The 72,089-nt window shown below is 41.6% G+C and overlaps 1 protein-coding gene across 1 annotated transcript; it reads right to left on the minus strand.

Moving 5' to 3' along the window:
• Positions 1-4,731: 4,731 nt before the first annotated feature.
• On the minus strand, positions 4,732-41,839 carry PGM2 (phosphoglucomutase 2). The gene is made up of 14 exons (XM_020900548.2): positions 41,709-41,839; positions 37,255-37,422; positions 31,864-31,970; positions 28,558-28,642; positions 26,813-26,896; positions 26,507-26,700; positions 22,623-22,812; positions 21,631-21,728; positions 20,266-20,446; positions 20,082-20,175; positions 17,335-17,464; positions 16,430-16,619; positions 12,651-12,784; positions 4,732-7,117 (listed from the first exon to the last, which is right to left on the minus strand). Exons 1-14 carry the CDS (start codon positions 41,757-41,759, stop codon positions 7,015-7,017), a joined length of 1,809 nt encoding a protein of 602 aa, XP_020756207.2. The 5' UTR covers positions 41,760-41,839; the 3' UTR covers positions 4,732-7,014.
• Positions 41,840-72,089: the final 30,250 nt, after the last annotated feature.

Genomic DNA, 72,089 nt, shown 5'->3' on the forward strand with positions numbered 1-72,089 from the left:
GATATAACATATCACATACACGAACACACACACACACACCACGTGGGTGCTTGGAAATGCGGCCCTGGACTGGTAGGAGGCAGGGAGGTGGCACTGACCCAGTTGTTTTGTTTTTATTTTTTCTCCCCTAATAGTTTTATTGGGTCCTTTTTTCTAGTTTCTTGCTCCTATTCATGGTGTCCTATCTTAATCCCAGTGCCCAAGACATCTGTAAAGGACTGTGCCTCTGTGAAAAGGAAACCAGAAAAAAATGTACTCTCTGGTCCAGAATCAGAGAAGTATGTAGTTTGCTTGAGACACTGGGTAGAGATGGGAGATGGGCTGGGGATCACAGGTGAGGAGAGTGGGTTCTTTATCAAAATTAAAAATCTGTGTCTCTTGAGTGTATAAAATGGATTTATGCTTACAAGTTTGTGTAGGATTCAAAGTTAATAAAAGTAATATAAAAACTCATCACCAATTTTGTTAGAAGAGATACAAATATATTCTCCCAAACTGTGGGTTGTCTTTTAATTTTATTTATAATGGCTCTTATTATACGAATGTGGTTGACTCTTTTGCTTTATGGTTTGGGTTTTTAATGCCTCCTTTAAGAAATCCTTCTCTACCATGATATCATAGAGACAATCTCCTACAATTGATTTCTTCTAAATTTTTTTTTAGCCTGCAACAGGTAGTTTTTTAAAAAATATTTATTTAATTGAAGTATAGTTGATTTACAATGTTGTGAATTTCTTCTCAGGATTTTAAAAGTGTTCACATTTAGATCTTGAATCCAACTACAATTTACTTTCCATATGGCTTTGGATATGGTTTGAGGTAGGGATCTAATTTTAGTTTTTCCAACTGAATAGTTAATTGTTGCAGAGTTTTTAACTCAATGGTTTTCCCTTACAGATAGACTTATGATGCCATGTTGGTCATATACCAATTTCTTCTACATACATGTGATTATTTGCTATTTCCTTCCATTGGTTTATCTGTTAATCTCTCTGCCAAATTTATCACTGTATCTTTATAATAAATCCTAATATTTGGTAGTACAACTTCCCTCTTCTTATTGTTATGAACTGTGAAGAGTCTGAGAATTTATCTGTTTGCAAGCTAACGAGTTAGCCTGTCACTGATTCATGGATACAAGTAGAAGACATGTGAGGCTGCTGAGTCAGAGGCAAAGGACTGTATTGCTCACAGCACAGAAGGCAGCATAAGCTTTACATTCACCTCGGTTACCCTTGTCCCCAGGTTCCACAAAAATCAAACCTGAATCAGATCAGGCTTCTCCATCTTCCATTCCACCTTACATGACCTGCAGGGCACAATGAAACATGTTACACACACGATGAGGAGGCAGTTAGTGAAATTCACAATGTGCGAAAGCCTATGCAACAAATCATTCCGTGTGGAATAAATTTAAAAAGAAAAAAAGGTGAAGAATTTACAAATTAAAAGATATTTTAAGAGATGTGTTAACCAAATGCAGTAAGTGGATACTATTTGAACCCTGATTCCAACAAAGAGAGGCTTTCCTGGTGGCTCAGATGGTCAAGAATCTGCCTGTAGGGCAGGAAATGGGTTCAACCCCTGGGTCAGGAAGATCCCCTGGAGAAGGGAATGGCTACCCACTCCAGTATTCTTGCCTGGAGAATCCCATGGACAGAGGAGACTAGCGGGCTACTATAGTCCATGGGGTTGCAAGGAGTCAGAAACAACTAAGTGAATAACATACTTTTTTTTTCCAAGCAAAGACTAAACAGCATGTATGAGACAAATGATGGAGTTAGAACATTGACTATGTAATTGATGATGTTAAGGAGTTGTAAACATTTTAAAGTGTAACAGAGTAATATGGTGGTGTGTGTGTGTATGTGTGAGTCAGTATGTTCTTATCTTTTATAGATATATACTGAAATAATAACAGATACAAAGATAGGTCTGGGATCTGCTTCAGAACTGTCCTGTAGAGAGATAGGGCAAGAGGGAGACTTCAGTGTAATGGGATTGGCCATGATTTTCTATAGCTGGGTGATGGGCATTGGGAGGTTCCTTGTATGATTCTTTGTACACGTTTGAAATTTTCCATAAGTTTAAAAGGGAAAGGGGGCACAGGTTAAAATCACCAAAGACTCCAGGCAGGTATTTTGAGGTGGCTGTGTACAGATTAGACTGGAGGAATGACATCTGAGGAACTAACTGAAGAGGAAACACAGATTCAGAGTTGGGCCACACTGATGTAATTTGAGGGCATTGCAGATGGTGACTGCAGCCATGAAATTAAAAGGACACTTACTCCTTGGAAGGAAAGTTATAACCAACCTAGATAGCATATTAAAAAGCAGAGACATTACTTTGCCAACAAAGGTCCGTCTGGTCAAGGCTATGGTTTTTCCAGTGGTCATGTATGGATGTGAGAGTTGAACTGTAAAGAAAGCTGAGTGCCAAAAAATTGATGCTTTTGAACTGTGGTGTTGGAGAAGACCCTTGAGAGTCCCTTGGACTGCAAGGAGATCCAACCAGTCCATCCTAAAGGAGATCAGTCCTGGGTGTTCATTGGAAGGATTGATGCTGAAGCTGAAACTCCAGTACTTTGGCCACCTCATGTGATGAGTTGACTCATTGGAAAAGACCCTGATGCTGGGAGGGATTGGGGGCAGGAGGAGAAGGGGACGACAAAGGATGAGATGGCTGGATGGCATCACCAACTCGATGGGCATAGGTTTGAGTAAACTCCGGGAGTTGGTGATGGACAGGGAGGCCTGGCGTGCTGTGGTCCATGGGGTCACAAAGAGTCAGACACGACTGAGCGACTGAACTGAGCTGAACTGAGTAGGACAGCCCAAGGAGGCAGGTGGTAATATGGGATTGGAACTTGGGAGAAGTCTGTAGCCCTGCACTTAGAACAATGACAGCTTTGAGCATAAAGGCACTTTCAGAGGTCAGAGAATGGATGATTCCACCTCAGGGAATAAACCGATTTAGGGTTCAGAGGGAAAAATAAGGAAGCCTGCTGGACCAGCAAAGAATTTATCTCAAGTTAGCTCAAGCCTCCACCTAAAGTTTACTTTTGTTTTAGGAACACTTATCAGCTATGGAGCTACATTTCATTCTTGCCACCTAGAGATTTATGGAAAATAGCTAAGGTGAAATAGTTCAGAACAATGTACTTGAAGGACACAATCAGGTCCCTTCATCTCTGTAAACTGCAAGCGTAACCTGTGGAAGTTGCACAACGCTACTTTGAAATGGTTTCAAATGATTATTTGACCTGGAGCCAAGTCTTGACTCTGGGTGCCTGAGTCCGTTATGGACCAGGTTCATGGCAAACACCAAAAGTGGCTTTCATTGGACACAAATAGGAAGTGGCCACTGTTTAGAAAACTTTAATTTCAGGGACCTGCACAAGTAAGCCAAGCCAAGAGGAACTAGATTCCCCAACACTGCTCTCCACCCTGGTCACCATGTGCTCATGTTGGAGGGCCTCATCTCTCCAGACAGCTATCTTTCTCCTCCAGTGAATCTGAGTAGTTACTGCCCTGTGCTTACATGGGGAAGTCTCTAGAAGGAGCGTTATTTTAATTCTTGCTTCCCCTCTGCCTAAAGAGTATGACATCTTGCTTTCAATGGTTGAGTTACTCAACACAAAGTGTGTTGGTAGCAAGAACAGGACAGAGGAATGAAGCAGGGAAATGGCATGCAAACAGCACCCAGAGTCAAATTATTTTGAGCAAAAATGTTAGGAGTTTAAATTTGATGTTCTTGAAAAAGACAAGGCCAAAAGGGGATATCGCAGAACTGCCTGCCCATAATTCAAACCCTTGACTACTGCAATGCAGCAATCACGTGTGTCCATATGGATTTCCTCGGCTAGTCTAGACTACTTTAGGTCACAAATGCAAGTTTATTATCACGACCCAGAAAAGTGCCTGGCTCATAGCAAAATTAAAGCATGACTCAATCAGTGAACATATAACGAATACGCAAATAGCTCTGAGGAAGTAGAAATTATAAACACGATTTAGATGCCATCCTCTCAAAATTTCTTTAAAGAAGCACACATGCATTTGCTTCATTACTTAAGTACTTCTTTTTAAAACCATGTTTCCAGTGTCAAGAAATAATAATACTTTCCTTTAATAGCATGATGACAGAATTAAATCAGAGACAAATTAATGAGAGGTAATGACAATGTTTCTTATGGGAGAGAAGAATAAAGGTCTCTATTTCAGAAACACCACGAAGAAAAAACCAAAACAGTTGGCCTGCATTTCCTCTTACAAGTCAGACTTTCGGACTTCACTTGGATTTGTTCTTTCCAGGAATCAAGAGAAGACGACTGCCATCCCCACATCAAATCGTACTGTCTTCCCCAAGCAGGCTCAGCTAGAAGGCAGAGGGGGCTGCTGGACAGCGCTCAGCCCCCATTTCTGCCTTCCACCCCTGCAGAGCATGCTGGTGTTGCCTGACATCTGCATGTCACCCAGTTCTACCTTCCTCATACCCAATTTCAGCACCCCAACCCTCCCTCCAGGCTGTAAGGTCAGGCCGGATAGGAACCCAAGGCTGCCAGTCTCTGTGGTACAAAATGTTTCCCCCCATCTCAGACGTTAGTTCTTTTAAGAGGGCTAGTTGAGCATTCTGCCAAAGAGAACTGCTGATGATTTATGATTGCTGATGGTGCCCTTAATGGATTTTTATACAAAGACCTGCAGCATGAAATGACCTCAGAGACCATTTAGTAAAATCTCTTTATTTTAAAAATGACAAAATTATCACCCCAAGTCCACAGTTTACATTAGTAGTCACTCTTGGTTTTGTACATTCTATGGATTAGGACAAATGTATGTATAATGACATGTATTCACTATTACAGTATCATAGAGAAAAATTTTTTTACTGCCATAAAAATCCTCTGTGCTCTGCCTACTATTCCTCACTCGTTCACTGATCTTTTTCCTGTTTCCACAGTTCAGATGATAATGATGCATTAATTTAGGTTCATCGATGGTAACAAATGTACCACTCTGGTGGGGGTGTTGAGGATGGGGGAGGCTGGCATGTGTCGGGGCAGGGTGGGTATGAGACATCTCTGTATCTTCCTCTCAATTTTTCTGTGAATCTAGAACTGCCCTAAAAAAAAATAAAGTTGTAAATAATAACAAAATGGAGACTTTGGGAGGCTAAGTGACCTGACCACGGTCACAGAGCTGGTTCCCAGTGGACCAAGACTAGAATGCAGGGGCCTTATGTTGCAAGTTTTATGCCCCGAACATTGCTATCTTGCATCCCATAGTAACAAGAAAAAGTCAAGATACTTGGAAATAGAGGAGGATCTCCACTAGGTCCTGCTGAATCACCCGCTCCCTGCTCATGGGGAGAAGTGGGACATGTACTGAAATGTACATCTGGCTTCTGCCTTCACCCCCAAGCCCACCCCAACCAGGCCCCCAGCACTCCACACTTCTCCTCTAGCTGTCCTCTGTGCCTCGAAGACTTCCTTCTCCATCTTCAGCTGCTACTTGCTCCTGAAGGTGAAGCCTCCTCTGGGCAGAATGATTTCCTTTCTCACAATTTTCAACTCTGAGTACTTTGCAAATAACTCAGTCACAGAATGAGTAAACACTGTACTCAGTAGTTGCATATTAGCTCTCCAATTAGACCCTGAGCTCCATCAAGCAGGACTAGATTTTAAATTCCCTTCGCATTTCCAGAGACAAGCTCTGCGATGGAGTATCATTTATGTGCTCAGATCTAAAATTTCTTTTTTCCAGAGTACAGTTTAAGACTAGAAAACATTATCAAACAAAAATAAATATTTCATCTACAATGAAGCAGCTGATAGAATATATGGAATATTGTATTTTAAAAGTGCTGGTAGGGGACAAACTATGTTATTATGAGGATATACAGATATTCTTTCCTTCATATTGGAAACATGATTGACAATAGAACTGTAATTTTTCATTGTTCTGAAACTTCTAATAACCATTTAAGTTAAGAATAATAGGCAATCATTTGCTTTAAAAATAAAAAAATCACACAAAATATATAAAGTATATAAAGAACAGTTTGGTCTTTGGTCATGGTACTCGCTGGAATCATTTTGGAAGGTTATAAGGCCATCAGTGATAAGGAGGCACAGATCAAATAATGAACCTGGAAATGTCTCGTTTTAGATTGTGATCACATAAAAACAAGGCAAAAAAAAAAAAAATCAAGGTCAGTCACGAAGTTATTGCTTATAATCCTTGCTACTTTAGTACCAAGATTACATTTAAATGTACTAAAGCAAAAAAAAAAAAAAAAATTACAGTAATCTACTTTGCAAGTGTCAAATAACCAACTGTTTGATTCAAGATTTAAAAAAGGAAATGAATACACACCACACAAAGATGGTTAAGCTGTTTTTTCCTACCACTTACACAATGTATAATGGTGCATAATTAGAAATAAAGTTTTAGGTCAAAAAATTTCACCTTTTTAAAGTATCTTTTGCTCAACTTTATAGGTTCCCGTGATTTGTATTTTCCCTAAAACACAACATTTGCTCTGTTCATTTATCTTATAAGGACTTGACAGAAATGCAAATATATACATATATTAAAGTGGCTAGCTTAGATATGACAGCCCAGAATTTAGTAATTGTATAGGCTTTATGGCTGTTTCACTTACATATAAAATGAACTTTAGAGGACAAACATAATTGGTATTTATTCTAATGAAAGCTTATTAATCACAACATGTTTTTTGAAGGTTAATTATTTTTAAAACCTTCATTTTTTAAATTCAGATGATGTCCAGGCTCAGCCTTTTAAAAGGAATGTTGGTTTGTTAGATTGGGCCATCTTTTTTTATTTCCCTTCACATTCAAACATAAAAAATAAGGAGGAATGCAGGTCTATTAAAAAAAAATACTTTTAGCAATACTTTAAATTATTTGGCCCTCAAAACATTGCTTAAGAAATCAAGTTCAGCTTAGCTGTATGTAAATGTAATTATGCCCGAGGCTGGGATGGTTTACTCTCCTTTTGGCTGGAGGTTATACTTTTGTGGCTGGAAAAAATGCTCTTCAATAGCACTAACTAGTTCATCTAGTTCTTTCTTCAGCTGCTCGGGATCACTGCAAAATAAGGGGGAAAAAAATTCCAAGTCAGTGGATCATTCTGGAGCATGTTTTAAAGACTCCCAACATCAAGCAACATTGATATTTACTCTTAAGTGAAGAGTTAAATCAGACAGAACTCCAGTTACTTAAGCATGGGAACACATTTGTGGCGTGGATAAAAAGCCCATGAGACAATATTCATTATTTTCCCCAAAGGCTTCCCCAAGGTCTCTACTATAAACAAAACCACCCCTTTGCACTTCTCATAAGATTTTTTTTTTTGGCCATGTGAGGCATGTGGGATCTTAGTTCCCTGACCAAGGATTGAATCCCTGCCCTCTGAACTGGAAGTGCAGTCTTAACCACTGGGCCACCAGGGAAGTCCCATAAGAATTTTCAAAACACACAATCTGTAGCCTAGTGTCCCTAAAAGTTCTGCAGAGTCCATACCTAACAGTGCAGAGAAAACTTTCATGACTCCAGTTGTCATTAAATCCCATTGAGCTATTACAGATATCTCCTCCAAATCCTTGGTCTTGCAGGACATGAATGTTCCTGATCCTGTCTGTCTTCAAACTACTGGGGGCTTGGCTGAAGCCTCATGTGTAAGGCCTTCCCAGGATGGAAGAGATGGGGAGCCTTCTAGTGACCAGCTTTCCTGGTCACTCACCAGGAACTCAGATCCCCTGTTTATCTTTTTAATTTTACTTTGGGAACAAAAAGGTCACAACTAAAGTATAAACAAAAATCTAGGGAACTAGATCTCTTTAATGAAATCAAGATTTTCATGGAAGCAACCTAGATGCCCATCAGCAGACGAATGGATAAGGAAGCTGTGGTACATATACACCATGGAATATTACTCAGCCATTAAAAAGAATTCATTTGAATCAGTTCTAATGAGATGGATGAAATGGAGCCCATTATACAGAGCGAAGTAAGCCAGAAAGATAAAGACCATTACAGTATACTAACACATATATATGGAATTTAGAAAGATGGTAACGATAACCCTATATGCAAAACAGAAAAAGAGACTCAGATGTATAGAACAGACTTGTGGACTCTGTGGGAGAAGGCGAGGGTGGGATGTTTCAAGAGAACAGCATTGAAACATGTATATTACCTAGGGTGAAACAGTTCACCAGCCCAGGTTGGGTGCATGAGACAAGTGCTCGGGCCTGGTGCACTGGGAAGACCCAGAGGGATCGGGTGGAGAGGGAGGTGGGAGGGGGGACCAGGATGGGGAATACATGTAAATCCATGGCTAATTCATTTCAATGTATGACAAAAACTACTATAATGATGTAAAGTAATTAGCCTCCAACTAATAAAAATAAATAGAAAAAAAAATTAAAAAAAAAAAGAAATCAAGATTTTAAGCATGTGAAAAATATTCATTTATGTGCAAACAACTGGAGGGTTGATTAATAGATAAAACAGACTTATAATTAGACATGTGTCTAATTTATGTGTCAGGCTTATGTATCAGGCTACTAGCTGATGTGAGTTACTGTATTTAAAACCAAGGAGTTCAATAAAAAAGAATTTAAATCTCTCAATTCAAACTTATAATACTTTATACTTGACCATCTTTAACAAAATGGGCAATCTTTGTAATTAGCTAAGATCATTTTTGCATTGTAACAGCTAACCAGTACAACTAAAACAATCCATTTTATTACAGACAGTAATTCTGGTTCTATTGCTTACTAGCTCTGTGCCCTTGGGCAAGTGACTTGACCTTTCAAAGGCCCAGATTCCTCACTTGTAAAACTGAAATAAAGATTATCTTCTCAAGAGAGTTGTTGTATAGATTGAGATAAATTATATAAAGCAATTAGCACCACCTGGCCCAAAAACCTCAATAGATGTAGCTATCATTATAATTATTTTTATCCCCATTGGTAACATATAAAGTAATTATGCTTCATAAATATATATGAATTACACAAGTCTTTTTTTTTCCTTCTCCAAAAATGTGCTTTGAGGAAAATAACAGTTCTCAGGAAGGCACACTCACTAATGATTACTGTGTTTTTTTAAAAAAAACAATATCCATTAAACTAAAACTCATCGATGAATTTAATTTATTATGTACCTCCTGCTGGTTTTGTTTATGTTAGAACCTTGCTTGACATAATTATGACCTAATTTTTGAGACAGTGTTCTTAGCAGATGAGTATTAAAGTCTGAGACTTATTCTCAAATGGCTGAATATTGCCAAACATTAGCAACTGCTGAGACTAGGCTGGGGTAAGCAAACTATGGCTTTCGGCCTGTTTGAGTAGTTTTGTTGGGAAACAGCCACGACCACTCTTTTACGTCTGTGGGTGCCTTCCGTCTACAACAGTAGAGCTGAGTGGTCGTCACAAGGACTGTGTGGTCTGTGAACCCTAAAACAGCTACTATTTGGCTCTTTACAGAAAGTTTGCCAACCCCTAGGTGTTCACTGGAAGGACTGATGCTGAAGGTGAAACTCCAGTACCATAGCCACCTCATGCGAAGAGTTGACTCACTGGAAAAGACCCTGATGCTGGGAGGATTGGGGGCAGGAGGAGAAGGGGACGCCAGAGGATGAGATGGCTGGATGGCGTTACCGACTCGATGGGCATAAGTTTGAGTAAACTCCGGGAGTTTGTGATGGACAGGGAGGCCTGGTGTGCTGTGATTCATGAGGTTGCAAAGAGTCGGACACGACTGAGAGACTGAACTGAACTGAATTGAGTCTATGTGAGGAGTATGTGCTTATTCACTACATTATTTCTACATTTCTATAGGTTTGAAATTTTTCAAAATAAAAAGTTGGACAAAACTAAAGACATCAAGGGAATTCCCTGGTGGTCCAGTGGTTTAGGACTCCGTGCTTTGACTGGCAAGGGTGCAGATTCAAACCCTGATCATGGAACTAAGATCTCACAAGTCATGTGGCCTGGCCAAAACTCCCCCCAAAAAAACAATAATAATAATAAAAAAAACAAAGACATGAACCCCAACAAAAAATTTTAAAAGTAGTACTTATATTTGAAAAAAGATTTTCTATTCTAAAGAGTTAGTGGGCTGTGGAATTCTACAAATGAATAGAACTCATGATATAAAATATATAAAATATATAAATTTAGCATTATCAGAAAATAAGGAAACCTTAGCCATGGCTTTATGGCTGTTGTGTCAGGTGTGCTGATGCCTTGCTTGAGTCCAGACATCGTATCTATGGACTAACGTCCCAGTTTTCTGATCCTGTCTGTCTTCAAACTACTGGGGGCTTGGCTGAAGCCTCATGTGTAAGGCCTTCCCAGGATGGAAGAGATGGGGAGCGCCTCCTAGTGGGCCTGCTGGTCACTCACCAGGAACTCAGATCCCCTGTTTATCTTTTTAATTTTACTTTGGGAACAAAAAGGTCACAACTAAAGTGTAAACAAAAATCTAGCGAACTAGATCTCTTTAACGAAATCAAGATTTTAAGCATGTGGAAAATACTCATTTACGTGCAAACAATTGGAGGGTTGATAATAGATAAAAGAGACTTATAATTAGACATTTCCCAATGACAATAATAAAACGGCAAACTTTCAAAGTATCTTCAGCAATTTAGAAACTAATATTTGAATTTAAGTCCACTCAATAAGCCATGTGAAAAATATAAATACCATAGACCCTTGAGTAGTAAGTTGTATTGTTACTATAAAATAAAGTTGTTTTTTTTTTTTTAATTACATATATTTTCACAGGATAATGAAAAGGAAAAGATAAATATACAGAGAAAATAAATTTTTTTGTTTTTTAAATTTTTTGTCCATGCTGCAGAGCATGTGGGATCTTAGCTACCCAACCAGGGATCAAACTTGAACCTCCTGCAGCAGAATCTGCATACACATCTTTAAATTGGACTTAATGTTCATTTGTTTCCAAAACAGTGAGTCACAGAAATATGGAAACACTAAGTAAGAATAAGAAATGAGAATTATTCAGAAGATTCAGGGCTCATTTGGATGTAGCTTGCTATTTCCTTTATGATAAACTCCCCGACAGGTGAATATTCTGAGTTCTTGTACCCAAGGTTTATAGTTTTGTTTTACTATTTCTTACTTTGCTTTCAGCACTCACTTCTCCCTGATTAAGGAAAGTCCAACTGCAACAAATCTTCCCCGGCCCCTCTAACCGGCTACATTTAATCTGTCATTGGCTGGCTAATCTAGGGTGCTCAGAAAATTTCCTCTGCTCTTATTTCCACATAATGAGAATTTGGTTCACAAGCCAGAAAAACCCTCCGAACAGTGCTCTGGGGTGTATGTGCCGTTACCACCTAGACAGACTTGCCGTCCACTACAGCAGCCACCAGTAGTAACACGTGGCTGGTGCAAGCAAGGAACTGAACTGAAATTTCAAATTGCATATGTGGCTCATACTTTATTTCTGTTGGGTAGCACTGACTTAATTCACTTAAAAAATTTTTTTCCTGATTTTGAACTGTATTCTGAATAGAGAAGTGAAAGCTAAGCGACCGTCAAATGCATGTAATATTACATTTACATGTGCTAGCGACATGTACCATGGCTGATAAAGTTCCAAATGTTACAGGTGTTGGAAACTGAGTGACTCAAACCCTTTCAGTTCAATCGCTCAGTCGTGTCCGATCTTTGCGACCCCATGGACTTCAGCATGCCAGGCTTCCCTGTCCATCACCAACTTCCGGAGCTTACTCAAACTCATGTCTGTTGAGTCAGCGATGCCATCCAACCACCCCATCCTCTGTCAACCCCTTCTCCTCCTGCCTTCAATTTTTCCCAGCATCAGGATCTTTTCCAGTTAGTCAGTTCTTCACAGCAGGTGGCCAAAGTATTGGAGTTTCAGCTTCAGCATCAGTCCTTCCAATGAATATTCAGGACTGATTTCCTTTAGGATTGACTAGTTTGATCTCCCTGCAGTCCAAGGGACTCTGAAGAGTCTTCTCTACCACCACAGTTCAAAGGCATCAATTCTTTGGCACTCAGCTTTCTTTGTAGTCCAAATCTTTTACAAGGTCACAAAACATGACCTTGAAGCTACTAGACCATCAGCTCTTCAGTGGTGAGGACACTTTCTGCTGTGGCTCTTTATCTGCCCCAAAACCCAGCATGACTTACACACGATGGATGCTCAAAGATATTTGTTGATAGATTTGTAATTCATTGGATGGATTTCATTAATTTCATTAATTTAATCCATTAATTCATTAATAGATTTTAGTTCATTTGTACCAGAGACATGGAGAAGAAGTCACTGGTGCCAGCCTCAAATAAAAAGTACTAGAAAAAGGAAATTTTATCAATATTACTGAAATTAGGATGTTTTCCCATACAGGGAAATTTTAGAAGGAAATAAGTAGGAAGTAAGCACTCCTGTTCCTCGACACTTCAAACAGCTGTTAAAATCACAATATTGCTGCAAGTTCTGAAATAACATTCTTACTTAAACTACATACTGGAAAGATGAGCTATTTTACTTAGTGTCTGCAGAGAATTTAGGAAGTTTAAGGAATAAAAACTACAGCTGCTGCCATCCATACCTATTTCCAGGTGGGGCGCACAGTTCCAAATAGTACTTGATCTTGGGCTCTGTCCCACTGGTCCGCATGGTGGCCACACCTCCGTTAGCAAAGCTAAAGGTGATCATCTGGCTGCTTTTACTAGTTGGGAGAATCTAGGAATTAATTTTCATGTTATAAGTTTATTAGTAAGTAGCAACATAAGTTGTTTTTCACCTAACTGATATTTTCCCCCGAATAAGCAAGAAAGTAAATGCAAAAAAAAGAAGAACACATTTGAGGAAGTCAGAAAATGTACTCAGTATAAATGAAATAAATAATAATAAGGCAATTTGTGAAAATAAAGTAACTTTGTAGACTACTTTTTACCTCTGTAGTTTTATTAAAGCTACTAAAAGTTTTTCTAAGACCGAAACACACCCTTTCTGAAGAAATTGCTTTAAACCGATTAATAATGCATTACAAAACCCCACAGAACAGTGAAATAGTCTTATTTCACTTTCAAAAGCTTCTGGTATATGTATCATGGCTGACTGCTCTTCAAACTCTACTAAAGTGACCGAAGTATTAAAACAAAAAAGCACGCAAGGGCAAAGAAGAAGCAGCTGTTGAGGGGTTTGCCAACCAATCGTGGCAATCAGAAACCAGATGAAGGGTGGAAGGGACCTGCTGGGACGCAGAATAATGACCAGGGAGCGCCTACAACAGGCAGACAAGAACCCAGGCAGGATGCTCTGCAGAGCCCGCGCAAAGCTCCCTGACCGGGCACCAGGTACTGCAAAGGGCAGGCGTGAGGCAAAGAGAGACAAAGGCAGCAGCTGAAAGGAGGTATTGGATCCTCCCGCATCCTCAACTTCTGCCCACGTGGCCAAGCAGCCACCTCATCAGGAGACAGCTTAGATCTCTGGTGTAACTGAGACAGAAGAGCTTAGAAGCTGGGGACACTGGGCATCACGGAAGGCAGGGCATGGAGAAAACTGAGAGGAAGTCAAGAGTCCCCACGTTGAACACTGGCACCCCTCCTCCCCGGTCCCGGGGACTTCTCCACCACTTCCAGGGACTCAGCATCCCAGCTTGTTAACCCTTAGGCAGGAGACTAGGGTGACAGTGAGGCATCCCCAGAAGACCTTGAAGGAAATAAAGACAATTCAGAGGAAGAAAGATCTACATTAAAAAAAAAAAAGCTGTAATTATTATCCTTAACAGAGATAAGATATAATATACACGAAACAAGATATTACTTTTAATAGAGAAAAAGAGCTGAAATGTTCAAAGAAGCAGACATTTAATGTTGAGGTAATCTCCCCAAAAGTAGGAAAGGAAGACACAGACGGACAATGGGAAGAGAGAAACCTGGAAAGTAGAACATCACTCCAGGAGGGCCAGCGTCTAAGAACTTGTCAAGAAGGGGAGAACAGAAAATTCGAGGGAAAAGGTTATTTGGAAAACAACCATCCAGCCTCCTTCTTTGACAAAAATCAAGAGTTTCTTAGGACGGAAAGAAATGACTCCATAGGCCAACAAAGACCAATCAAGTGTCCAGAAAAATGAAAGAAAGGAGGTCTATACTAAAAGCTTATCACTGAAATTCTGAACCCAAGGTTTAGTGGAATGTTCCTAATACTTTCCACAGAGGAAAAAAAATTGCACGGAAGGGACTGAATGAGCATGGCATCCTTATCCCTGGAGGCAGCGCATAGCAGGTCCCAACTATTTCCTGAACAAACGAATGATGGATGAGCCACAGCTTAACGAACATGGAGCAATGCTTTCAAAACTGTGAGTCAATAAAGTGTGAGGGCAGAGTAAGACATTTTCAGACCTAAACACCCCCCAAAATTTACCTCTATGCACGTCTTCTTAGGAAGCTACTAGAAAATGTGATTTAGGAAGCTAACTATAAAAAGGGGTCCAAGAGCAAGGGATATAACCCCAGAGAGCAGTGAAGAGCATTCTCAGGATGACAGCTAGGCGTTCAACCCAGAGAGCAGTGGGCCCTCCCCGGAGAAAGGTGCCAGGAGGGAGGCCACTGGAAATAAGATGGAACCAACAGAAGCACAGAATCATTGGACTAGGTAGAAAACCCTACTGAGACCTATCTGAAGGATGTGGGAAGAACTGGTGAGGAATACAGAGAAATCCATGCAAATGAAAGAACAAAGCAGTTATTAATTACAGAAAAAATAATTCTTTATACAATGTAAGGGGAACCTAGTCAAAGTACACTACTTAGTTAAGCAGAAAACAATAGTTACTAGTCATCATAATACACGCTTGGAATCTGATGTTGCCAAAACCTGTGGTACAAATGTACTGCAAGGACAGGGGAGAAGAGTTGTGAATGCTGCAAGTCTAAGAACTAAATCCCTATTTCCATCATGTTGTTAAGCCACTTCAGTAGTGTCCGACTCTTTGCGACCCTATGGACTATAGCCTGCCAGGCTCTTCTGTCCATGCGACTCTCTAGGCAAGAATACTGGAGTGGGTTGCCATTTCCTCCTCCAATCTCCATCATGGAAAATTAATAAAGCCTAACACTGAGAAGCCACATGAGCATGTTATTTAGAAATCTGGTGGTAAATACAAGAGAAGCAACGAAGAGGGAAGGCGGTTTTCCTGACACGTGGCAATGTAACGATAGGAGGTGGGGCTGCCAAGTCTCTTCATAACCCTTTGCTACTATTTGCCTTTTAAACACATACTGTGTGCAGATGCAAATGAAAAAATATAAAAAGGAGAATAGTAAAGCAAATGTCCAGCATCTCATAAGGATATTCTTACCCTTCTTCCCCTACCCACTGGCCATCGTTAGCAATACTATCTTCTGCCATATTTGTGCCTTCCTGTGACTCCAGTCGGGGACCCGCATGGTTGGAAGAACTTGAACTCATGTGCTATAGCTAACAACTCCCATGTGAATGAATGAATCAGGGTTAGTTGCTCAGTCATGTCCAACTCTATGCAGCCCCATGGACTATAGCCCGCCACACTCCTCTGTCCATGGGATACTCCAAGCAAGTATTCTGGAGTGGCTAGCCATTCCTTTCTCCAGGGGGTCTTCCCGACCCAGGGATTGAACCTGGGTATCCTACACTGCAGGTGGATTCTTCACCACCTGAGCCGCCAGGGAAGCCCCAATGACTCCCATGTAGTCAGAGAATAGGGTAAAACGAAGGAGGAGGCAAACAATAGCTCTCAAGGCTGGACGCGTGACATCAGCACCAGCAGGGCACGTATTAGAAAGGCAAATAAGGGGGGAGCTGCGGCCTCAGTGTTTTCACCTGGCCACCAGGTGATTCTGATGTCTTTTCAAGTTCAACTGCTGAAAGAGAGGAAAACCCGCATTTGCAGTCAGAAGACCCAGAATCTACCCAGAGCATCACCAATGAGCTTCTAACCACAGGCAGGTCTTACACTTCTGAGTATAGTCATCCTTCGGCACCCATGGAGGACAGGTGCCAGGAGCCCCTGCAGATACCAAAATCCACGGATGCTTAAGTCCATCATATACACCAGTGTAGTAAGCTGACCCTTGGTGTTTATGGTGTGAAACCCTAAGATACCGAGAGCCGACTGTATAAATTTCCTGCTGTGTTAAAAGATGGCATGGGCTGAGAAGATCAGTGAGAATCCCTGTAGTTTTAGCTCATGTTTTTAAATTATCTCTATATTTTAATAGCTTATTTATAAAAAAGCCTAAAATCAGCTTCAATTAATTATATGATTAAATAGGTTGAGCTATTCAAAGCACAGTGAAAAAGTAAATAGAAAAGACTTAACTGATAAAAAACATTACTTACAGCTTTTTTATCAGGTTCATTATCATCATAGCCAGTTGTAAGGTCCCTAATGTGAGAAATCTCAAATCTGCCACAAGTTTTTGGATAATTACTCTTCCCATCATAGTTTCTAAGGTTTTCAAATAATTGTTTAATAGTTTCTTGATCATGGCAGATAAAATACGAAGCTCTGGTGATATGGTAGCCATACCTATCAAAACAAACACAGTTACATTCAAATGAGGAACAAATAATTGTGCCCAGTGTCCACTGAACATGTATCTATCAAACAGTATGTTCTAAACAAACAACCACAACTAATTTCAAAGGAATAATTCAACACTAAATAAAGAGGTCCAACAAGCTACCCCAGGAATCACTGCCCTGCTGTGTGGCCCTCAGTCTCTATTTGTAAGTAAAAGTTTTATCACTGGAATACAGCCACGCCACTCCCATTACCTTATGTCTGGTAGCTTTTGCACTAGAAAGGCAGGATTAAGTAATTGCTACAAAGACTAAAGTAGATGTTTAATGAACACATTTAGTCTTTTTCAACACTGGACATTTAAAAAATCACATCCTTCCCTTAGCCATGTCTGCAACTAACATTCTCATTTATTAAGGATTAACATCATCACAAATGGTAATTACTATTAACTGCTTAAGTAGCAAAAGGGAAAGGTGATCTCTTATTTAGCTTTCATAAGAAATATAATTCATAACTAAAGCAAGAGCATCAGGAAGAATATGAGTATCCCATGCACAAGAAGAGAGTAAAACATTAAAAAATGTTTCTGTGTGGGGATGCATGTTAATTGCATCTGCTGTGATCATTTCACAACATAGACATATACTGAATCACTGTGTTGTACACCTGAACTGATTAAAAAAAGATTACTTCATTTAAATAGTCAATAGAAACTTACTCAACATAGATGGCTTTCAGCTGCTGAGACAAAGACAAATTCTTGGTTGCTAGAAAGCTGGCCAACTCTGCAGTTATGACGGCCGCGCTGACTCCATCTTTGTCCAGCACGAAAGGGCAGCACATATATCCTGCAGAAACACGAGTCATGCACACATCCTAAGGAGTGGGTCCTTTTACACGCTGCACATACACACGTCTATATGCATCCTGCCTATTGCATGAGAGGTTGTCCAGGATGTAAATGATTCTCATTCACCATCACTGTATTTAAGAATCTAGCCCAGTGCCTAGCAGGTCTTCAAGAAGTATTTGTTGAGTACGAACTATTATGTATAAAATAAATGATACATAAGGATGCATTGTAGAATACAAGGAGTATAGCCAATATTTTATAATAACTATAAATGAAGTATAGTCTATAAAAATATTGACTATGCTGTAAACCTGAAACTAATATAACATAGATGCGCTCAGATGCTCAGTTGTGTCCAACTCTTTGCAACTGCATGGACTGTATTCCTCAAGGCTTATCTATTCATGGGATTCTTCAGGCAAGAATACTAGAGTGGGCTGCCATGCCCTCCAGGGGATCTATTCAACCCAGGGATCGAGCCCTCATCTCTGAGGTCTCCTGCATTGGCAGGCAGGTTCTTTACCACTAGTGCCACCTGGAAAACCCTCAGTTCAGTTCAGTTCAGTCGCTCAGTCGTGTCTGACTCTTTGCGACTCCATGACTGCAGTACGCCAGGCCTCCCTGTCCATCACCAACTCCTGGAGTTTACTCAAACTCATGTCCATTGAGTCAGTGATGCCATCCAACCATCTCATCCTCTGTCGGCCCTTCTCCTCCTGCCTTCAATCATTCCCAGCATCAGGGTCTTTTCAAATGAGTCAGTTCTTCACATGAGGTGGCCTAAGTATTGGAGTTTCAGCTTCAGCATCAGTCCTTCTAATGAATATTCTGGACTGATTTCCTCTAGGATGGACTGGTTGGATCTTCTTGCTGTCCAAGGGACTCTCAAGAGTCTTCTCCAACACCACAGTTTAAAAGCATCAATTCTTCTGTGCTCAGCTTTCTCTATAGTCCAACTCTCACATCCATACATGACTAATGGAAAAACCATAGCCTTGACTAGATGGGCCTTTGTTGCCAAAGTAATGTCTCTGCTTTTCAACCTGCTGTTTAGGTTGATCACAACTTTTCTTCCAAGGAGCAAGCGTCTTTTAATTTCATGGCTGCAATCACCATCTGCAGTGGTTTTGGAGCCAAAAAAAATAAAGTCTGACACTGTTTCCCCTGTTTCCCCATCTATTTGCCATGAAATGATGGAACCAGATGCCATGATCTTAGTTTTCTGAATGTTGAGTTTTAAGCCAACTTTTTCACTCTCCTCTTTCACTTTCATCAAGAGGCTCTTTAGTTCTTCTTTGCTTTCTGCTCTAAGTGTGGTGTCATCTGCACATCTGAGGTTATTGATATTTCTCCCGGCAATCTTGATTCCAGCTTGTGCTTCATCCAGCCCATCATTTCTCATGATTTATACTCTGCATATAAGTTAAATAAGCAGGGAAGCCCTCAACTATGCCTTAATGAAAAAAAAAAAAAAAGGAACAAAGAGAGGAAGTATTTGTTGAATAACCTGTAAGGAGAGTCTCCCTTCTAGACAAATTGTCCTCATTTTTCAGGTCTAGCCCCTCAGCTCACACAAAATTGTTTCTAATTGCTCGAATTGATGCTTATTCTGTCTTCTCCGAATTCCCATAGTTTTTGCCAGTACATGATTCACCTTGACAGTGAGCCTATACTCTTGTGTGTGGTTACTAACCTCACCTATATAAACTAATGTAGGCTAACATCAGTTCATCCATTTCCTTCAGAGTTAGTGTGTAATTGATAAGCAACACATATTTGGTAAACAAATTTTTGGGCTTCTCAGGTAGCACCAGTGGTAAAGAAATCACCTGCTAATGCAGAAGACAAGAGATGAAGGGTCAAGCCCTAGGTCAGGAAGATCCCCTGGAGGAGGGCATGACGACCCACTCCAGTATTCTTGCCTAGAGGATCCCATGGACAGAAGAGCCTGGTGGGCTATGGTCCATATGGTTGCAAAGAGTTGGACATGAATGAAGCAACTTAGCATAAACATAGTAACTTTTACTAAATAAACAGCTAAAATATCCCCAGCACAAACATCTGCACTTCAAGTTTCTATTGCTAGCTCTCCTTTTTGCTTATTTATAGTGATTATTTAAGACAAGTGTTTTCCCATCATCCTGGCTGGTTCTTTCAGGTGGTAATCACTCTGATGGAAGTCCTACAACTGTGGCTTCTCCTTTCTTCTGGACAGATCTCTGCAGGGCACTCTCTGACCGACAGTGAACTATATGTGGCCTAGACATCAACACCACAGTGAGGAAATACCACAGTTCCCCAAGTAGGAGGACGTTCTTAAGCTACTACAGCCGAGCACAAAACATCACTCTTCACAGTCATCAGGGGAGAGGATTCACTTCCTCACATGAATGGCTTGATTATTTGTGAGATATTGTTTTCAGCTAAAAAAAAAAAATCTGTGACACCAACTCCCGGGTTGAACAGTTCAGCATTTGCAGAGGGTCACAGAAGAAAAGCAAACGGCGTGCTTCTGTTTCAGTGTTAATCTTTGAACCCAAATCCAAATCTTTGCCCATTTATTTGCATTCTATAAATTGACTGATCATGTGACCATGCTGCTCAACTCTTACCGATAGCTTCTTCAAATGCAAATAAGACATTTTTCCCCTGGTCTATCAGCTGTTTGGCTCGATTTCCCATCCACTTGAAGCCAGTTAATGTTTCCTAGAAGGACAATCCAAGAGAGAAAGAAATGCCTGAGACTTTCTCCAGAGCAGAAGAAAGGGGAAGGGGCAAGTCTCACAAACACTGTACCTCGAAGTGAAAACCTTCCTTCAAGGCGATGGCTCGCAGGATTTTGGAAGAGACGGTGCTGGACAACATGTATAAGTTTTGGAGGGCGCTGTGATCTTGGTTCTTTTCTTTCCAAGAAGTAAAGAGCCACCAGCCCAGGAGGGCCCCCAACTCATTGCCTGAAAACACTTTCCATTTGCCGCTGAAAGAAAAAACCACCTATGCGTGACAGTAATCTTAAGAGAGTGCTTAACTGTAAGTGACCAATAAGGACAGAACAATTAACCAAACAAGGCTCCAAGCGGCCTCTGCAGGACTGTTCTCACTATTCTTGCTTGTTGTTGTTCTCATTATTCTTGTTTACGTAACAGAAGTGTGGCTACCACTGCACAAACATCTGAGCAGCTACCGTGTCTCAGCCAGTTTGCCTAGACAAACACCCTATCTTTGAAAACGGCAAGTATGTCAACGATGACACAGAAATGCTTTTATCTCAGTCTTCGGCAAAGGCTTTGGTTTTAAATATAACAGATACATGCTGGCAAGATGCCCGTCCCCTCCAAGTATAATAGCTTATATATTTCAACTTTTTTGCTCAGCCCTGCTGATTCTGAGAGACAGCTTAACATTGCTTAAGATTCAGCACAGTACTCACACAGTCTGGACACCAGAGAACCGGCTTGCGACTGTCCCTTTGTGAAGTCAAGGTGGTTACAAGCATACCTCACATTTGATCATGTAGCACCTCAGCTTAAATTTCTGAAAACTGACACAGAATCGAACCTGTTCTGTCATAACTGAAAGTCCTAACCCTTTGGCAGCACCAAACTGTCCCCCAAGCATCACACATGCTGTTTGACCTGCAAAACTGCTTGGAGGCCGCATGCCTTTCAACTTTCCTCCTTATCCATCATTCTCTGTACAAACTCCACAGTCACACTTATCTCAAGCGTTGCAGCATCCACAGGCATGCTCTCTGGTCTGCTCAACATAAATTCAACATGGCATTGAAGGTCTGGCTCCTCAGCAAACCTTTGCCAAATGCTGAACTTTAAAGCCAGCACCAAACAAAGTACTTTGCCCTCATTAGGCACTGAGTCATTAATTATGATAAAAGTAATGAAAAAGGGGGGATGGTAACAAATAGTAAGTTCAATACCAAAGTTCAATACCAATATACACTGGGCTGGTTGACCCGCCATTATGCTTGCTGAACCTGTGGCCCCTGGACCAGTTCTTGCTCTATGTCAGAGGATCTGACAGAGGTTCAGTGAGATGATCATTTGCAAGATAAATGAGAAACATTTCCAAATACATCCGGTCTCTCCAGAAACATCTGACTGATACTATATCACACATTATGCAGGTAATCACAATTCATTGTACCTTTCTTGCTTTTCTGCCACAGCAAGTCTATCAGCATCTGGGTCATTTGCTAAAATGATTCTGGCCTTGGTTTTGTCAGCCAAAGCAAAAGACAAAGTCTGAAAAAGAGAGAGAAAGAAGACAAAAAGATCACTCCAACCAAGAACTGAGCACACTACAGTCTTTAAAAATATTCAGTTCTCTAAGAACTAAAAGAGGTCTTTTCCCAAACCAAGACTGAATCCTATTTCTGGAACTGGTCTTGGTTGGTCACACACCACTTCCTAAGTCAGAGGTCAGATAGCGAGAGCATCAATGCACGATCCACGTGTGCCAGTGGGACTCACCCAACATCTGACTGTGTTTGTGGCTGGATTGGCTATTTCCAAGCCTGGCCCTGTGATCAACCTCACAGACAAACCAAAATTGACTCTCTGAGTATAACTGTTACCCTAACCTATAAAAAGTTTAAGTGGGGGCTTCTTTGATGGTCCAGCAGCTAAGATTCTGTGCCCCCAGTGCAGGGGGCCTGGTTCAATCACTGGTCAGGGAACCAGATCCCACACACTGCAACTAAGATCTGGCGCAGCCAAGTAGATAAATACTAAAAAAAAAATAAAAAGGTTAAAGGAACCATAATTTAAATAGCATTTTTTCATATCAGAAAAATGTCAACTGAGAAATAAAAATTGTGTGATAAACCTTCATTCTATTATTGGTTCTTGTTGGCATTAAGAAGCATAGCAAATTAAATGAAATTAAATTAATTAAATTGAATGTAAAGCATCATTTTAAATTTGCGAGCAATTTCAGCTTTCACATCCTGAAGTTTAAGACATCTGATTTGAAAGTTCCTTTAAGAAATGGATGACTAATAAATATAAATATTTCCAATGACGAAATCACATTTTTGTTTGGCACAATGAAAACGCAAAAAAACTTATTATACTCCAAAGTAACAGTTTTGAATTATGTTCAAGATAAATTTTATAATTAAAAAACAGTCAAGTTACCAAGACACCTTCACCCTCTTCGGGATTCGGGTATTTCACTGTTGGGAACTCAGGATCAGGGTCCTTTTGTTCGGGAACAGCCTCGGGAGGAATCAAGTCGAATGCCTTGAAAGCCGACTGCACGAAGCTGTGACCCACACCATGGACAGAGGTGTGCACAAACTTCACCTTGGTTTCCTTGTTCACAGCCCTACAACAGGCATGTGGAGAATGAGAAGATTCACAAACATGGCTCTCAAAACAAAAGGTTTGCAAAACACCAAGGGACCAGGTACCTAAGAACATCAGGTTTCAAAATAATAAGAATGTGTAAGACAACTGAGTATCTTTCAAAATTCTATTTAAAAAAAAAAAAGAAAGAAAGCTTTTTCACTCTCTTCCAAACACACACCCTCCCACAAAACACTGTTTTAAATTCACTCTGTAGTTACTTCCTGCAAATCCGATTCCTTTTGGATTTTGTTTCATGCTACAACCTTCACACCTGCAGTGGGTTCCAAGAGGGACCCCCGCTGGCCCGTGGCAGCACCTACCCACAGCAGTGCAAGCTGCAGGGCTTCAACCATTCTCTGCCATCTTCACATATGAGTTTCAAAACGTCCCTTTGAACACAACGTGATGGAACTTCCCATATACAGATGCATAACAAATTAAACATTTTCTCTGTCAAGTAACAAGCCTATTTAGCAAAGTGCTCTGATTGAGGGACTTAATGTAGAATAAAAATAACGTCAAAATTAACAGCAGACATTATAGAAAATGTAAATACAAAGTGTTAAAAAATTCCAGCGATCTGACTGCTAGGTTCTAAGGTAGTGTGCACTTCTTTTGGCAATGAGTAAATGAACAAGGTCTTCCTTAAGACAACAGTAGTTTAAAACAAACATATCTTTGAAAATAAATACATCTAGAAAAATAAATATGCAAGATTAGTGAGAACAAATCTGGAAAAGATAGAATTCAGAAGTTGATCCAACTTGAATTGAAAAATATATGAGAAGCAGTAAGGCTTAGTGGTTAACATGAGTTGGAGACAGATTCTAAATTTAAATCCTGGAGATCTGCTACTTTTATTTGGCTGCCCTGGGTCTTAGTTGTAACACGCAGGATCTTCAACCTTTGTTGCAGCACGCGAGATCTTTAGTTGTGGCATGTGGGATCTATTTTCCTGACCAGAGATCAAACCCAGGCCCCCTGCATTGGGAGCTTGAAGTCTTAGCCACTGGACCACTAGGAAAGTCCCTAGAGCTCTGCCACTTCTAAGCTGTGTGACTGTTGCTTATTTTCTGTGACATCTCTGAGTTACAGTTTTCTCATCTATAAAATGGCAATATATCAGAACCTGCCCTCAGCATTACTGTGATGATTAAAATGGGATGAATTAATTAGTACAGAGGAAGGGAATATAGCAGTTATCTGATAGATAACAGCACTTAAATCATGTTAGAAATTGTCTGATTAAAGGTGATATTTCCAATTAGTCAAAGAAAAATAGATTCTTCAGTTTAATATGTTAGTACAATTACACTTTTTAGAAAGAATTTAATCTGCTTTCCTACTTTATGCCTCATACAAAATTAAACATAACTAAGAATTCAAACGCTTTAAACGTTGCAAAATGTAGACTTCCCTGGAATACAGTGGTTAGGACTCTGCTTCCACTGCAGGGGACACAGGTCTGATCCCTGGCTGGGGAACTAAAATCTCACATGTCATGTGGCATGGCCAAAAACAAAACAAAACATGGCAAAATGTAAACATGAAAGCTTTAAAGTAAAACAAGAGTTGTGCTTTTCTAAAAATAATCTTGGTATAGTGAAATCTTTTTAAGTATGGCACAAAACCCAGAAATCGGCAATTAAAAGTTTCAATGAAAAAATCCAAAGGTAAGAACAGAAGGGAAAAGAATATTTGAAATAAACAAAGACCAGTTTTTCTGTATAAGCAAAGAGGTTTCACAAATGCAAAAAAAGAGCAAATACTTAGAAAAATATAGGTTAAATAAAGATAAAAATATTCATAAATAAAAAATGTAAATAAAGTTAGGCATTGCTTTCATGTAGCAAACTGGGAAAGAGGAGAAACTTCATATACTCAGTGTAGGTAAGAATGTGTGTGGATCATATACTGTTATCATATTCTGTTGGTGGGAACCTCAGCTAGTATAACATTTCTAAGAGCAATTTTTTAATCGTTGTTAACTTTATAAATGTATATATAATTCTGATGCCTGCACAGTATCTTTTTTTGGCCCCACACATCTTGTGGTATCTCAGTTCCCCAACCAAGAATCAATCCCCTGCCCTCCGTAGTGGAAGCGCACAGTTCTAACCACCACCAAGACCATCAGGGAATTCCATCTACTATGTATTTTTTTGAATACTCTTATACACACACCCCCCAAAACTCAAGGAACCGTGCTTAAAGTTGCTGAGTCTGGTGCTACTTGGTGAATAGCAGAAAACCAGAAACCCTTAGTCTTTATGATGTTCAGTAAGAGGGACAGAAGGATGCACAGATGAGTTGTGTTTGGATTACAGACCATTTTTTAATGGTCCCCAACATTTAAAAATTAGAGAATTTCATATACAAAAATCTAGGTTTCCAGCTTTTCTTAGGAGAAAAAAATCAGGTAACTGGTAATGCGGGATCTATGTTTGCGCATGGTAACACCAATGGCATGGCAGCTCCCTCCAGGTGGGGTGGGGCTTCCACATTCCATATAGGAGCTGCCACTCCCAGACGGTCCAGCAAATACAATACGAGAGACAACCCTGAAGTTCTGCTGCTTAACCATCAGTGGTTTCTTGCTAAGGGGACAATCAGGAGTGATGGGACCCTCGGCATACTAGGGCAGGACAACCCTTCACTCAGCTCCCTGCTTCGGATCCGTGAGCATCACATCTGTGTCACGGGGTTAAACAGACTGGTACAGTAGCCATTAAAACAAAAGGGCCAGGACTAATGGGGGCTAATACGGAAAGGTATCCATGACAAATTAACCAGAGGGGAAAAGGCAGAGAACAAGACATGCACTCTATATTCTTAGTTACGATTTTGAAATACTAATCATATATATATGTTTATATATGAAATGGAAATTTCTGGGAAGATAAAAATAGTCAACATTTTCTATTTGACACCTTCCAACAAGCTTTTTTTCACATGCATATATAAAAGTATGCACACACACACACACACACATATGTACATACATGTATATATATTATACACACACACACCCCACCCCCCACATATATGGCTTTCCTGGTGGCTTAGACAGAAAAGTGTCCGCCTGCAATTCAGAAGACCCAGGTTCAATCCCTAGGTCGGGAAGATCCCCTGGAGAAGGAAATGGAAACCCACTCCAGGATTCTTGCTGCAAAATCCCATGGACAGAGGAGCCTGGTAGGCTACAGTCTACAGGGTTCAAAGAGCTGGACATGACTGAGCGACTTCACTTTCTTTCTTTACACACACACATATATATATGGATCTACAACAGAGGTGAGCAAACCGTAGCCTGTGGGCCAGCCACCTGCTTCTACAGTCAAAGGATCCACCACTGAGCTATACCCCTGAAACCCACTTTTACAAACATTTTTTTTAACACAGCTATGTTTGTGTTCATTCATTTCCGTGTTGTCTATGGCTGCTTTCCTGCAACCTCAGAGTAATTGAGCAACATAGTGGCTCACGAGCCAAAAGTATTCACTATCTTTTTAAGAAAAGTTGCCAACCCCTCATCTACAGCCTCTTAAGTCAGATGCAATAACAGTATATGTAGCATAGAATACCAGTTGAGGACAAAAATGTAATGAAAACATAATTTGGTTGAATCACATTAATTTAACTCACTTGAGGTGAGTTTCCAAACCATTTACCTGTGAAAACAGTATTTTTTAAGGTCTTCAAAATAGTCTTTATTGATGGAAGCGCTTGGGTCGTGAAGGAGCAGACTGCCATTGAGTACAGAATCATCCCAGGCTTGAGGCCATGGTTCTAGATTTTCTTCAATAGCCTGTGAAATCCCTTTATCGTGAGGAGAGATGATCTGCGCTCCATTATCCCAATAGACCTGGAGAACATGGGAACATATCCAGATGGTTTAGAGTTCATCCATTCCCTGTGCTCCCAAGGCACAGACTTCAGATTGAAGGACGTAAGTATGAAGAGAGAAATAAAAATACCTTATAACCATTATCCTGCTTTGGATTGTGAGAGGCAGTTATCATGATTCCAGCACAAAGATTCAAATGTGATACTGTGTAGGGCTGTAATATAGTGGGAAACAAGAACAATTTGAAGCAAAAAAATTAGATATATTTAAAAGGTCTATCATCCATTGTTTGTACCATTTTCCATTTAATAAACATAACATAGAAATATCATGACATGTCATAAAACATTTGTGTGCCCCACCCAAGCAGTATAGTCTGATTGCCCTTAAAACTAATTCACTGCTCAAAATTCTGCGATGTGCACCCTAAGTAAGAAAGGCGAGTATTCTCCTGTGTATCTTTTTACCCTATCTTCTCCTTGGTGACAGCAGAAAATTCTTTACACAGTATGATGCTCTGACTCTCCACTGCACATTCTTTTAAGCCTTCTGCTTAGGAAGGATGCTTATGGCTTCAGTTTATTCTCTCCATCTGCATCCTCTGCTTTTCTTTCCCTGATTTGCTTTTAAGTAAAAGGTTAAGGGAAATGTGGACAACGTGGAGAGAGCTCTCAGAGCTTGCATTTATCTCCCACTCCGGGGCTGACTGTCCCGCTCTTGTATTTCTACATAGCTCCCATCCTTATAAGACTACTTCCCCAAATGGGGAGAGGATTCCCCATGGCTACACCTGAGGCTTACTCTACGCAGGGAGCCTGAAATTCTACCCGTCTGTCCCCTTCCATCCTCCCATCAAAAATCACTATGGTCACTTGTCCCTCTAGGAGCTATCTCACACCCAGGTGTCCTGGAGCAAAGAAAAAGGGAGAATTACTCCACTACTTGGGCCAGTGATCACGAAACACTTAGTTAATTCATGTCAGATATAAAAACAATTGCTACCAACATTAATACAGCACAGAAGACCAAGGATGCCTGAACACACTGCAGTTTTTCCATCAGACAGTAAGACCTGAGCCACATCTGGATGTGACATTGAGCATCTACTGGGATATTTACCAGCTAGGAGGAGCTGCACTTACCTGTTAGTGCACTGGAGACAGTAAACGCAAAGCTGGTGGGGATCACTTCTGTATTTACACACTCTCATTTCTACTTGACGGAAGTAAGTGCATTCGAATCACGTTTTTGCTTCAACTTCTAAAAACATATATTCTGAGCATCTGGCCCTACTCTTAAAAGCTTGTTCTACTTAAAAGGAACAGCTGTCATAGCACCTATTATCTTTCTCTTTAGATTCTGTTACAATAGGAATTTGATAAAAATCTTCGTAAAACATACCAAGCATGCTTCTGGTACTGCCTATGAATAGAATTTAGAGCGAAATACTCATATATGAAAGTTGGTACACCAACTTGTCAAAAATGTCATGGTAAGACATGGTTTGAGGTGAATTCAGATTTGGATTCAGACATTTCCTAATTGCGGTAGCTGAGAAAAAGAATACAAACCAAATTAAAAAGCAAAAAGACAAACAAACAAAAGACATTCTGTTAACCAGCTAAAATATCTTCTGAATGCAAGCAAAAGAAAAAATGCATTAAAAAAAAAAAGAAATCAATTCTGATGAATCAAAAGTTGAACACCAGAGAAATATTACTAGGGTGTGGGAGGAACATTCCTGGAGAGGAGTTCCTGATAAAAGGCAAGGAGCCCTTCTGTCTTTCAAACAACTGAATCCTAAGAGTGCTAAAGAGCACTGGCCATGTCCCACCCCTGATCCTGGGACAGGAAATTATAAAAGCAAACACTTACCACAAAAGGGGTTGGGGTTATATCAGAAAAGAGGTACACAGGAATCCCCTGGCTGATGAACGTGGTTGCAGCAAGTCGGGCAAATCTGGAAATGCAGAGTGACCAGGGAGAAAAGGAGAGGAGAGCTGTCAGGAGAGCAGGTGGCAACAGAGAAGAAAATGAAGGTCCAACCATTTATTTTTTTATTTATTTGACCACCCCAGGTCTCAGTTGCAGCACTTGAGATCTTTAGATGCGGCACGCAAGCTCTTGGTTGTGGCATGTGGGATCTAGTTCCCTGATCTGGGATCAAACCCGGGCCGCCTGCATTGGGAGCATGGAGTCTAGCCAGGGGACCAGCAGGGAAGTCCCCCAACCATTTCTTTAGACTGAGAACAGCAGCCATGTCGATGAAAACCTTAATTATACCCTGCTGGCGGAGAACATTAAGGCTGGAGGAACCTAAGGAGTCATTTCATTCCACCCCTTTGTTTAAGAGAAATGGGACCAAAGTTGAGAAAGGCCAGATGACCTGCCCCAGGTCCACCAGGCACACAGCAGCTAAGCCAGGCTGCAGCCAAGTCTCTCAGCTCTCTCCCATCTCAGCGGGTCTCAGCCAAGGGCCGTGCTGCTCCCACAGGACACCTGAATCGTCTAGAGACAATTTTGGTTGTCACCGGGGTAGGGCGCTGGTGGCAGCTGGTGGATGGAGGCCAGGGATGCTGCTAAGCATCCCACCAGGCGCAGGGCACTGCCTACAGTGAAGAGTTATCTGGCCCTGTACCAAGTCACATGGCACCAGGCAGAACGGAGAAATCTCTAGCTACAGCTGTCACTACCCAGGACATGCCATGAAGACTAGTATTTGGTTCAATGTCGTCCTCTTCAAAACACATGGCACGCTGTCATGAGTGTGAGATGTATGTGGGATACACATCTGTATATGATACACATATATCTTGGCTCCTTTCAGCACTTAAAAGATGACAAATTTTTGACACTTCGACATATTTCTCAAGTTCCACAGCATCTGGCTAGGGCAGGACACAAAACAAGGCATCAAGTCTTTCTTCGTGCTTGGAGTAAAGTATTTCATCACAATCAACAATCTACTTCCAATGAACAACATTACACTGTTAGAGGATTAACAAAGTATTTGATCATTCTCTCAAACATTTCTTGAGCACTAACTGCATGGAAGACTATTTTGGGAGCTGGCTGGGGCAAAAACAGCAGATCTTTAACAACTCAGGCATTAAAATTCCTAGAATTAAGAGTAATACAAAAATGATTTTGACAATTAAAAAAATGCCCCTATAAAGGAGAAAGTAAAAAAACAACAAATTTTAGCAAAAATAATTTAAATAAAAACCTGAATTAGATATATGCTGCATTCACTAGAAGGTACAGAAGTCACTTTCACAACCTCAGGAAATGACATTGTCCATGGTAAGCTATCAAGAGGAAGTGTTCCAGTAAAAAAGGGGGTCATATAACCATGATTATGACCAGTGATGGGCAAACTCCAGGCATTTTGCAAATAAAGTTTTACAAAACTTTATTCAGTCATGAATTATTCATGGCTGTTTTCATGCTACATGGCAGAGCTGAGTGGCTGTGACAGATACTGTGCGGCCTAAAGTGTGTAAGATATTTACTATTTGCCCTTTAGGGAAAAAGTTTGCTGACCCCTGGTGCCAGCCTCTTTATGTTTAAATTGTGGTACCTTCTCTCACTTTATGATCTTAGAGCACAAAGTACACAGATTACAGGTTTTGTGAGGATTAAATAAGTAAATACCTAGGTGCCTAACTCGCATTCAGCACTTGAATGATTCATCATCACCACCACCACCACACCACCGTCACCAACACTACCACCTCCACAACTATAACCACCACCACTACCATCACCATCATCACCGCCACCATCACCATCATCACCGCCACCATCACCATCATCACCGCCACCATCACCATCATCATCACCACCATCACCATCATCATCTGCCTATAGCTACAAAAGACAGTCTCATCGGTTTGGGAATGTTACAAGAATGCACTTTGCAATGGGCATTTAAGAATGAGAAGAAGCTCATGAGGCTTATAAATAATAGAAGAAAAAAATTACATAAAAGGAAGAAAAGTGAGAATGATGCTGCTGTTGTTCAGTTGCCCAGTCCTGCCTGACTCCTTGAGACCCCATGGACTGCCATATGCCAGGTCTCTCTGTCCCTCACTATCTCCTGAAGTTTGCCCAAGTACACGTCCATTGCATCCAGCCATCTAAATCCTCTGATGCCCTCTGCTACTTCTGCCTTCAATCTTTCCCAGAATCAGGGACTTTTCCAATGAGTCAGCTGTTTGCATCAGATGACCAAAATACTGGAGTTTCAACTTCAGCATCAGTCCTTCCAACAAGTATTGAGGGTTGATTTCCCTTAAGATTGACTGGTTTGATCTCCTTGCTGTCCAAGGGACTCTCAGGAGTCTTCTCCAGCACCACAGTTTGAAGGCATCAAGACTGGAGATATCAAGGGAACATTTTGCCCAAGGACGGGCACAATAAATGACAAACAGTAGAGACCCTGGTAGATGCTGAAGAGATCAAGAAGAGAAGGAAAACATACACAGAAGAACTGTATGAAAAAGATCCAGATGAACTGGTGACGAGGATGGTGTGGTGAACCACCCAGAGCCAGACATTCTGGAGAGCAAAGTCAAGTGGGCCTTAGGAAGCACGGCTGTTAATAAAGCTAGTGTATGCGACAGAATTCCGGTAGAGCTATTCAAATCCCTAAAGGATGACGCCATCAAGGTGCTGCATTCAATATGTCAGCAAATCTGGAAGACCAAGCAGTGACCACAGGACTGGACAAGGTCAATTCTCATCCCAATTCCCAAAAAGGGTAGTACTGAAGAGTGTGCTAACCACTGGGCAGATGCACTCATCTCCTATGCTATTAAGGTCATGCTGAAAATCTGGCATGCCAGGCTTCAGCATTATGCGAGCCAAGAACTTCCCGATGTCTAAGCTGGATTTAGGAAAGGAAGAGGAGCCAGAAACAATATTTCCACTTAAAAAAAATGCCTTAGGTGGGTATTAAGTTCTACATTGTCTAAATAATTACATAAACATAAATTTCTTAACCCAAACATAAAACCAGAATTCTTAAAAGTTACAAACAGAATCTACCCATCATTTTTATACTTAGCACTATAGCTGATAAATGTATTTAAAGCCAACCTATTGAAATGGTGATTACTAATAAAACTACAAAATACACGACAAAAATATAGTTTCCTAAATATTAATATCTTTACATACCTCCTGCTGCTGCCTCCACTTGCTGGGTGGGCTCGAGCATCAAAGCTGATCACAACACCTCTTTGCTTCAGGTCACTGAATTGCTTTTCCAGGTACCTGCAAAATCCCTAAAAAACACCCCATGAATTAAAAGACTATGTATGTTTTAACACTCTAAACCAAAAGCTGATCAAGTTTTCTCTGCTTTCATAAGAAAACACTGTAGCAGGAGAGAAATCCCTCAGTAACTAAGTGAACTGTACAACAGGAAAATAACAGCTTTATTTTCTATCTGTATGTATCAGGTACTGTGCTGGACACTTAGTATTTATTATCAGTAATCCCAGATCAACTTGGCCAAGAAATCCCATTTTACAGATGGAAAAGCTAGAACTTTCAGTGACTGGCCCAGTTTCAGATACACAAATAGCAGAGCCTAGATTTGTACCTGCAAGCCATGAAATTAAAAGACGCCTGCTCTTTGGAAGAAAAGCTATGACAAACCTAGACGGCATACTAAAAAGCAGAGACATTATTTTTGCCGACAAAGGTCCGTCTAGTCAAAGCTATGGTTTTTCCAGTGGTCATGTATGGATGTGAAAGTTGGGCCATAAAGAAGGCTGCTGCTGCTGCTGCTAAGTCGCTTCAGTCGTGTCCAACTCTGTGTGACCCCATAGACGGCAGCCCACCAGGCTCCACCGTCCCTGGATTCTCCAGGCAAGAACACTGGAGTGGGTTGCCATTTCCTTCTCCAAAAGAAGGCTGGGCACTGAAAAATTGATACTTTTGAATCATGGTGTTGGAGAAGACTCTTGAGAGTCCCTTGGACTACAAGGAGATCAAACCAGTCAATCCTAAAGGAAATCAACCCTGAATATTCATTGGAAGGACTGATGCTAAAGTTGAAGCTCCACTACTTTGGCTACCTGATGCAAACAGCTGACTCACTGGAAAAGACCCTGATGCTGGAAGATTGAAGGCAGGAGGAGAAGGGGATGACAGAAGATGAGATGGTTGGATGGCATCACCAACTCAATGGACATGAGTTTGAGTAAACTCCGGGAGTTGGTGAGGGACAGGGAAGCCTGGCATGCTGCAGTCCATGGGGTCACAAAGAGTCAGACAAGACTGAGCGATTGAACAACAGACTTGTGCCCGGGTCTGGTTAGAGGTGGTTCAGTGCTAAATTAAAAGGTCACAGAATCTGCAGGCTTGTACCACCACTTATGAGCAAATGACAAGTTCTTTAATCTCTCAGTGCCTCAGTTTTCTCTTCTGTAAAATGGGAATAGTACCTACTTCTAAGGACTGCATGAGGACTAACTGAGTTAAAACATGCCATGTGCTAAGAACCCAACACCAAGGATGCACTATGTGTTTGCTCTTATGAGCATCATTTTTACTGTCATTTTCCTTCAAAGCTTGCACCCATTTTATACAAATCTAAAATCTCTGAGGACAAGGAGGTGTTTCAGATATTTCAACCTGCTATATATAAAGAAAACTAAAAGAAATCCAACACAGTAAGATTTTGACAGTTAACAGATCTAAACTCGTTCTGTTTGTGAAATTATTTTCCAGCAGACAGGTCTTAAGGAGGCTCTATCAGTCCACTATTATACAAATAAAAATTGTGCAGAATTTGGGCTATTCCCATCCACCTAGAAATGGTGGAACACACAATTCCTACATCTTAGTGGGTGCAGTAACATCGCCTCAGTCTGAAATATGGACGATTAGAAAACTGTGAACTTTGACTTCAAGAGGTTTCGATTACTGGACAAAGTAGGTTTTATTACAGAACAAAAAGAACTCTGGTTGATTGGGTTATAATCATGGTTCATATTACTTATTTCACTTTGATTAAAGGAAGTCATAAAATGCAGTGTAACTCTTGTTTTTGGTAGGGCAATATTTCACAGCTTTCAGGGTACCAGTTTAGAAAGCCTTGAGCTTTTCTTGACAAAAATACTGCACTGGGCACATCTTCTGAAGCTTCTGAGGGAGACAAAGTAACAGGCACACATGGGAGTTGTTTCTGTGGGGTTCCTAGGAGGTACGCAGATGCTCACACTCCAAGGCTTCCCGCAGTGATAGTGCCCTCTCTCTGGCCCTGGTGGGCCCCCAAGCTACGGCCCCAATGTTCAAGAGGGTCAAAAGCATTCAGTTCAGTTCAGTCGCTCAGTCGTGTCCGACTCTTTGCAATCCCAAGGACTGCAGCACACCAGGCTTCCCTGTCCATCACCAACTCCCAGAGCTTACTCAAACTCATGTCCATTGAGTCGGTGATGCCATCCAACCATCTCATCCTCTATCGTCCCCTTCTCCACCTGCCTTCAATATTTCCCAGCATCAGGGTCTTTTCCAATGAGTCAGCTCTTCGCATGAGGTGGCCAAAGTATTGGAGTTTCAACTTCAGCATCAGTCCTTCTAATGAACATTCAGGACCGATTTCCTCTAGGATGGACTGGTTGGATCTCCTTGCAGTCCAAGAGATTCTCAAGAGTCTTCTCCAACACCAGAGTTCAAAAGCATCAATTCTTCGGTGCTCAGCTTTCTCTACAGTCCAATTCTCACATCCATATATGACTACTGGGAAAACCATAGCTTTGACTAGACAGACCTTTGTTGGTAAAGTAATGTCTCTGCTTTTTAATATGCTGTTTAGGATGGTCATAGCTTTTTTTCCAAGGAGCAAGCGTCTTTTAATTTCCTGGCTGCAGTCCCTGTTGTCAATGATTTTGGAGCCCAAGAAAATAAAGTCTGTCACTGTTTCCATTGTTTCCCTGTCTATTTGCCATCAAGCGATGGGACCGGATGCCATGATCTTCGTTTGCTGAGTGTTGAATTTTAACTGAGCTTTTTCACTCTCTTCTTCCACCTTCATCAAGAGGTTCTTTAGTTCCTCTTGCTTTCTGCCATAAGGGTGGTGTCAGATACTTAAGACTAAGATACTTTAGACTAAAGCATTCAGCCTTAGTCTAAAATCCCTATTGTCTTCAAATGGCTCTAAAAAAACTCTAGGGCCTGTTGAGGGGGAGCTCCTGAGGGCACAACTAAGAAGGTGGGATGCTTTTTCCACAGAAGAGACCCACTGAAGGATCAAAATATTATCGTAGAACAGAAGAAATACTCTTTATATAGCTTCCAAAGGTTAAACTACAACCAACATGGAAAAGCTACAGAAAGACAGGTTTGGCTCAAAATAAATAAACCATTCTTAAATGAGAATGATCCAAAGATAGGATGGTTATTTCAGAAGACAATGAATTCTCCATCATTGACGTGTCATGGCTCAGTCAAGGAACCTAACAGGAAATGATAACCTCCATCAATGAGGCAAACAGTACAAAAATTTCCCTCTAGTCCCCATCCTGTTTCCCACCGGGATATTCCTGACTCACATCCACCAGCTTCTTAAGTACAACCAGATGAATCTGGGGCACCGATAGGACAAGAGTCCACACAAGGAACCAGCAAGCAGGGAGTGTTCAGAAGACTCCAGGCTCCACACCGGCCCATGTGATGCCAAAAGCAGCCGCTCCACTGAGCCCTACCCACATGACAGATCTGTGAGCAAAATAAATGTGGTTGTTGTTTGAAACCACCGTGGTTCATGTGATTTGTTGTACAGTCCTAGTGACAGAGCAGAGGGCAAGCTTATCCATCAGCGTGATCCCATGTTTTCCATAAACTAGAACGAGATTCCCAGGCTCACTTTATTCCAAGTCTTCTCTCCAGAAAGATCTCAGGGAGCCCTACTGCTTAACAAGTATGTGTGGCCAGTGGTTGCCAGGGCAATTCAGTACCTTACGCAAGATTTCTTTCTTAGGATTTTGCTAGAACATGCCCAACCCTGTCTTTTTAAGTACACGTAAAGTACACATCATCACCAGTAGTTAGTTTTCCCAGCCTTTTCTTTTCCAGACTAAAATGACCTTCATTTTTAACATGTCCGAGCAGCTGAAGAAACAGAACGACCTGTTCCAGTTCATTTCCCTCATAGACAGAACTCTCAACACTCTGCGGCAGCTCTTTTGTCAAAGGCTTCATCTTTATTCCTAAAAGCTGAACGTAGCCCCGATAGTAAAATTCACAAATAAAGGCAAGGAAACTCAGTAATAATTTCTACCTATACTATAAATAAAGCCAAACAGAACTAATAACTCTTGATTATTCTGGCAGTTAAAAAAAAAAGTTTCAACGCTGGTATCTGTATAACCATCACAAAACATGAAAACATAGAAGTCCGTTGGTTTAGTTGGTGGATTTGCACTGGAATGAAGCACCATGAGGGAATCTGTTTCAGTCATTATTATATCCCTGATGTCTGGCACCTAATAAATCTCTTTGAAATGAATAAATGAATGAATGAATTTCAAAACAATGCTGCTTCCACTGACTGTATAAGCCTAACTTTATGGAGTAAATGTGTGACACCCTGTGTCCAGGCAAACCCACCAGTTTAGTCCATAATGAAACCAAATTAGGTCTGTCAAATACAAAAGGTGCCTGGAGTTAAATTAATTAAATGAGGAGGCCATTGGACTGAGGTGGTTTTAATGCCCTAGGAGCCTACTAAGCAAGCCAAAACCCAACCTCGTAAAAGCCTCAGGGTGAAGAATTCATAACTTAAGGACAGCCAGTCACAAACAGACAGATAAGCCTTCCCAAACATGGCATCCACTTGAGCTGGAGCCAACCTATGAATTTCCTTCCTTTTTTCCTGCCACTCCTCTATAAAAGTCTTTCCCCTGGATCCTGACAGCGGAGTGCTCTGAGAGGAAGCAGCCTACGTGACCCTAAAATATGTCATTCTTGCACGTGGATCATTTTGAGCTGAGACAATCAAGGCTGGTAGGCCGAAGAAAAACTTTTACCTCTTCCTTAGCTAGCTAAAAGAATTCAGAGATGGAGCCTGATGCTGAAAGAGAGCTATTACCAGAGATAACTTTAGATCTGAAAGACCAATCTGTATGGCAGGCAAATATCTACCAAACATCTCCTTTCCTACTGTCCTATGGACAGTATAAAAAACCATATATATATATTTATAAGTATATATATATATACTTGAAAAGTCCTTCTCCTGTCATTCTCCATTTTGAAGCTTCAAATGCTAGATTTGCCCTTGGGTCTCACTGCGTTTATGGGGCTCCTATATGTATATAATTAAACTTGTTTACTCTTGTTAATCTGTCTTATGCCAATTTAATTAACAGACCAACCAAAGAATCTAGAAGTGTACAGAAAAAATATTTTCTCCCCAACAGTTCCTAACTACTTCTAGTTTAGAACTGCTTGATTTGAATAGATTTTTGCTCAAATAAATTCTTAAAAAATTTAACTGCTTCAGTTTATTTTTTAACACTGGGAAAATGTTAAGAATTAAGAAATATAAAAATGTGGTACCTGTGTCGTCTGAATGATGGTCAAGTCATTCATATGAGAAATTCCTGTTCCCATAGCAGCTCGGAGGCCAGCTGTCCCAAATTCCATTCGAGCGCTAAAACATTTTTGTAGTTCCTCTGTATTACCTGCTGCAATGAGTTGTTTCACTGACTCCAAAGTTAAAGGATTCTGCAAAACAGGAAAGTATATACCAGATATTGTCAGGTGAATATGAAAAAGCTGAAAAAAAAAAACCCAACCAACCAAACCACAATAATTCTAACCTACAGGAGAAAAAAGTATATATGTAAGTATTTGAAAAGAATATATATATATATATATACACACACACACACACACACATACATATACGTATTGTTATTGCTGTTGTTCAGTCGCTAAGTCATGCCTGACTCTTTCACAACCGTGTGGACTGTAGCCCACCAGGCTCCTCTGTCTATGGGGTTTTCCAGGCAAGAATACTGGAGTGGGTTGCCATTTCCTTCTCTAGAGGATCTTCCCAGACCAGGGATCAAGCCCATGTCTCCTGCATTGGCAGCTGGATTCTTTACCACTGACCCACCTGGGAAGCCCACATATACATATACACACACATGTATAGGCCTTTCAGTTTTATGAGGCTTCTGAAAATTGAAATACGAAGTTGGTCTTTTAAAAATTATAATGTGTGATACCGCAATATAGTAAGAAATACATGAGACTTCCCTGGTGGTCCAGTGGTTAAGATTCCACGCTTTCAATGTAGGGGGTGTGGGTTCAATCCCTAGTTAGCAAACTAAGATCCCACATACTGCATAGTGTGAACAAAGTATTTTTTAAAAAATTAAGAAATATATATATTTATTGTTCCTGAGACAGTAAAGAATCTGCCTGCAATGAGGGAGCCGGGTTTGATCCCTGGGTTGGGACGATCCCCTGGAAAAGGGAATGGCAACCCACTCCAGTATTCTTGCCTGAAGAATTCCATGGACAGAGGAGCCTGGTGGGCTACAGTTCATGGGGTCAATAAGAGTCGGACAGGACTAAGTGACTAACACTTTTGTTCCTAGTTTCTATGCAAAGAGGTCATAAAACCCTTGAAATTCCCTGAATGATTAGGATGAAAGTTGTATCTTCTGTTATTCATAATAAACCTCTTTCATCCATACCTGAGTTTATCCTAATGAGGTGACTACTGGGAACCAACCAAGTGATCAACTGATGGGAACTTTCAACTCCATCCTCCCCTGAATTCCAAGAAGGGGAGGGACTGGAGATTAAGATTAATAACCAGTGGCCAATAATTTAATTTATCACACCTATGTAAAGGCACTGAAGCTCTGCACCTCTTCCCACCATACCTTGCCCTGTGGATCTCTTCCAGGTGGCTGTTCTTGGGTTGCGTCCTTCATTAATAAAATTGGTAATAATAAGCAAAGTGCCTTCCAGAGTTCTGTAAGCTATCCTAGCAAATCACCAAACCCTAGAAGGGGGTCAGGAGACCCCCTGGTTTACTGTTGCTTGGTCAGAAGTACCGGTATCTGAAGTGGGAGCAATCTTGGGGGATGGAGCCCGTAAGCGGGGGTGTCTACACTAACTCTGGGTAGTTAGTGTCACAGTTGAGTTAAACTGACACCCACTTGGTGTCCACAGAAAAATGAGAACTTGTTCGCTGTGAAAAACTCACACATTTTGTGTCTGAAGTATTATGAGTACAAGGAAATCAGTTTTCCTGTACAATGTAAGTATTATTTTCTTTCCTACAAAGGTAAGCACTTTTGGAGAAACAGGATGAATACACAGGTTTTGGGGTCTAAGACTCAGAATGGAATCCCAGCCACATCATCATTCACCAAATTTATACTGTTGGGCAGATTATCTAGTTTCTTGAATTCTGAGTTTCTTCATCTCTAAAATATGAACAACCTATAACCTTCCTTACAAGGTGGTTCTGAGGTGGTTTATATTAAATTAACATAAAACACCCTTTTCTGTCTGGCATCTAGTAGTAATCAAATGTTCATTTTCTTCCCTAATATCTTCAAATTTTCCCAGAGTGATAAGCTTATATAATTTAAGTCAAAACACTACCTTGGTAGTGTTTTGGTCTTTTAAAAATTATAATGTGTGATACTGTGATATAATAAGAAATACATGAGACTTCCCTGGCAGTCAAACTTGAATCTTGCACTAACTACAATAGGCAGGCAACTAACAAAAACCCCATTTACAAATGGAGAAGCTTCAGAAATAATGTCTTGCTTAAACTGTGTGAAAAGCATTAAAATTTAGTACCTCTTCTGTTACATCGACTGCTTCAAATGAACACTCACGTGAATCATTCATTTTTTTCATACAACAGTTACAGAAAATGTTAAGAATGGATAAAAATGACAATTATATTAATTTCACATCAAACTTTTAAATTAAGAATTCAGGGTAACAAACTTTATTTCTATCTTCCAGCTATCATCTCAAGTAGATAAACATGCAGGCAAATCGTGGCCACATAATTAAACTTTGAAATGCTACTGCAATAAAACACTGGCTTTCTGGAATTAAGCCCACACTTCCAGATTGTTCCAGATTCAACAGGAAACAAGTAAAAGCCCATCTTCTTATTTAAAAGCAATAGCCACTGACCACAGAGCACAAGCTGACCCATCAGGCTGTCAGGTGCCCCCAAGTTAGGGCTCAGATCTGGAATGTAAAAGAGATTCAATGGATTTTTGCGGAGGGAATGAGAAAACACAGACTTCAAGGTCATTCTCAATACCCGGCAATTCTTTCATTCACAACTTGGAAAATCCTAATTGACTTTCAATATCTCTAAAAGACCAAATAGCCTGAGAGAAACCAAAGGAGGCAGAAAGATAAGAATAAAACATCAAGAGGTCAGTCAAGATCAGAATTAGGTGTGCAAATGACACGTCTGTCAGCGTCCAAAGGATGGGGGTGGAGGCACAGTGGAAATGCTGGAGGATACTAGCTGGGTGCCCTGGAACCCCTGGGGCAATCAGACAAGAGGGCTGCAATGCTTTTAGCTGGCTGGAAGTTGCCTCTGGGTGCCTGTCTCAAGTCCAAAGAGAAAGGAAAGGAACAAGAGGAGTAGCAGAAACTTTAAAATGAGGAAAACACCCCCTCACCTTTATCTAGTTATCTCAGTATACACAGATAACAATATTTTGTAGAAACTGGATTTTTATTCTTCAAAGGGAAAGTTTTATGAAACTAATTCATTACCAATTATGGCTTTAAAAGATTTCTACTCACTGACAGTTACTGAGTTATCAGAAATGGGGACCTTTCCCTCCTCCAAAGAATTACAAGAAAAGGAAGTTGCTCATAGCACCCAGAAACAGTCTGTACTGGCACTGCCTGCGCAGGGGCCGGAGGGTTAAGGGGAAGTCCTCACTGACTCAACATCCCCGGCCTCCACCACTGCGCAGGCCTATGGACCACGCAAGTTAGTGAACAAGTGGGCAGCACCTGCTACGTGATTTGCTGGGGCCCAGTGCAAAACAAAAAAGGGACCCTTTGTTCAAAATATTTTTAAGAATTTTAAAGTGGGACAGAATATTAAACCAAGTGCTGGGCCCTCCTAGGAGAACAGGTGTCGTGCAACCCAGTGAATCTCTTGTCTTTGAAGTCAGCCCTGGAGATAGACATTGATAAATAAAACCACAAGCAAGTTTTTCTGTTTTTGGCCCATCTCCGTAAGAGGTACGAGGGAAAAGAACAGTATGTTTAAGGAGAATACTAGAAAGAAATAATTCAGGTGAATAAGCCACATTTAAGTTCAGACCTGAAACATGAGTAAGGACAGGAGAAACAAGTTAAGCAGAAGAGGAAACTTCCAGGAATGCAAACAGATGCAAGAGAGGGAACAAATGGGAAGTGAGAGACCTAGGTTAGAAAGGAGACTGGGAGTGGTGTCTGGAGCTGGGTCCCTGCTCCGACACCTCAGAGTGAAAAGCTAGGGTGCTCTGTCCAAGGGGCTCCCCATCTTCTTCCCAGCAAGAACGCCAGGAGCCAAGAGGGCCCAATGGAAGGCACCTCTATTGGCAACCAAGCGCCTGGGAAAGCCGCTCCGCCAAGTCCCCAGGAGCCCGAGGAACCGGGAACAACTCTGGGTCGTTGGGGGATGCACCGCCCACGGCAGAGGGCGAGCCCGCGGGCAGAGCGGCAGGAACCCGCGCTCGCCGCTGTCAGACGAGACCCCGGAGCCCGGCTCGCTCCCCGACTCCCGGCCCGCAGGACGGCGGGTGCGGTTCCGGGACGACCCTTCCGGGCCAACTTCGAATGGGCCACAAACCGGCCACACGGGCGAGGCCTGGCGGCCGTCCCTTCGCCTTCGGGCAGGACCCGCTCGGGCCCGCGAGATGGGCGGGGAGGGCCAGAAGCACCGTCACGCGTCACAGGAAAGGAGACCCCGCACGTCTCCCGGGCGTTCCCGGCCCCAAGGGACCCCTCACCTTGTCCCATCTTAGCCACCGGGCCGTCTCCTGGTCCAGCCGGGAGTCCATGCCTGCGCCGCCGCCGCCCGGAGCCCCCGTCCCAGCTACGCCGCCGCCGCCGCCACCTCCACCGCGCCGCCGCCGCCAAGCTCTGGAGGTGGCGAGACTGTACTTCCGGCGGGGCGGGGAGAGGCGGGGACCGGGCGGGGAGAACCGGCTCGGGAGCCACCAGCGTCCGGCAGGAAAATGACGCGCTCGGCCGAGGAGCACGCCTCCAGGCGCGGTGCCCGCACGCCTGGGCCGGGGAGAGGGAGGCGGGGCCGCGGGATGGAAGCCTGGGGGTGGAGGTGGGGCTGCCGGAAGGTCTTGAGGTTACTCCTACTCACACTTCGGCCATTCATTCAGGTCCTAGTGTGCTCCGGGCACCGGGTCAGAGCCGGGATCCGAGCACCCGTAAACCCAGTTCAGTTCAGTTCAGTCGCTCGGTCGTGTCCGACTCTTTGCGACTCCGTGAATCGCAGCACGCCAGGCCTCCCTGTCCATCACCAACTCCCGGAGTTTACTCAAACTCATGTCCGTCGAGTCGGTGATGCCATCCAGCCATCTCACCCTCTGTCGTCCCCTTCTCCTCCTGCCCCCAATCCCTCCCAGCATCAGCGTCTTTTCCAATGAGTCAGCTCTTCGCATGAGGTGGCCAAAGTACTGGAGTTTCAGCTTCAGCATCAGTCCTTCCAATGAACACTCAGGACTGATCTCCTTTAGGATGGACTGGTTGGATCTCCTTGCAGTCCAAGGGACTCTCAAGAGTCTTCTCCAACACCACAGGTCAAAAGCATCAATTTTTCCGCGCTCAGCTTTCTTCACAGTTCAACTCTCACATCCATACATGACCACTGGAAAAACCATAGCCTTGACCAGACGGACTTTTGTTCGGCAAAGTAACGTCTCTGCTTTTTAATATGCCGTCTAGGTTGGTCACAGCTTTCCTTCCAAGGAGTACGCATCTTTTAATTTCATGTCTGCAATCACCATCTGCAGTGATTTTGGAACCCCCAAAAGTAAAGTTTCTCACTGTTCCATTGTTTCCCCATCTATATGCTATGAAGTGATGGGACCAGATGCCGTGATCTTAGTTTTCTAAAAGTTGAGCTTTAAGCCAACTTTTTCATTCTCTTCTTTCACTTTCATCAAGAGGCTCTTTAGTTCTTCTTCTTTTTCTTCCATAAGGGTGGTATCATCTGCATATCTGAGGTTATTGATATTTCTCCCAGCAGTCTTGATTCCAGATTGTGAGCCATTCAGCCTGGTGTTCCGCATGATGTACTCTGCATATAAGTTAAATAAGCAGGGCAACAATACACAGCCTTGACGTACTCCCTTCTCGATTTGGAAGCAGTCTGTTTTTCCATGTCCAGTTCTAACTGTTGCTTCTTGACCTGCATACAGATCTCTCAGGAGGCAGGTCAGATGATCTGTCATTCCCATCTCTAAGAATTTTCCACGGTTTATTGTTATCCACACAGTCAAAGGCTTTGGTGAAAAGGCAGAGGAACCAGAGATCAAATTGCCAACATCTGTTGGATCATCGAAAAAGTAAGAGTAAGCCTTTAGTATCACTAAATGTCTATTTAGTGTTCAAATTTGCACATATCTAGTGTCTTAATTTTTTAATAGCTTGCTTAAAGTAGGAACTAAATAATCTTGTTATTTAAGCTAGCAAGCTAATAATCTTGTTATTAAGATTAATAATCTTGTTATTAAGCTAATAATCTTGTTAATTAAGCTAATAAGGCTTGTTGTTGTTCAGTCACTAAGTCATGTCCAACTCTTTGCAATCGCATGGACTGTAGCATGCTAGGCTCCTCTGTCCTCCACTGGTCTCCCAGAGCTTGCTCAAATTCATGTCCATTGAGTCAGTGATACTGACTAATCTAATCATCTAATCCTCTGCTGCCCCCCTTCTCCTTTCACCTTCAGTCTTTCCCGGCATCAGGGTCTTTTCCATTGAGTTAGCTTTTCACATCAGGTAGCCAAAGTATTGGAGCTTCAGCTTCAGCATCAGTCCTTCCAATGAATATTCAGGGTAGATTTCCTTTAGGATTGACTGGTTTGATCTCCTTGCAGTCCAAGGGACTTCCAAGAGTCTTCAGACTTATAGATCTTCTTTAGTCTATAGGTTCTTACTAAATTTCCTTGTAATTTATTTGTTGAAGGAACTGGATTGTTTGTCCCATAGAGTTTCCCACAGTCTGGATTTTGCTAATTGTATCTCCATCTCTGTTAGCGTGTTCCTCTGTCTTATATTGCTTGTAAATCCATCACATTATAATTTTCACTTTGTCGTCTCTTCCTCACTAATCTCCTTGAAGAAAAGAATGGTGTTTTATCTTTGCCTACCCAGACCCTAGCAGATTCCCTGGTGGTTCATTGGTAAAGAATCTGCCTACAATGCAAGAGAAACAGGAGACATGGGTTCAATCCCTGGGTTGGGAAGATCCCCTGGAGGAGGAAATGGCAAACCACTCTAGTATTCTTGCTGGAAAGAATTCCCGTGGGGTCACAAAGAATTGGACACAACTGAGCATGCATGCTGTGCTATGCTACCCAGAGTCTAGCACTGTAAGTGCCCAATAAAAGGCTGAAGAAATGAATGAAGAAAAGAACAAGAGACTTCTTCCCTCAGTAGAAAAGGGAAAGTTCCAGATCAGGACTGGCCCTCTAGGTTCCATCCTTTGTTCTTTGAGGGCCTTGAACAAGTCGCTTAAACTTTCCTGGACTCAGTGTCCTTATTTCTGAAATGAATGCAATCATAGTGTGCATCTCTAATTGTATGGGACTTACATGAGGAAATACATGTAAATGCTGTGCCTGGCATGGGGTAAGCCCTCAATAAATGTTAGCTATTATCATTGAGAGTTTTTATAGCATAACATTCTGTATTAGTCAGTACAGCCCAGGCTAAGCTGAAGTAGTAAATTAATCCCCGAACTTCAGTATTTAGTGAAACAAAGCTTTGTGTTTCTTGCTCATGTTCATGCTCAGGGTGAGTTAGAGGATGCTATACTCCACACAGTCACTTGGGGATCAGAATGTTTCCATCTTGTGGCTCCTCCATCCCAAGAGGTGGCCTCTGCCATCACCATGAAGAGTGTGGGAGTCACTCACAGCTCTTAAATGCTTCTCCCTGAGAATGGAGTGTGTATCACTCCTACTGATATTTTATTAGCTAGAACTCATCATATGAACCCACTGAACTGCCCTCCCCCAGATATCCCAGTGCCAAATATCAGCTTCTGTTTAATTATCCCCTCATTAGAAAGTCTGTCCTCTGTAAAGAGCTGGTAAATGTTTCACATCTAGCTCTCTGGGATAAAAAGCCCCAATTTGTGTTAATAGTGTTTGTCAGTTTCTGCAGTGTAAAGACATCCACTTTGGCTGTTTCCGTGCTACCCTCATGATGTCCCTGAACAAACAGCTAGGAGGAGGTGCAGAGTTGCATGCCATTATGTAATGTTTCCAATGCACAGATAGAATACATGTAAATAACTTAAAGAACATAAATAGTAGCAACAAGTAGTAAAATCAATAGAAAATGGTGAGTTTTGAGTATTTATTACATTTTTATTATAATGTATTTACTTGGAAGTTTGTAACATTTAAATTTTAATGATGGCAGTGTTTAATATCTGGCTAGCAAAATTTCTAACAATTTGCTAGTCAGCTCTGATAAACTGTCAGGACATATCTTGCTTCTCCTAATTGGGATCTGTACCTCTCTATCATCTTACTATATTATTTTTCAAAGTGTTTAGTACTACCTGCCATGGTATTGTAAATTTTATTTTTAACAGTATCTGTCAACCATGCTATAATGTAAATTCTTTTTTTCTTACAGAGTCCCCAGCACCTAAAACAGTGCTTGGCTCATAATAAGTGTTCAATAATATTTATTGAATAATAAATCATTGGGTTTCCTTACACTTTATGAAGAAAAAAGAAAAATGAATATAGCAATAAGATAGAGATACTGCACTGATGCAAACTTTTTCTCTAAAATGAACTAGCATTTCTGAATTTAACCAAGAAGACTGAACTGCTTGTCACTGTTCTCTAGGGTCCTGACTTCAAGACTGATGAGAAAAGGAGTAAATATGTGTCAATATACTTTATCAGTATCCTCATTACTGGTCATAAACTCCAAGTACACCAATAGCAAACATTTCTGCAGACCAGCTGGAGTTTAATTGTCTTTCTCAGTGAAAAAATGCAAATATCTCTTTGTTGCTCAGTTGTTAAGTCATGTCTGACACTTTGAGACCTCATGGACTGCAGCACGCCAGGGTATCTCTTATTTATGCCTATCTTCATTAATAAATTCCTGAAATTGGCTCATTTCCCCCCATGACTCATTTTAACAATTTTTTGTGATTACACCCTCAGTAAGCCTTCTGATCGTTAAACTTAAGGCCAGGGCCGGCTAGTGTCCCCTCCCCTCAGCCTCCTCTTTCTACTGCTCTTTCCTCTTCCTGGCGCTCACTTGACTTTCCATGTCCCTGGCCTGTCACAACCAGATCTCAGGGCATAAGTCATCGTTCATGTTAGATGGTTGATGACTAGTTCAGCATCACCGCGTCTTTTGGCCTCAGGTCTTTGGATATTTGACTAGGCCCTCATGAGCTGGTGAACTTAGGAAAGCACTGTCACTGACGTGCTATGTGCCTTGGTTTCCACCTTAGTCAGAGGAAGAGACCCCTGCCCTCAGCGTGTGTGAGGGTGAGTCCTCCTCAGAGATTCCTGCTTGAAACCTTCAGTGTCCTCTAAGCTGTGGGTATTCTCATTCCACTCAGGACCAATCCTTGTACTAAAAACTGCATCTCTGGAAAGTGTTACATTTAAGAGACTAAGTAGGAAGGGAAAGTTTTTATTTTTATTTTTCTCCTGAACAGCCCATAATTACTGATGTTTCTGAAAACCACTGAATATTCAGCTTTTTTTAAGTTAGAAACCAGGGACTCCTTAGTTTTTGTTTGCTGGTGCTAAGTCACTTCAGTCGTGTCCGACTCTGTGCGACCCCATAGAAGGCAGCCCACCAGGCTCCGCCGTCCCTGGGATTCTCCAGGCAAGAACACTGGAGTGGGTTGCCATTTCCTTCTCCAGTGCGTGAAAGTGAAAAGTGAACGTGAAGTACTTCAGTCGTGTCCGACTCTTGGTGACCCCGTGGACTGCAGCCTACCAGGCTCCTCCATCCATGGGATTTTCCAGGCAAGAGTCCTGGAGTGGGGTGCCATTGCCTTCTCCAAGTTTTTGTTTGGGTAGCCACTGAATTATTATGCACCAAAGGAAGCTGCAGATACATTGCACTTTTCTTTTCCAACAGGATTATTTTTACGACTGCCTTCTCACCTCAGGTATTTCTAACTCTCCCTGCATTAATATGGACTTTAGTTTGTACTTCTTGAAGCAAACAGTATCAGAAAGGAGACCAAGGGTATATTGATAAAAGTAGTACTTGACCTCAATAAAATTATATTGCAAAGATAACACATGAATCATAATTTAATTTAATTTAATCCAGCCTTAAAGTCCATAGAGCACCACTGTGCTTAGCTCCAGAAAGATAATTTAAAATCTGTAAACTTTCCCATTCTAATCACTCTGGTTTTGATCTAATCCCACTCTCTTTCTTCAGTGATTTGAGCCCCTCTCCTCTTCCACCTGTAGAGATTAGATTTTAACTTTCAATGACTCGTCCATGCCTTTGCTTATAGAAAGATCATACATCCACCCTTTCCTAATGCGACCTGTGGGGACTTCCTGTTGGAGGAGAAACTTCCCTTCCTCATCAATGTGAGGTTTGGCCATGTAACTTGCTCAGTGGAACGTGAGGAGACAAGACATGGGTTGCATTTGAACAGAAATTTGAACAGGCATCATATCTTTCCGGCAGCTCTCTTTCCCTCTGCTGCTGAGCAGATGTTCCAAGCGGTTCTGCTCCTTCGGTTTGCATCTGGGGATAAGAAGCCGCCATAGTGGGTCACAGCACCTGACCCATCGCCTGCCACGTAACGTGGCCGAGAGCGAAATATTTGCAAAACACTGGGACTTGTGGGGTCATCTTCTACTGCAGCGAAGTTGACTAACCCAGCCTGGAGTGGCTTTAACCTGCTTTGAGGATGGTTGGAATAAAGGAATGTTTGGACTTAGCCCTTCTAATGTTTCTCATACCACATGAAGACAAAAATTTTCAGAGAAAGTTCCCTAATTATACTGGACATTTCCCCTGGGTCACCAGCTTGATGAGGGACAATCAACGCTTTTAGCCTCTTCTTAATGGTAAACAAAATGAAACCAAGCCAAACCACAATGTTTCTCAACAAGCTCCAAGCACCTAAATAATTGAAAAGTTTTAACTATTAAATTTTTCATGTTGTGCTTTTCAAAGTGCCCTCAGACTACAGCCAGATAAATAGATTTCTGCCAAAAGCATAAAGGAAAAAAATTTCCACAGTTCTTGAGTACTGGTAATTATCACATTCTGAAAAATACTGTGTCATAGTCTGACTTGATGAAATCATTAAAATGTGATTTGACCACTATAATTTGCCCTAGACAGACTCCTTTTCAAATTAAAGGCTAGATAATTATGTAGCTGAACATCTCAATAATGAAAGGTTTTCAGTAAATTTTATCATTTCTGTAATGTCGAATGTCCCATTGCTTGGCTTTATGTCTTCATATTCATTTACATTCCTATTTCTTTGTTGTATGTATGTATTTATGTATGTATTAGTTTACAGTTTCAGTAATGGAAAAAAAAAGTCATGCTTAACCATAAAATTACCTTTTAAAGTGTCGCTGTTTTTTACAGTTACCATTGTTCCGTCACTAAGTGATGTCCAACTCTTTGTGACCTCATGGACTGCAGTGCCAGCCTTCCCTGTCCTTCGCTATTTCCCAGAGTTTGCTCAGATTCATGTCCACTGAGTCAGTGATGCTATCTAACTATATCATCCTCTGCCGCCCCCTTTTCCCTTTGCCTTTAATATTTCCCAGCATCAGAGTCTTTTCCAATGAGTTGGTTCTTCGCATCAGGTGGCCAAAGTGTTGGAGTTTCAATTTCAGCATCAGTCCTTCCAATAAATATTCAGGGTTTATTTCCTTTAGAATTGACTGGTTTGATTTCCTCAATGCCCAAGGGGCTCTCAAGGGTCTTCTCCAGCACCACAGTTCAAAAACATCAATTCTTCAGTGCTCAGCCTTCTTTACGGTCCACCTCTCTCATGGGTACATGACTATTGGAAAAACCATAGCTTTGACTATATTGGGCCTTTGTTGGCAAGGTGATGTCTCTGCTTTTTAATATGCTTTTTTCAATAATTTTTCATAGGAGTATGCTAAAATATTGAATGGTGTAATTGACATAAAATGAATGAAATATGTCTAATACACAGAAGTCTAGATACTGGGGGTGTTGTAATGAAAAAACAAAAACAAAATAAAAAACATTCAGAAAGATAAATCAACAACTTCAGATCATGGACTCGATCTGACAGATAAACATTAAAATATTAGTTTTGTTAATGATAAGACCTAGACTGAGGCTTTGCACCAAGAATAGCAGGTTGACTGCATGCTTCCACCCCTTCTAAAACCACACTAAGGTGGAGATAAAGGGACACTTCAGGAGGATATAAATCTACCAGGACAATGAGAATCGAGAGGGGTGGGAAACACCAGCACATGTTGGAGGCTGGAACACAGGTAGAAGGATGTGGTTGTCATAGCAACTTGGAGGCAGCTGAGTCCTAATCTAGAATAATACAGTTCAAACACAGAACACCAAAGACTCAGAAACTGGTAGACCCAGGTAATTACACAGGGAAAAATAAAAATGAGGCTAAAAGCAGAAAGACTGGTTGAAAGTCTGTTGAAAAAGCAGTTAAATCTCTACACTTCTTGCCCTCTATGCCAAAGGCAGTTGCCCCTGGTGTACCAGTGGAAGGCTGGGTGTTTATTTTCTGGTTTTTTAAAGTCTCTTGACTAAGGAATCCAAATATGGGTGAGATCAAGATGCCAAAGCCAAAGTAGGACAACTAGTAAAAAACTATTTACCGGGCAGAGAAGAGTAACTCCTGGTCTCTGTGACTAGAGACAGCATGCATGCAGCAATCAAGACCCAAATGCAGCCAAAAATAAACAGAAATAAATAATTTTTAAAAAGAACATTCTCTCATATCACATACAAAAATAAACTCAAAGTAGTTTAAAGACTTAAACAAAAAATGACACCATAAAACTACTAGAAGATAGACAAAACAGTCTGACATAAATTGTAACGATGTTTTTTTAGATCAGTCTCCCAAGGAAAAAGAAATAAAAGCAAAAATAAAGAAATGAAGCCTAGTCAAACTTAAAAGCTTTTGCGTGGCAAAGGAAACCAGCAACAAAACTAACAAAAAAACCCTACAGACTGGGAGAAAATACCTGCAAAAGGTGCGACTGGCAAGGGGCTGATTTCCAAAATGCACAAAGAGTTCATGTAACTCAGTGTCAAAAAAACAAATAACACAATCAATAAATAGACAAGAGGCCTGAATAGACACTCCTCCGAAGAAGACGTACAGATGGCCAACAGGCACAGGATATGATGCTCAATATCGCTAATACAGAAATGCAAATCAAACCGGCACTGAGATAATCGCCTCACAGTAGTCAGAATCTGTCATCAAGAAATCTGCAAATAATAAGTGCTGAAGAGGGTATGGAGAAAAGGAATCCTCCTAACCTATCGGTGGGAATGTAAATTGGTGCAGCCACTATGCAAAATAGTATGGAGGCGCCTTTAAAAATGGAGGTGCCTTTAAAATTAGAGCTACCATATTATCCAGCAATACTACTCCTGGGATAACTCAGGAAAAGACTAAAACTCTAATTCTGTTACTGAAAGTTGGATTGTGGCTGCTCGCCACTCTGCAGCCAGTAAAGAAGCAAGGCTGGTAGAAAGAAAAGCTTGCTTAATTTCAGAGGCTGGCAATCGTGGGAGGGAGGGAACTCACGTACAAAAGCCAGTTCTCCCACACTGATAATCAGTGGGCAAGAGCTTTTATAGGTTGAGGCAGGGTGTTACATTCAGAAACAGTACAGTCAGCTCTGACAGTCATCTTTTAAATATATATATATATATTTATTTATTTGGCTGTTCTCGGTCATAGTTGCAGCATGTGGGATCTGGCTCCCTAACCGGGGATTGAACCCGGGCACCCTGCATTGGGAGCCTGGAGTCTCAGCCATTGGACCACCAGGCAAGTCCTGATGGTCATCTTGAAACTGGTCATGCACTGGTCTGATCAGTGTCATCTTGAGTGTTTTGAACACAGTTAGTCTTCAGTTCTAGGGGCAGTTTGGTCCCATTTCTTTGAGGTTAGATCTCAGAATTGGGGCAGTTCTGTCATGGCCGGTCATCATGCAGCTAACTTCTTCCGCCCAGTGAGGGTTTCGGTATCGATAAGACAGCTTAAAGGATATGGCTCAGAATATTTTTTATGGCCCTTGAGGAGGAACTAAAGGTCCTCAACTTTGCTTAATGATTAAACTATTATTAATTGGTCTTGTTTGTTTTCCTTTGTCTCTGCATTTTCTCACTTCTCTGATTAAACTTTGGCTAAAGTTTATCTGGAGCTAAAAGGCAGATAGAGGACATGGGGGAGTGGTGGAAAGACCATAGTGTCCTGCTCCATTTCAGTTTGAAAAGATATATACATCCCAATATCCAGAGCAGCATTATTCACAGTAGCCAAGACATGGGAACAAACTAAGTGTTCATCAACAGGTGTATGGATAAAGAAGAGGTGCTACATGCGCGCGCGCACACACACACACACACACACACACAATGGAATACTATTCAGCCATAAAAAGAATGATTATTGTTATTGCCATTTGTATCTGTGTAAGCACGTTACTTGGAAGTATATAGGGAAAGATAGGGCTTTCTGGGTGCCTCAGTGGTAAAGTATCTGCCTGCCAATGCAGGGGAAACAGGAGATGCAGATTTGATCCCTGGGTCAGGAAGATCCCCCGGAGTGGAAAGTGGCAACCCATTCTGGTATTCTTGCCTAGAAAATTCCACGGACAGAGGAGCCTGGTGGGCTACAGTCCATGGGGTTGCAAAGAGTTGGACATGACTGAGCACCGAGAACAGGAAAAGGCAAGCCCAGTTAAAAAGAGATAACTGAAGCTGCGTTATTGTGAAATGGTGGTGGTTGTAGAGGCTGCTGTTTTTCATAGCAAGCCTTGTGGGATTACGTAACTCTTTAAACTGTAAATATGTGTCACCTTGATACAAATATAAGAGAAATTAAATTTTTTAAAAACCCTGTATTAAAGAGGAGGCTTTGCGGTGAAGCCAAACAGCTGAATGCAAATTGGGCCAACTTGGTTTTCTTTCAAGAACTGAGTTCCGGGGGGCACCCCGATTGTCAGGGACACTTGAAATGGCACTATTAGGACTGTTGGAGGAGAATCAGGTTGTGGGGGGTCCTGGAGGCCAGTGAAGCAAGTGTTTCAAGGATCAACAGTGGGGTTTCTCAAATGCTGCTGAGAAAAAAGTAAGAAAGCTCCAAAATGATCACTGAAATAAAGATTACACAAATGCCAGGTGTTTCCTTGAGATTTCCAGCCTATAGAAAGAAACTATTAGCCTCCTAGTTTAGTGATACCCAAACCAAAATTACCTGGAACCCTTAAAACAAAGCTCTGTAATTCATACACATAAACACTCACACACATGTGCATACACACCCACTCAAAACTGAGCTAGAGTTAGATCACTGTATTTGTGGGGTGGGCTTTGGAACCTGCATTTCAAGGCATTGTAGTTCTGATTCTAGAGGTTAACAAGGGCTTGGGAACACTGCCCTCTAGTACTAGGCTTTATCTGGAGCAGGAGTTGATAGCTGGACGCTGGCCGTGTCTAAGATTCCTGTCCCTCCTCAAACTTCACATATTCTATTCTTAAGGTTTTGAGCATCTTGTTTTAAAATATTTATTTTACCTTAAGGAAAGTAAACAGCTGTGTTTTGCAGGGGTTTTTCTTCTGGAGTTTTACCTTATTGCAAGCAGTATCTATTCTTATGCATTATCCCACTGGTCATTCAGACCCGGAAGACAGTTTGTTTCCTTAACAACAGTGTTAAATGAGCATCGAGACAAAGTGCAAAACTTCTCTTTCAATGGCTTTGGAAAAAAGAGCGAACAATGCAGTTTCTGTTACAATTAGTAATCCTCCAACCATCCTTTAAGCCATAAAGACTTCTGTAACAGTAAAATTAAGTAATAATTTTTCTTGCATTAATGATTATTTATTTCTATTTGGCAACCTGGTAATACTATTCTCTTTTCTGAAAGTAAATATAACTCTTTGAAAATAGCTTCTTTGTATTGTGGTAAAATACGCACATTATTTACCACTTTAATAATTTTCAAGTATATGGTTCTGTGTCATTAAGTACATTTACATTGTTGAATTAAGTACATTCACATTGTTGTGGTACCAGTACAACCATCTTCAAGACTAAAACAGCTCTTTTTTAAAAATGTCTGAAGATAGTTTTATATGCTTAATATCACTAAAAAATTAAGTGCTGGCCAAGCTAATAAAGATTAATATAAATATTAAGAGACTGTTAATAAACTGTTATTAGTATCTTGAATCAAGATTGAATCAAGATAGCTGGGAGAAATATCAATAACCTCAGATATGCAGACAACACTACCCTTATGGCAGAAAGTGAAGAAGAACTAAAGAGCCTCTTGATGAAAGTGAAAGGAGAGTGAAAAAGTTGGCTTAAAGCTCAACATTCAGAAAACTAAGGTCATGGCATCCGGTCCCATCGCTTCATGGCAAATAATGGAGAAACAGTGGGAACAGTGGCTGACTTTATTTTCTTGGGCTCCAAAATCACCGCAGATGGTCACTGCAGACATGAAATTAAAAAAAAAAAAACGCTTGCTCCTTGGAAGAAAAGTTATGACCAACCTAGACAGCATGTTAAAAAGCAGAGACATTACTTTGCCAACATAGGCCCATCTAGTCAAGGTTATGTTTTTCCAGTGGTCATGTATGGATGTGAGAGCTGGACTATAAAGAAAGCTGAGTGCAGAAGAATTGGTTCTTTTGAACTGTGGTGTTGAAGAAGACTCTTGAAAGTCCCTTGGACCACAAGGAGATCCAACCAGTCCATCCTAGAGGAAATCAGTCCTGAATATTCATTAGAAAGACTGATGTTGAAGCTGAAACTCCAATATTTTGGCCACCTGATTCGAAGAACTGACCCACTGGAAAAGACCCTGATGCTGGGAAATATTGAAGGCAGGAGAAGAAGGGGACGACAGAGGATGAGATGGTTGGATGGCATCACTGACTCAATGGACATGAGTTTGAGTAAACTCCCGGAGTTGGTGATGGACAGGGAGGCCTGGTGTGCTGCAGTCCATGGGGTCACAAAGAGTTGGACACGACTGAGTGACTGAACTGAACTTTCTTGAAATATTACATTTTCCATTTTTTGCTACTATTTTAATTTTCCATTGCTGTATAACAAATTACTTAAGTTTAGCAGCTAAAAGAAGCACATATTTTACATTCTTTTCATCATAATAAGTCTTTGAAAACTGTTGAGTCTGTTACACGGACTTTTACATCCCAGTTAGGACAGACCTTATTCCAAGTGCTCAGTGACTGCCTGTTAACATCCTTACTGCGTGAAGACACACCAGTTACAACTGCAGGGACCTGGCACTTAGAACTTTTTTCCTAGACCTCAAAAGCAGAAGATTGCAGGATAAAGGCACAAGCTCATTACAGTTGTATCAATTACATGCAATTCACCTTGTACCATCCTGGCTTTGTAGGAGGCCCATGAATGGTCTTAACCAGCTGAACTCCCTCTAGATGGAGAAGCTGGGAACTCTAGGGCAGGGTTTTGTCATGATACCAAGGGAGGATGTGGTCTAGAACAGGGGTCTCCATCCACTGGGATCTAATGCCTGATGATCTGAGGTGGAGCTGCTATAATAATAGAAATAAAGTGCACAATAAATGTAATGCACTTGAATCATCCTGAAATCACCCCCCTTCTCTCTAGTCCATGGAAAAATTGTCTTCCACAAAATCAGTCCCTGGTGCTAAAAATGTTGGGGAACACTGGTCTAGAAAATAGTAGTGTTCTGGGTTTCCCTATAGTTCAGTGGTGAAGAATCGGCCTGCCAGTGCAAGAGACACAGGTTTGATCCCTGGTCTGGGAGGATCCCCCATGCCGTGGGGCAACTATGCCCATGTGCCACAACCACGGAACCTGTGCTCTAGAACCCAGGAGCCACAACTACTGAAGCGTGCATGCTCTGGAGCCTGTGTGCCGCGAGAAGTCAGTGCAGTAAGCTTGTGCATTACAGCTAGAGAGTAGCCCCCACTCTCCACAACTAGAGAGAAGCCCTCACAGCAACCCAGCATGGCCAAAAAGAAATGAATAAATATATTTTTTAAAATAGAGAGAAAACATTAATGTTCCAAGACCCTGTCTGCTGACAGGCTTAAATTGAGGACCGTTACACAACATCCAGGGGTTCCCTGGTGGCTCAGATGGTAAAGAATTCACCTGCAATGCGGGAGACCTGGATTCGATCCTTGGATTGGGAAGATCCCTTGGAGGAGGGCATGGCAACTCACTCCAGGATCCTTGCCTGGAGAATCCCCATGGACAGAGGAGCCCGGCAGGCTAGAGTCCATGGTGTCACAAAGAGTCAGACATGACTGAAGCGCCTGAGCACAGGGCAGCCTAGCACGTACAACGTATGGGGCTTCCCATGTGGTTCAGTAGTAAAGAATCCACCTACCACTGCAGGAGACTCAGATTTGATTCCTGGGTTGGAAGATGCCCTGGAGGAGGAAATGGCAATCCACTCCAGTATTCTTACCTGGAAACTGGAGGGCTGCAGTTCACGGGGTCACAGAGTTGGACAGGACTGAAGCGAGTGAGCGCATACAGTTCATTTCAGTTCAGTTCAGTCGCTCAGTTGTGTCTGACTGTTTGCGACCCCATGAACCGCAGCACACCAGGCCTCCCTGTCCATCACCAACTCCCGGAGTCCATCTAAACCCATGTCCATTGAGTCGGTGATGCCATCCAACCATCTCATCCCTCTGTCGTCCCCTTCTCCTCCTGCCCTCAATCCTTCCCAGCATCAGGGTCTTTTCCAATGAATCAGCTCTTCTCATCAGGTAGCCAAAGTATTGGAGTCTCAGCTTCAACATCAGTCCTTCCAATGAACACCCAGGACTGATCTCCTTTAGGATGGACTGGTTGGATCTCCTCGCAGTCCAAGGGACTCTCAAGAGTCTCCTCCAACACGACAGTTCAAAAGCATCAATTTTTCAGATGAAATGATTATTATCGGCTTATCAGAACTGTAGCAAGCTACAATTACAACTCACATGGACCCACAAAGGTAGCTTCTGTCGTTCTGTAGCAGGTCTGTATTTCCTTCCCTACCATGAAGATGCTGAGAACACTCACACACTGGTGATGGGGGTGAGCATGGGCAGAGCCACCCTGGAAAACAAGTGAAGTAGGAAACGGACTCACTAAGCTTCAGCGTCTCCATCCTCGGTGTACAAGACAGAGCTGGACTCTGCAGACCTTTTCTGTAAAGGGCCGAATAGTAAATATTTGGGACTCAGTGGGCCAGCGACGCTTCGGCGCAGCTCCTCAACTCTGCTCCTGTGCTTGGAAAGCAGCTGGAGGCAACATGAACCTGAATGGGCGTGTTTGTGTTCCGACAACACTTTATTTGGAGACACTGAAATCCGAATTTTATGTAATATTCTCATGTCACAGATACTCTTTATCTTTCCTTCAACCATTTCAAACATGCAATCATTCCCAACTTGAGGGCCATACAAAAACAAGAAGCAAATTGTCCTAGAGGAGCTGCTGCACAGGTATAGTGAGAGGCTCATGCAGGAAGTTTCCAGCAGTGTAACTTATAATTGCAACAAAATAATTGTACCCCTAAAACATAAACAGTAAGCAACAGTTTGCTGATTTTCACTCATAGGGTGGGAAACTACATAGCACTGAAAATGCATGACTATACTTACATGTATCAGTATGAATAGATAAAAAACACTTAATATTGATAAAAAAATCACATCACAGAAGAATTCATAAAGTATCAATTCATAATTATATAAAGGGTAAAAAAAGGCAGAATTGAACAATACATCTAGGTGAGAAAACTATAATGAAAGGCAAGGGAATATAAACACATTCTAAGCAAATGGTTCCCTTAGGGATGAGGAGAGATGGAGATAGCATATAAAGCATAGAGGGGCTTCCAAGTTATTGGAATTTTCCTGTTTCTTAAATGTCCACACTGGGCATGTGGTTATTGTTCAGTCTCTGTCATGTCCAATCCTTGTGACCCCATGAACTGCAGGACGCCAGGCTTCCCTGTCCTTCACTATCTCCCAGAGTTTGCTCAAACTCATGTCTGTTGAGTCAGTGATGCCATTCAGCCATCCATTCCTCAGTTGCCCCCTTCCTGCCTGCCTTCAATCTTTCTCAGCATCAAGGTCTTGCCACGGAGGAGTGCCTTTTCTTTTCATCGTTTATGGTATATATGTAAATAACGTACACATATACATGTATATTTTACCAATTTTTGAAAAAGGATCTCTACTGAAAATTTGAAGTTGGTACAGCGCTTTATTTTGCAGATTTGTTTACATATTAGGAGTTCAGCAAATGAATCTTAGTTTTATAGTAAAGGGCGCCCTCTTCAGGCATCATGTCCAATGTTGTTAAAGATACTGAACAGAAAATGACAAAATCCACAAACATAGAATCAGCACTAAGAGGCATTTTGTGGGCTCTTCTATGTCTAATTTTAACCAGTACAGAGTTATTTTATTTTTGGAAATCTCCAGGAAAGCATAATTTTTTCTATTATTATTTAATAATATAACTTAATTTAGTTAAAAATCCCTGTTTACTTTATTTCCTAATTCCTATTTCTTATCAATATATTAATGTAAAGTCCATTTGACTCTTTCTTTGGAAGAGTTAAGGTACAACGACAGGAATGCTAATTATGGGATGCCTCCCTTGACCTGTGGTGATACCAATAGGTAGGAAAGGCTGAGTTTCTTGTCATTGGCAAAAATTCATATATTCTTGAAAGTATTTCAAAATTCTATTTATATGCAAAGAGAAAAACTCTATCCAGATCTAAGATCTTGTGGTTTTCTGGATAAGCCTTCATTTAATATGTATAGTATAATACAATCTGTGAAAATGATTTACACAAAAATTACCATTTAGTCAGCAATTGCTAAAAATACAATGGGACTAATTAAATCTATTCTTTTGATCTAGGCATTGCAATTTAGATATTTATATATAAATAAAATTCCTTTGTTAGCTCACTAAATAGGTACTTATTAACTATTATTATTATTATAACCTTAATTCAAACATAGTATTTATTCTCCCAGATCATCCTATACCATTATTGTATTAAAAATAATCTTTTGAAAGAATTCCTTTTTTTTACACTGTTAGTTTAAAAAATACAAAGATTTGTTAACTTATTATTTTCCTTTTCTTTCATGGTTATCAAAACTTAATTTCTATTAAAGGTTTTATTGGCCCTAAAACTATTTTAGAGAAAAATGTAATTGACTGAAAAAAAAGGGGGGGTTGTACTTCTTTAGAAAATCTTAACATTTTAATTTGTATGGAAGAGTAGAAAATGGACAGCAGAAGTTAGAATCCTGGAATTTTAAAACTGAAAGAGATTTTAGAGATCCTCTTGTCTGTCGACTCATTGGAAAAGACCCTGATGCTGGGAGGGATTGGGGGCAGGAGGAGAAGGGGACGACAGAGGATGAGATGGCTGGATGGCATCACCGACTCAACGGACATGAGTTTGAGTAAACTCCGGGAGTTGGTACTGGACAGGGAGGCCTGGTGTGCTGCGATTCATGGGGTCGCAAAGAGTCGGACACGATAGAGCTACTGAACTGACTGAACTGAACTGAACTGAACTTGTCTGTTGCTGTCTACTGAGGGCAAGTGTCCTCAGCTGAGTAAACCGAGTTCTAAAAATCATCACTTGATTTTCCCCAAATCATACAATTTTAGTAATTGAAGCAAAGCATTTGCAAATGAACTTAAGTAAAAGGTTGATTTTTATCCAATGCAATAGTTTCTTTAGTGGTCACTTGGCATGCCTGCCTTTCATCTCTGTGTGGTTGGGAGGCAGTATTGTGTAGCAGGAGAGAGCTTCAAGTCAGAGACAGAGCTGGGAGCTACCGCCTGGTGGTGGACTGGGCAAATTACTAGACTGGGCAAATTACTAGGTATCTAAATGGGAATAATAATACAAACCCTACAGGGCTGTCATAGGGCTTAAAGGGGGCTTCCCAGGTGGTCAGTTATAAAGAATATGACTGCTAATGCAGGAGCTGCAGGAGATTTGGGTTTGATCCCTGGGTCCAGAAGATCCCCTGGAGGAGGAAATGGCAACCCACTCCAGTATTCTTGCCTGGAGAATCCCATGGACAGAGAGCCTGGTGGGCTACAGTCCATGGAGTAGCAAAGAGTCAGACACGGCTGAACATGCACAGGGCTTAAAAGAGATGCACAATGCTTGGGACACAACAGATCTTCAATTAACAGTAGCTGGCATTATTGTTAGCTGAATATTTATTATTATTGTCCTTACCTGTGTATTTTGGTATATTATTAGTTGTATATTTTCTTAGTGCTATTATTTAATGTTTATATGCATTTTCATCCTTAATTCATCTCAATTTCTAGTTACATGCCTTAATTTTTTACATTTTCCCACAGTCCTTAGCAGAGCCCCTTCTATCATAGTTAATTCATTGGTGCCTCTGTCTTCTTATTTGTGTTAGGAGGAAGGGGACTGTTGGGCAAAACTGTTTTAAAATTCCTCGTAGCCCTAAGTTTCCGTGTGTTCATCATGTGGTTTTCTGAAGGGAAAAATCCCAGCTTCTCAGAGGGACATTTTCAGATCTGAATTATCTACTTTAGTTTCTTACAATAATTCACTGCTCTACACAATGAAAAATATTGGATTGAAAATCATTGGCAGGAGTTTAAAAAATGCTGATGGTGAGGGTTAAAATCACTGTTTAATCAGTGCTATCAGGCAAGCAGAAGAGTAGGGAGAAAAATTAGCTTGGATCTGTATTTCATATTATATACTGAAATAAGCTTCAGATGCGTCAAAGAGTTAAACATTAAAACCAATCTATAAAAGATAAAAATCTGTGGAAAAATGGAATGCCAAACTTATTCCAGCTGTGGAGAAGAAGTATATCTTTAAATCTTGAAAAGTATAGGCTATGACCAGAGATGCAATGCATATGATCAAATCTGTGAGGTCAAATTAAATCTGTGTACACACAATGTATCAAAATAAACACCGAGGGACTTTTCTGGGGGTCCAGTAGTTAAGATTCTGCATTTCCAATGCAGGGGGCTCAGGTCAGGGAACTAAGATGCCACATGCCAAGCAGCCAAAAATAAATAAATATTGAAGGAAACCAATAGAATCGAGAAAACAAATGTAATGATGACCTCTGGTAAAACCCTTCCTATTCAAATATAGCAAGCACACAAATGTAAAAGTCAACAGGTAGAATTCCTCTAGTAGCCCTTAAAGCTCATCCAGAACAAAGGAGAGTGCGTTGTCTCATGGAAAGAGTCTATAAGCCAACAGAAAGAAGGAACGTAAAATAAGGTAACAAAAATTATTAAAAAAATATAATTTCCCATGGAGCCAGGGCTACATGGGCACCATGCGAAAACAGAATGTACTTTCTCACTTCAGAAAGGGCATCTTTCTGGAGAATAAGTGTCTTTTGTTATTGTTTTTGTTTTATTTTTTAAATTAATTTATTTTTAATTGGAGGAGAATTGTTTTACATTGTTGTGTTGGTTTCTGCCATTTGTCATCATGAATCAGCCATAGGTATATGTATGTCCCCTCCCTCTTCAACCTCCTTCCCTGGAGAATAAGTGTTCAGTATGTAGCAGACTCTTGAAAATCTTCATACCCTCTAACCTACTAATTCTATTTTGGAAGTATACCCTCAGGAAATAAACTTAGAGGAAACGAAATGTGGTGTAGAAACACAAATATAGCTGCTTCATTTATACCATGAAATTTAAAAAATGGAAAGGGAAAGAGAGTTTATTCCAACAAAAAGAAAAAATTATATATAAATATATTTACCTGTGCATGTATATGTGTGTATATAGACACACATAATACACACACATTGTCATATTCTCCAGGCAGAAAGAGTTTACGTGGTCAGTGTAAATACTTGGAACTTTTTGAAAATAATCTTAAGGTGAAAAAGGGAAGCACAAGATAAAAGCTATGTTCTGATGACAGCTGTCACCATCTATGAAATTACTGTTTGGATGGCTGAGTCTACTTCTCCTGGCCTCTCTACGCAGCGGATGACTAAGCTGTTTGCTGAAAGTACTTGGGAGTGAGGAGGGCAAGAGACGATGAAGAGGGACCTTGGGAAGAATCTCTAAGAACTGAAGATGCTGCTTTGGAGAGTAAGATAAGAAGTCAAGTATTCTTAGAAGGACTATGGCTGAGGTTACGGATCACGAATTTGTTTCAGTCTAAACAGTGATTGGTTTTTTTCCTGGCACTAATACCAAGTCAGAATGTGGGAGCAAAAAGAAAAGGGGAGAGGGATTGAGTCAGAGAACAAGAAGATTCTGTGGAGAGGTGGAAAAAATGACAAAGGAACAAGTGAGTTGAAGGATGGTAAAATCTATCAATTTGGTTTAACGTAATAGGCTTCCTTGATAGTTCCATTGGTAAAGAATCCGCCTGCAATGCAGGAGATCCCAGTTCGATTCCTGGGTTGGGAAGATCCCCTGGAGAAAGGAAAGGCTACCCACTCCAGTGTTCTGGCCTGGAGAATTCCATGGACTGGAATGGGATCACAAAGAATCACAATGGGGTCACAAGACTGAGGGACTTTCACTTTCACTTTCAATGGAAATAAGCCATTAACTTCAGTAAATAAAGAATAGCCCAGAAATCAAAGGCAAGGTTAGGGAATCAAACTTAAAACAACAGATGGGCATCAAGGGAGATGAGACAGCCAGCCCAGGAATGATCGACCAGGATACCCTGCTGGAATGGGTGCCACTGTTGCCAAGGGGCCCCCCTCCCAGCGGGGCTGCTACTCCTGCCCCATACCTGCCGCCCATGGACTCTGGAGCCATGAAAACATACTAAAGTACCCATCTGTCCCTAGAGTCAAGAACTGAGACCTCAGGCGGGAGCAGCAATTGGCTAACCCTTGGCCAAGTGTCCCATCTCTACTTCCATGAAGATGTGGTGCATATCTGGCTCCTTTCCCAGCTTCCAGTACTGGGAATGGGTCTTTCCCTCCCATCACACTCTCACCTTAGAGACTCCTCCCAACTAGGGAGGAGGTTTAGACATTGAGGGGAAAACAAACAACAACAAGCCCTACTGTTCACTTTAGTAAGAGAGAGTGGTTGAGTGTTGGACTTTTGGTTCTGGGATTATAGAAGTTGTGGGAAGTGATCATAATTGAAAATTTGGGGGAAAAGAAAGGGATAATGGGACTGGAGGTTTTGATGTATCTTTAAATGTCAAGAATGAAAATGCTGGAGAGATAGGAGAATGTCAGAGAGTAGAACATTAGAGTTTAAGATTTCAAAGGTAGAGCACAAGAGATTTCTCAACAGGACACAGTAGTAGTTATGCATCAGAGACAACCAGGAGAATATTTGGAATGTCAGGAGCAGGAAAGAGGTCTTAGATCTACCCCAACTCACAGCAGAGAACCTAGCACTTAATAAATAAATGAATAAATGTTAAATGGGTTCTTTCCTTCAGTAGTATACTTCTGATTTATGAAAAAGATGAAAGTTATAATTAATATTTGTCCTGATAATAACTAAATATGACTTTCTGTGTGACTTTGAGGTATGACACAGCAGAGACATTAGGACTATAAAAACCCATATGTGTTGGCATTTTGCTTTAACAGGTTCTTCATATTGCCTCATTTATATAGATAGAGCTTAACAATTTTAGTACATCTATTAGCTTTTTCAAAAAAATTTATTTGACTGTGCTGTATCTTTAGTTGCAGCATTCAGGCTCTAGTTCCCTGACTGGGGATCGAACCCCAGGCCCTTGCATTGGGAGTACAAAGTCTTAACTACTCGACCACACAGGAAGTCCCTGCTAGAGTAAACTGGAGCGTGTGTGCTATGCCCAGCACAGCTGCTTCAGTTGTGTCCAGCTCTTTGAAACCCTATGGACTGTAGTCAGCCAGGCTCCTCTGTCCACGGCATTCTCCAGGCAAGAATACTGGAGTGAGTTGCCAAGCCCTCCTCCAGGGCATCTTCCCAACCCAGGGATCAAACCCGTGCCTCTCATGTCTCCTGCATTGGCAGGTGAATTCTTTACCACTAGCACCACCTGGGAAGCCCTGAGGGTTAGTTGCTCAGTCATGTCTGACTCTTTGCGATGCCATGTACTGTAGCCCGTCAGGAGAGGTCCATGGATTTCTCCAGACAAGAATACTGGAGTAGGTTGCCATTCCCTTCTCCAGGAGATCTTCCTGACCCAGGAATCGAACACAGATCTCCTGCATTGCAGGCAGATTCTTTACCATCTGAGCCACCAAGCAAGCTAGAGTGAGAAGTTATTGCTGATCATTTGCCTATTTGCTGTTAGATTTATTCTCCGCTGTCTTCCTGATCTGCTCTGTCTCATAGAGGCCTACATTTCTCAGGCTCCCTTGTTGACTGGTTTCTTGACCAGTCAGCTAAAAGGGAGTCAAGAAAAGGTTTGAGACAAGGAGGAGAGAAACCAGAGCATTTTTCTCTGTGTCTGGGTATCCCTTCTTTGTTCTTCCTTCTTTTTCTCCCTCCTTACCTTCCTCCATGTCTCTCTCTCTCTCTTAGTCTCTCTCTGTCCCTGGTGGAATCTCCAAAGGCAGTTGCATATCTCCCTCCTGCCCATTAGTCCCTCTCTTTGGGCATCTTGGCCTCCCTGGTAGCTCAGCTGGTAAAGAAGCCGCCTGCAATGGCAGAGACCTGGGTTCGATCCCTGTGTTGGGAAGATCCCCTGGAGAAGGGAAAGGCTACCCACTCCAGTATTCTGCTCTGGAGAATTCCGTGGACTGCACAGAGTCGGACATGACGGAGTGACTTTCACTCGTTTTGGGCATCTTGCGCTGGAAAGCCCTAGCTTCAGTGCTCTGACACTGTCTCTTCCTACTGACATCCTTGTCTTGGGGGTGATACTGACTTCCATATCTAAATTCTGGGAGGTCTCACTATCCCTACTTGGCTTCTCAGGTCCTTTTTATAAATTCATTGTATTAAATTTTCACTGTTTGAAAGACCTGAAGTGATCCTGACTTGATGCAACATTTATGGTGAGAACTAAATAGGATTCACTTGATCTTCAGCAGAATTTTAAAGTCATCAGACTTAGAGCTTCCTGTTACCTGAGAACACTCCTATGCAGGTGTGTAGTTATGATCTGAAGCAAAGTGTGCCTAAGTATTAGTCACTCAGTCGTGTCTGACCTCTTAGCGACCCCATGGACTATAGCTCATCAGGCTCCTCTGTCCATGGGATATCCCAAGCCATAATACTGGAGTGGGTTGCCATTTCTTTCTCCAGGGCATCTTCCCGACCCAGGGATCAAACCCAGGTCTCCTGGATTGCAGGCAGATTCTTTACTGTCTGAGCTACCAGGGAAGCCCAAAATGTGCCTAACCATCCATCAAATTCTTTCTCTTTCCTTCCATACACTCAGCTAGACTCCATTTCCCAAACACGCAATGGATTTGCCAGCAGGGAAATGGAACGCATACAGGTAGAATTTATGTCTGGGACTTCCTGGCCCAATCCATAAAACTCTTCCTTCTCTCTTGTTTCCCCTTCTGCTGACTGGACTTTACCACTCAGGGAAACTCTGGAAGTAGATGTTGAAGATGTCAGGCTTTCCATCTGCCTTCATCCTTGACTGTCTATAGAGCAGACCCTTCTCACATAAACCAATTGGACTTGAGATGAGTGGGAGAAAAACTTCCAGTGTGGATATTCACTGAGATTTTGGAATTGGCCTGTTATAGCACTGAATGTTACCTTAACTAATATATGACCTTAACTAATATATGAGGAGCATAAGGGCTTTGAATGGAGGTAGATGCCCTTGGAACCGCCATTCTGCCACTAACTAGCCTTCTGACTTTGAATGAGTCATTAACTCTTTCTAAGCCTCAGTCTCTGGTGTAAAATAGAAATAATAGCAGTAGTAGTCCCATGGTTATATGGTAAGCAATTACTATACATAATATCTATATGTGTGATTCATATGTAATTACTATTATACTATATTACATGTAATTAGTGAGAATAATTACTTTATTTTTGTTATTATTCAACCAGAGAGTAGATCTTAAAAATAGCTTCCCTTGCTCTATGTGTATCTCATATAACCTTAAGATGCATCAGAATGAATTAAATAAAGTGCCATGTTTTAGGTAAATGGAACTTCATTATACTCACATGGCCATGGAACTCTCTTCCCAGTGTTGTCATTAGGCTTTTCCACTGTAGTTGCGGGAGAACAACGTGACTGAGTCTATCTTCCCAGGGAAACTTAAATGTGCATTTGAAAAGGTGAATAGGAGCAGGGCTTTATAAGCCACAGCCTCACCAGACCTCCCCAGGTAGGACTGACGCCTCCTTCCTGTGAGCCCTCACTTCACCTTTGACTCTGTGACATTCCCTTGTCGTCCAGCTTGCCTCTCTGCATCAGCACACAAGAAACGAATGAAAGAAAGTTCAGTGAAGGGAGAACCGGGAGTGGCTGGTGAAGCACTCCCAAGCTACAGGAGCAGGAGGCATTAGCAGCCCTGGGCCTGAGGGTGCATTGGAAAGGAATGGCTACTGGAATCTGGCTCCACCTGGGGCTCTGGGGGCTGGCCGCTCCCCATCTCTGCATAAAAGTCAGCCTCCAGGGGCTCTGGACGGAGTCAGGAAAGGTGGAATGTGGATCTGAAGGGTGGAGGAGAAAATCCAGCACCCTGTCCCCATGGGTAGAAGAACTGTGAGCTTCTTACCAGTAGTAGATTCTTTGTCTTGTTGCTTTCTTAATCTCCATGCTTCAAAAAGGACACAATGATTATTAGAGGAACAGATGAACATGGGAAAAGAAGACGCTTGCAGTGAAATTTGAAGACATTTAAATATTTAAGTAAGGTTCCTATGAACTTCCCAGGTGGCTCAGTGGTAAAGAATCTGCCTACCAATGCAGGAGACATGGGAGATGTGGGTGTGATCCCTGGGTTGGGAAGATCCCCTGGAGGAGGAAATGGCAACCTGCCCCAGTATTCTTGCCTGGAAAATCCCATGAACAGAAGAGGCTAGAGAGCTACAGTCCATGGAGTCTCAAAGAGTCTGACACGACTGAGCGACTGAACATAAGTGCAATGTTCCCATATTCTTAATTTGCCCTGTGGATTGAGAGACTCTCTCCTGGAAATGAAAGCTCCATCTGAACCGTGGTGATCATGCTTCCTGAGCATCCCCGTCCTTGCTGTGAATGGGCAATTTCTCTTCTCCTGTGAGGTCACTCCTGGCCCGTGGCCACTGTGCCCTCCAGCACAGGTCGGTCTTCATGCCTGCAGTGCTGTTTCTGAAGCCCTTCACAACGTCAAACGGCTTCTTCCATCAATGCCCAGTGGCCTGTGACTCCGCAGCCTAGATTTCCTTGACCTTTTCCTTGCTAGCTCTTGTCTCACTAAAATCTGCATTTTAACGTTTAGGCTGATAATCTTCCTTTTCCTGCAGGTCCAGCACTGTCAGTGGCTCATTTTGTCAGCCAGTGGTTAAGAACTGAGAACCAGTAACGGTGACAGAGAAGGCGCATCAGAGGAGGGCTACTTATTTCAGTTCCTCTCAACTCAGTTCAGGAGAGTGGCTCTCACTGCTTGCTGTAGGGGTGGACTGTAGGGTCTGTTATGTTTTCCCTCACGATGTAATGTTCCATATCATGCTTTCTTTCTTTCCATTTTTAATTTGCTTCATTATTTATTTTTGGCCCTGCCGTGTCTTTGTTGCTGCAAGCAGGCTTTCCCTAGGTGCCGGGAGTGAGCTTCTCGTTGCAGGGGCCTCTTTTGTTACAGAACACAGGCTCTCAGGTGAAAGAGCTTCTCTACTCTCAGCACATGGGCTTAGTTGCCCCTCAGCATGTGTAATCTTCCCGGACCAGAGAGCAAACCCATGTCCCCTGTGCTGGCAAGTAGATTCTTAACCACTGGACCGCAAGGGAAGTCCATATGACTTTTTTTTTTTTTTCATTTTTGGCTCAGAAAAATAATATCGAGGCAAGTGAAAGTGAAAGTGCAGTCGCTCAGTCATGTCTGACTCTTTGTGACCCTGTGGTCTGTAGCCTACCAGGCTCCTCTGACCGTGGGATTCTCCAGGCAAGAATACTAGAGTGGGTTGCTATTTCCTTCTCCAGGGGATCTTCCCAACCCAGGGACTGAACCCGGGTCCCCTGCATTGGAGGCAGACGCGTTAACCTCTGAGCCACCAGGGAAGCCGTTGAGGCAAACGGTGTGTAATAAATCAGCATTCTTCCTGGGCTGCTGTAATTAGGACACTCGTGTGTGCTGAGTTGCTCAGTTGCATGCAACACCACAGACTGTAGTCCACCAGGCTCCTCTGCCCATGTGGTTTTTCAGCAAGAATACTGGAGTGGGTTGTCATTTCCTTCTCCAGGGGGAACTTCCCGATCCAGGCATCAAACCCAAGACTCCTGCATTGCAGGCATATTCTTTACCACTGAGCCACCGGGGAAGCCAAAATAGGATATGCACTTACTGATAAAAGAAAAAGTTTTAAAGAAAGTTACAGAAACTATTAATAATAGTAGACATATTATTTTGTGTATAGAATCTAGACATATTCATTTTACTATGAAACTTCATAGAAATGAGGTTTCCGTATATTTTAACTCAATTTACTTTGGGGCAAGTCTTTAGTCTGAGGATCAAGGATATGTCTAAAATGAAAGTAGACAATGGATATGTGGAAAATCTGTTTCCTGTCCTTTTTTTGGTTGACTTCATTGCTTTATTTGCTCTGAAGTCCGTTAGAAGGAAAATATTAGAAACAGAAATTTGTTCGAAAAGTTATCACCAATTACCTCCAGGTATGTGCAGCTTTAGTATCCACATAGTTTTTAAAGCTTTAATTTTTAACAGCCATCACTAATCATTAAGCTCATTCACATTTTCTACATTGAGCATGTCACCAAAGGGCTCAGATCAAATTTCTTTTTGGTCATGACTTAGTCATGTGAACTTTGGCCAAGCTTCCTTATTATTTTTATTATAGGAAAGATTTTCTCAGGGAGACAAGATATTTTTTCTTCAATTTGTGATGACTGAATTAAGAGACTGAGGGCATAAAACAGTATGTTCGTGTAGTCTCAAACATACCTATGCATGATCTATATTTTGTTCATGAAATCACTGTTTATTGGATGACTTTTGGTTTAGGCCCTAGATTTGATCCTCCAGGGATTTAATGAGAAGTTTTAATGAGAAGTAGGCTTGGTCCCTTCCCCACAAAAGCTTCTCTAGTTGGAGAGAAAATAAATGTTTAATTTAATAGCTAGGCAAACTGAAATGTGCGCGCCATCACAAAGTGTATTTGATTAAGCACCATTTAAGGGGAAGAGAGACTATACATTTAGAGTTCTGAAAAGAGAGAGCTGATTGAAGACAATTCAGAGAATATTCTAAAAAGGAAAACGAGATGAGATTGGTAGATTCTGAAATAACAAGACCTGGTGGAAGAAATGATGGGAGCAAAAGTTCCCAGGGATTTGTTATTTACCCCCCTTGAACTTGAATTGTTTGTCATGCCTGGAATCAGTAAATGTGTAAACCCAGAGGAAATAGTTTAATTGTAGCATCATGATGGTGGATTTCTGACTCTTGTGGGCCAGACGGTTGTGTGCACCAATGAACATGTCTGTAATCTTCCCTAGGTAAGATGCTCAGATTGTGATGGAGGAAAAAAGAAACTGGATAAATGATTCCATTTTAGAAAGCATGTTAAGGGTTAGGGCTAGTTCAGTGGTTAGAACTTTTCAAGACTAAAAGTCAGAAATGTAATACAAAAGGAGGTAAATGAGAAAATCAGTATTGGCAAATGATTCTGTCAATAGATGTCCAGATACTGTCAGTGGGTTACAAAATATATTTATTATACTAGGATATAATATGTATAATCAAAGGCACTGACAACCAATGACAAAGCAAATAAATTAGAAGTATATGCATGGATCTAAGAATTAAATAGGTCTCTATGACGGCTTTTGAACTGTGGTGCTGGAGAAGACTATTGAGAGTCCCTTGCACTGTAAGGAGATCAAGCCAGTCCATCCTAAAGGAAATCAACCCTGAATATTCATTGGAAAGACTGATGCTGAAGCTGAAGCTTCAGTATATTGGCATATCTGATGTGAAAATATAACTCATTAGAAAAGACCCTGATGCTGGGAAAGATTGAAGGCAGGAGGAGAAGGGGACGACAGAGGATGAGATGGTTGGATGGCATCACTGGCTCAATGGACCTGAGTTTGAGCAAGCTCCGGGAGATGGTGAAGGACGGGGAAGTCTGGTGTGCTGCAGTCCATGGGGTCGCAAAGAGTCAGACACGACTGAGCGACTGAACAACAATAGCTAAGAAGACTCAAAGTGTTTGTTCTCTCTGCTTGTTTTTTGTTGGTGCTTGAGTTTGATTGGGGTTTCCAGCACTCCTGGAATAATGCTTTGATGTTTTGGGGTGTCCCGTGCATTCCTGAATGCTTCCCTGCCTCTCTGTCCTCTGTCCATAGAGTGCCAGTAGCATCCACCCCCACCCACCCGCTGTGACAACCAAGAAAGTCAGCAGACATTGCCAGATGTCTCCTGGGGGCCAAAAGCCACTCCTGTTGAGAACCATTGGTTTAGACAAATGGATGAATTTTTTTAAAAAGTGAGTCCTGAATAGGTTTAACAAAGAACCATACATGTGGGAGTAGGATGTGCAGTTAGCATAGAGAAAGGGGGAAAAGAGACATTTAAAAATATTTGCATTGAGAAAGTACACTTTTTAAAAAGATTGGTTTATTTTCACTCGGTTGGCTGAGCCAGGTCCTAGCAGCAGAACTTGGGATCCTCTATCTGCATTGTGGCATGCAGGACCATTAGTTGAGATTGTGGATCTGGCTCCTCTATCAGGGATCGAACATGGCCCCCTGCATTGGGAGTGCAGATTCTTAGCCACTTAGTCCCAATACACTTTGATTTATTCACCTTAGTCTCACTTACCTCTGGTAGAAAACACACAAGATAACATGTCTGGAAATGCCACCAGCTGTCTTGGGCTCTCCAAGCCCGGGCTTGGTTATTCCTGGCAGCTGGCCTCCGCTGGCTGAGTGCAGGAACCCCGCGAGCCCAGCCTGGTGCAGACGCTCACAGTTTCATCTGGTGAGCGTTCTCTGACTGATCAAGCTGAAGCCAGAGTCTTGGGTGAAGCTGGTGGAGGCAGATGACCTTTCCCCAGGGTTTAGAATGTCAGTGTGGACACGGTAGACATGGGAAGCTTGCTCAGTTGACTAAGTCCCACAGAAACGAGCTTCCCAGTCTGGAGAGAGCAAGCCAAGTTTCTCAGCATTGCCGGGCAGTGCCCTCCAGACAGACGGAGCCAATACTGGCATCGACTCTAGTCACTGCGAAGAATTATCTTACCAATACTGGCAGCATTCTCTTTTCAATCTCTAGGGCTGTACGTATTGGTGTCCTTTTAAGAAATGTATTATCTTTTATGCACCAAAGTAGAGGATATTTTTATCTGAACATCTGGTACCAGAATTTGTTTTACAGTGAGAGCTAACTTTATTGGAAAAAATATATATATTTGGCTAATACTTGGAATGGAGGAAGAGATATCTAAGTTACACTTCTGTGAGAAAGGTCATTATGGTTACAAATGCTTTGTGGGAAACAAAGGGATAATTCTGCTTTGCCTTTAAGGGTGTGAAATGAAAGAGGAAAAGGGAAGAGAAAGGATGAGAAATAAGCAAGATGGCAAAAGATTGTGTAATCTTTATGCTTTCTGGGACCCCCAGAACATCACAGCAAAATCTACTTTATCAGTTTGGGGCATAGTAGGCTGCAAGTTATAGAATACCAGAAACATGGTGGCCAAAATAAATGGGAATTTATCTAAAATCAGAGATTTGTAGTTATTGGCAAGGATTCAGCTAATCAATGATGCCATCAAAGACTTAGGTACTTAAAAAAAAAATCTTTCTGCCCAGCTATATTTTTCTAATGTTTTAAAATTTGAATTTATTTTTGGCTGTGCTGGGTCATCACTGCTGCGTGGGCTTTTTTCCAGTTTGCAGGGCGCAGGCTTTTCATTGTGGTGGCTTCTCTGGTTGCAGAGCCGGGCTGCAGGGCGTGTGGGCTCAGTGGTTAGTGCTCCTGGGCCCTAGGGCACAGGCTCAATAGCTGTGGCGCACGGGCTTAGATGCTCTGAGGCAAGTGGAATCTTCCCAGATCAGGACTGAACCCTGTCTCCTGCTTTGGAAGGTGGGTTCTTTGTCACTAAGCCATCAGGGAAGCCTTCCTAGGCACTTTCTGTATTTCCACTTTGCTGTCCTTATTCTGTGGCTTGTATGCTCATTCTTGCCACATTATAGTCTGAGGCAGCTGCCATGTGCTCACATATTAAATCCATATTTAAGGCAAGAAGAGAATAAAGAGAAAGACTACCAATGGGGTGTATTCTTTATTTAAAAAAAAGTAAACTCCCAGAAACACCCCCAGTAAATTTCCACTTACATCATGTGGCCTCTCTGAACTCAAGGGCCAAAAGGAAATAATAAGCTTTTTTTCCCCCCCAAATCTGGTGGGTAATTGCAGCTTCATCTCATACTTTGGGTGTAGCACACAAATTATTTTATTATTTTATTTTTGACCCTGAGGCATATGGGATCTTAGTTTCCTTACCAAGGATGGAACTCACACCCCTTGCACTGGAAGTTTGGAGTCTTAACCAGTGAACTGCCATGGAAGTCTCTAGTTAGCTTTTGTATCCTCTTTAATGGGCCTCCCAGGGGTCACAGTGGTAAAGAATCCCCCTGCCAATGCAGGAGACACATGCAAGAGACGCAGGTTTGCTCTCTGGGTTGGGAATGTCCTCTGGAGAAGGAAAT

The sequence above is a fragment of the Odocoileus virginianus genome, chromosome 21 (assembly GCF_023699985.2).
Source record: "Odocoileus virginianus isolate 20LAN1187 ecotype Illinois chromosome 21, Ovbor_1.2, whole genome shotgun sequence".
Taxonomy (NCBI): domain Eukaryota; kingdom Metazoa; phylum Chordata; class Mammalia; order Artiodactyla; family Cervidae; genus Odocoileus; species Odocoileus virginianus.

Coding starts and splice junctions, on each gene's coding strand:
- PGM2 (XM_020900548.2), bottom strand. CDS start 41,759: ATGGACTCCCGGCTGGACCAGGAGACGGCCCGGTGGCTAAGATGGGAC. Junction 20,176..20,265: donor AGGAAGGTTTTCACTTCGAG/GTACAGTGTTTG, acceptor TTGTCCTTCTAG/GAAACATTAACTGGCTTCAA. Junction 16,620..17,334: donor CTGAAAGCCATCTATGTTGA/GTAAGTTTCTAT, acceptor TTGTTTTGATAG/GTATGGCTACCATATCACCA.